At 37.2% G+C, this 72,089-nt stretch overlaps 1 protein-coding gene and 1 long non-coding RNA gene across 4 annotated transcripts; one reads left to right on the top strand and one right to left on the bottom strand.

Annotated features, from left to right (window-relative positions):
- The first annotated feature begins 720 nt into the window (after window positions 1-720).
- On the top strand, window positions 721-12,535 carry LOC120093577 (uncharacterized). Its single transcript, XR_015624621.1, has 3 exons — window positions 721-856; window positions 1,603-1,734; window positions 12,195-12,535. It is a non-coding gene; the product is annotated as an uncharacterized LOC120093577 (long non-coding RNA).
- Window positions 12,536-19,239: 6,704 nt separating this feature from the next.
- Window positions 19,240-56,734, bottom strand: LOC148004659 (uncharacterized). Of its 3 annotated transcripts, none has more exons than XM_087559472.1 (5): window positions 56,472-56,728; window positions 55,832-55,926; window positions 51,160-51,239; window positions 45,242-45,299; window positions 19,240-19,429 (listed from the first exon to the last, which is right to left on the bottom strand). In XM_087559472.1, the coding sequence occupies exons 1-5, from the start codon at window positions 56,536-56,538 to the stop codon at window positions 19,310-19,312; spliced, it is 420 nt and encodes a 139-aa protein (XP_087415598.1). In that variant the 5' UTR covers window positions 56,539-56,728; the 3' UTR covers window positions 19,240-19,309. The 3 variants fall into 3 exon arrangements, 2 of the variants coding, with proteins under 2 accessions (XP_087415598.1, XP_087415599.1); XR_015624620.1 differs by lacking the exon at window positions 19,240-19,429 and adding an exon at window positions 55,558-55,595 and having other exon boundaries at window positions 44,982-45,299; window positions 56,071-56,718; XM_087559473.1 differs by lacking the exon at window positions 19,240-19,429 and adding an exon at window positions 55,558-55,595 and having other exon boundaries at window positions 44,982-45,299; window positions 56,472-56,734.
- Window positions 56,735-72,089: the final 15,355 nt, after the last annotated feature.

Raw genomic sequence — 72,089 nt, 5'->3', positions numbered from 1 at the left:
ATGAGATTAGGAGATTTTTCCATCTTCTTATATCTTCCTCAATTTCTTTCCATATATATATATACATATATATATGGAATATACACACACACAATGTGTGTTTGTGTGTGTGTGTGTGTGTGTGTGTGTGTATAATAGAAGTTTTTCCCCCTCATTTCTTTGTTAGTCCAATTTCTATGTGTATATAGAAGGGCTATGGATTTTTATTATTTTATTTTATTTGGAATTACTCTTGTATTCAGCAACTTTGCTGAAAGTGTTTATTGTAGAATTTACCTGATGGAGTTTTAGGGTCCATGTGTAAGCTATGTATCATCTGCAAATAATGATATTTTGGCTTTTTCTCTTTTTAATTTGTGTCCCATTGATCTCCTTCAATTATCTTACTGCTCTATTGAAAATTTCTAGTACTTTATTGAATAGATATGGAGAGAGTGGACAAGCTTTTTTCTTGTTCCTCATTTTAATAGAATTGTTTTGGGTATCATTCCATTGAATTTGATGTTGCCTATGTATTTGCCATAAAATCTTTTTATTACATTTAGGTATGTTCCTCGTATCCTTAATCTAAGACTTTTATTATGAAGGAGTGTTAGATATTTCTCAAAGGCATTGTTATGGTTGTGTGGTGATCTCCTTGGCCCAGGCAGTGTCACTATTAGAAGGTGTGGCCTTGTTGGAGGAAGTGTGTCACAATGGGGGTGGGCTTGGAGACCTTCCAGCTGCCTGGGGATGCTGAGTCTGTTCCTGGTTTCCTTTAGGTGAAGATGTAGAACTCAGCTCCTCCTGCACAGCCTGGGTGCTGTGATTCTGTCATGCTCCTGCCTTGATGATAATGGACTGAACCTCTGAACCTGTAAGCCAGTCCTAGTTAAATGTTGTCCTTTATAAAACTTACATTGGTCGTGGTGTCTGTTCACAGCAATAAGACCCTAAGACAGGCACGTATAGCATCTAATGAAATGGTCGTAAGCTTTGTATTCTTTCAGTTGGCTTATGTGGTGTTTCCCATTTACTGATTGTGATATATTTAATTACTCCTGAATCTCTTGGATGAAGCCTACTTGATAATAATGGATAATCTTTTGGGTGCCATCTTGAATTTTGGTTAAAAATATTTTATTGATCATTTTTGCATCTATGTTTATAATGACTTGCTCTATATTTCTTCCTTTGTTGAGTCTTTATGTTGTGTGAGTATAAACATAACTAAGGCCGCATGTAACAAGCTGGGTAATGCTCCTCACTTGTGTTTCTATTTTGTGGAGTAACTTGAGAAGTGTTAGCCTTTGCTCTTCTTTGGTGGAATTCTGCACTAAAATCATCTGGCTGTGGAGATTTTTGGGGGGTAGCATGGGGATATTTTTAACTACTGATTTTAATGCACTTTGGACTGTGTTTAATTTAAATCGTTGATCTGATCTTGATTTAACTGTAGTGTTATCTATATAGAAAATTAGCATTTTGAAAATCTTCCAATTTACTCACATGCAGATTTTCAAAGTATATCCTTTTGATTCTTTGTATTTCCTTAGTATCTCTTGATATACCCCCTTTTTGTTTTGCAATTTTTAATAGGATATATTCTCCCTTGCTCTTTAGTTAGTTTGTATAAAGGAGTGAAGTGGAGTGCAACCACAAAGGAAGAACAATATCAACTAACTGGACCACCAAGAGTTCCCAGGGACTAAACCACCAACCAGAGAGTACACATTGATGGACCCATGACTCTAGGTACATATGTAGCAGAGGATGGCCTTATCTGACATCAAAAGTAGGGGAGACCCTTGGTCCTTTGGAGGTTTGATGCCCCAGTGTAGGGAGAAGCTAGAGGGGTGAGGCAGGAGTGGGTGAATGGGTGGAGGAGTACCCTCATAGAAGGAAAGGGGAGGGGAAGAGAGGGAATAGGAGGGATAACCAGGAAAGAAGAAATCACTTGAAATGTAAACTAATAAACTAACTAAAATGGTTTGTCTATCTTAGTTGATATAATCAAAGAACCCATTCTTTGTTTCATTGATTTTTGTTTTGTTTTGTTTCCACTTTTATTGATTTCAGTCCTTGGCTTGATTATTTCTTGCAGCCTAATCCTCTTGGTTGTTATTGCTTCTTTTTGTTACAGAGCTCAGCTGTGCTGTTAAGTTGCTTGTATGGGGTCTTTCCAGTTTTTCAAATGTAGGAGCTTAGTTCTATGAACATTTCTCCTACCAACACTGTCATTTTGTTCCTTCTTGGGTAAAGCTATGCATTCCTTTTCATTGATTCTAGACTGTCTTTAATTTATTCTTTCACTTATGTCATGTCATAGTTTTTTTTTTAATTTAGTAGAGAGTTTTTTCAGTGTCCACAAGTTCTCATGTTTTCTGTGGTTCCTGATTTGATAGGATTTAACTCATAGTGGTCTGATAGGATACAAGTCGTTAATTCAATTTTCTTATATTTTTTGTGACTTTTGTGTCTGATATATGGTCAATTTTTAAAAAAGCTATATGAGATGTAGAGAAGGAGAAGATACAGATATATAGATATATCGTGTGTGTGTGTGTGTGTGTGTGTGTGTTTGTGTGCGCGCGTGCGTGTGCACGCATGCACTTGGGTGAAATATTCTTTAAATGTATGTTAGGTTCATTTGGCTTACAGCAGTGTCTGTTAATTCCAATATTTGTCTGTTTAGTTTCTGTCTGTGTAACCTACTGTTAGTGAGAGTGTATTATTAAAACCCTCCACTATCAGTGAGTGAAAGTCAATATGTAATTTAACCTGTAGTAGTGTTTCTTTTACAGACTTGGGTGATCTCATTTTGAGGAATAAGTTTTAAGAATTGAACTTCTATATTAGTGGATTTTACTTTGATTAGTATAATAGTCCTCTTCCATATTTCTTTTGCTTAGTTTGGGCTTGAAGTTTATTTTCTAGCTACAAGGATGGCTATACTGGCTTGCTTCTTGGGTCTATTTGCATAGAATATTTGAACACTTCCACCTGTGGTCATAGCTCTCATTCATTTTGAGGTGTCTTTCTTGAATGCAACAGGAGCAATTCTGGTTTTATTTCCATTCTGTTATTCTTTTATTGGGAAATTGAGACTGCTGATATTGAGAGATATCAATCACAAATGATTGTTAGTTTCTGTTATTTGATGGTGCTTGTCGTACTTGCAGTGGTTGTGGTAATAAGAGGGAGGGAAGTAGGAAGAGAGAGATTTTCTCTTATTTTGATTTTGCTGGTATGAGATTATTTTCTATTTTCTTGGGTATAATTAACCTCCTTTTTTTTTCTTTTCTTTCTTTTTTTTTTTCGGAGCTGGGAACCGAACCCAGGACCTTGCGTTTGCTAGGCAAGCGCTCTACCGCTGAGCTAAATCCCCAACCATAATTAACCTCCTTAAATTTGAATTTTCCTTCTGTAGAGCTGGATTTGTATATAGATATCGTTCTAATTTGAGTTTATTATATAATATCTTAATTTCTCCAAGTATGGTAATTAAAAATTTGACTAAATTTAGGTGTCTAGGCTGGCCTCTTTAAAGTTCAAGGCATCTGTCCAGATCCTTTCTTCTTTTTGAGTTTCATGAGAGAACAGATTTAATTCTAGTAGGTTTGCCTTTTTATGTTACTTGGTCTTTTTCTCCTACAGATTTTTAATACTCTTCCTTTGTTCAGTATGTTTAGTATTTTAATTATTATATGATAAGGGAATTTTCTTTTCTGATAGAATCTATTTGGTTTTCTGTACACCCCTTTTATCTTTGTCACCTCTCCTTTAGGTAAGAACATTTTTCTTTAATTGTTTTTGAAAATACTCTGTGCATTTATTTTGGGATTCTCTTTTTTAATTCAGATTAATTTTAGGTTTGGTCTTTTCAGAGTGTGCAAGGTTTAATAGATGTTTTGTGTCAGTGATTTTTTACATTTAAGATTTCCCTTGACCTATGTATTTATTTCTTCTACTACATTTTCAACACCTGCAATTCTGTCTTCCATCTCTTACATTCTATAGGTGAAGCTTTTGTTCAGAATACTTGTTCAAATTTGTAAATTGTTCATTTCCAGCAATTCCTCGGTTTGTGTTTTCTTGTTTGATTCTTTTTTCATTTTCAGGTCTTGTACAGTTTCATTTGTTTTCTTAAAGTGTTTTTTTTTAATTTTTGAATTTATTCATTAAGGGATTTCCTCAAGTGTTTCATTGGTGTTTTACTGGGTTTGTTTAAAGATTTATTCATTTCTACTTAAGAACTTATATCATTCTACATAGTTGGCTGTAGGGGCTTTTTTCGGTGCTTCAGCTCTGTTGGCATATTGAGGTTCTGCTGTGGAAGGATAGCTGGGCTATAGTGGAGACATATTATGCTGGCTAACATTGATTGTGTTTTAATGGTGACATCTAGGCATATGGGTTTAGAATGGGTTTAGATCTAGGTACTGATTTCTGGATTTGTCTTTGTTAGGTAATTATTTGGTTCTTTGGTTTCCAATTATTCCCTGGATTTTCCTGTGTGATGACTGTGTTTGCCTGTTTCCCTGGTTTGGCCTGTTGGTTTATTCATGAGAAATGAATACTAAACTAGGGGCAGGGGCTCAGCAGTTAAGGATGCTTGCTACTTTTGAAAGTAAAATCAATCTTAAAGGCATCGAATGGAATTAGGAAAAAAATGAAACAAATTCAGGAGTCTGAGAGATGGCAGGTGACAAAATAAGTAGATGGAAAGTAGTTGATTATAAATTCCCCAACCAAAATAATTCTAAAATGATTTAAATGCAATTAAGAACCCAATTCATGACATTAAGATCACTTTACTTTTCAATTTGTCTGTCACCTGTCAAAACAAGTTTTTTTAAATGGTAGTTTTATGTTGAGTATTCCATAGCAACTTATGAACACTCAACTCTGTCATAATTTTGTGAGCAAATAGCATATTAATAAAGTGAATCATGCAGATAGTTTGATATTTTTTTAATAATGTGAAGTGGGGGTTGAATGGTTAAAAATTTCATTTTAACAATTGTGAGGCAATAATATACAGGCTAGCTCCATTCTTTACTTGTGAAGGATGGGATTGCACACCAAACACAAGAAAGAAAAACATGACTATGCATTTATATCTTGCCATTAAATAAGTATTGCATTTCTTAAAAGTGGGGTCTCATGGCCTGGAGACATATCAGAGATATCATATTCCTGTTCTCTTACACAGAAAGAGAGTTTGGCTTCCAGAATCAATGTGCATCATGTCAAACTTTCACCTACAGCTCCAAGTGTTTCCTGACAATCTTCTTGATTTCTGTGGGCACATCATGCCTGATGAAAACACACACACACACACACACACACACACACACACACACACACACACACACAAAACCCAACTAAATATAAAACTTTTACATTAAAACTTCAAAAACCCCTTGCTATAAATATATCACCTCCTCAAAAAGTTTGTATTAAATGCTAAAAATATTAATGTTGCTTTCATGACAACATATTTTAAATAATTATTTTATTCTTTAACATTAATTTCAAAGCTTTATTTTTTAAAAAACAGTTTGTTCCTATTTGAGCTTCGAGTGCTTATAATGTCTTTCTTTGCAATGCCCAGGTCCGAGGTCCCAAAGACCACTAGGAGTTGACCTACTATGCAAAAGCAATGATTCTTTATTCATGCTGAAACTCTGACCCTCAGTCTCCTCTGATGCAGCAAGGTGTTAGTGAAGTCCCCTAGCATCTACGATTCAGACTTCTTTCAGTTGCAACAGGGTTAGGCGCTTTCCAACTTGGTCATTACATGATTGGTTGCCATGTAAAACTGTAAGCATGTCACATAATCATTAGTTAGCATTGAGTTCAGTTAGCTTTAGAATTTATTATAGCATCTAAAACATTAGGTACTAGATACTTTCTTCCTACTGATTGTTTATTCATTTAAGCTATGTTTTCTTTTTGGATTGGTTGCACATGGCTGTGGTTGACGGACTAGGGGTTCTTGAATCCAGGTTCTCATTTCTGGGAAACAGAAGCTTAGGCTTAGTTTCCCAAGGTATGCAGCCTGTCATGGAGTCAGCCTGGCTATGGCTTACTCCTTAGTTTAAAATGGGACCTGCTTTAAGATGGAGTTTTTTTTTTTTTTTCTGATATCAGGTAAGGTCTCTCAACTCATCATGTGTTTATTGTGTACTTTCGCAAACTATATGCATTAAAAGTGAAATATTCAAATTAATGTTGCACCATGGAAATTACATGCTGTATTTCAGTAAACTTCAGGTTTTATGTCCATGAGAGTTAAAAGTATTGACTACTCAGAAGTTTAATAGGAATATTCATTTGTTATAAATATTATGTCTTCACCAAATTTCCTGAATACGGAGTTTTGGTTGATAATGAAGGAAGAAGAAACAATGAAGTGAACCGATAGAGTACATTTGAGGCTCCAAGCAAAAGTGGGAAGAAAATGAGCTATACCTTAGAGAGAAATTATCTCATGGTATCTCAGACTGACCTTATAAATATCAACTTACTACTGACAAACATGAAAATATGTACATTCATAGTAAATATGTTCATGAGACGGTTATATATAAATCTTAATATAGAAGTATTATCATAGTAGAATTGTCGTTTTTCAGTCTCTTCACCCCCTTTAGCATTCCATGCCATCATGTATTTTACTCTCCAAACAAATGAATAACATAATCTAATAATAATGAACCAAATTTTAGGAATACATCTGTGTTACTTATGATTTTGCAACAATACTTGCTCTAGCAGAATTAAAACTAATATATTTAACTAAAATTTACAGTGATCAAAACTGTTGTTCCAACTATTAAAAAAATCATGTTGGGGTTGGGGATTTAGCTCAGTGGTAGAGCGCTTGCCTAGGAAGCGCAAGGCCCTGGGTTCGGTCCTCAGCTCCGAAAAAAAGAAACAAAAAAAAAAAACATTGTTAATGTATCATTAGGTAGAAAATAAGGAAAAAGACAATTTGAATCAATTAATTGTTAAAATGAATTTTAACAAAATAATGTCGTTGAAACTTTGATGACTTTTGCATAGGGTACAGTGGTATATTTTCTGAAGAAATTTTCTACTTCCTTAGTAAAAATGAAACGCTCTTAAATTTTCAGTTATTTAAAATAAGTTTTCTTCAAAAACACACACTTTGTGTCAGTTCGCATCTTCTAGGTTTAACAATGATTACTGAAAAACAGTGTGCAATATTGTACACTATGGGACATAGAAATAAGTGATTCTTGATATTTTTCTTTCAATGTTGGTATCTATAATCAGATCATTCACATTGTACAGAGCGTTTAAAATTTGAACTTATATGCATTAATAAAGTGGTGGCTGTTCCAAGATACCTGTACAAATTTAAAACTCCATTTTTAAAAATTTCTAATATAATAATACATTCAGTGGAGATACATTTTTTTGGTAAATACGATGTTTAAAATTGGTTGTCAGCTGACAGGATGTGGACTCACCTAGAGGACAATCTTCTAAGCTTGTCTGTGTCTAGATTTGGTTCGCTGATATGGGAAAACCTATCTTGATGGTAGGCTGGATTTCCAGACCTCAATACAACAAAGCAAGGTGGACTTCAGCAACTCCCCCTTATAAGCATCCTGCCTGTGGAAAGAATCTAGATGGTTGCATCATTCTCTGTTGTCTAGTTTCTGCATGATGACTATATCCTTGAGATCTGAGCCACAAGAAACCATCTTCTTTGAAGATGCTTTTTTCCAGGGTTTGTTACTACTCTTTGAAAAGGAACGAGTCCTGTGCAACTTATAAAGAAACAATAGGGTTTATATGTTTAATGTAGATCAGTTTTGTTTTATTATCCCTTACATCTTTCTTCCTCTTCACTCCAACACCCTTTTAACCAGTTGCTTAGCTGTGTGGACAGTGCACTTAGACATAGAATGTAGCAACACCTGATAGAATTGTATCAATGTCTGAGAGAATAAATTTGATTTTATGCTTCATAATGATGGCAAAAGCTTTAATTGCTTCTTTTCTTCTAGACACATTATAATTAATGTTTCCAAGAGATCATTTCCTAAATGTTTTAAGTAAAGTAAATATATCACTTATGTTCCATATTAACCTATTTGTGGGAAGAATTGTTCTCACTTATCATGAACAATGATTTATAATCTTTTTCCACTTATCATGCATCTAAGTCAAGTAGTACCTCAAGACTCACATAACAGGAGGGAATTCTCAATGATAATTTGGGTTCATATAACTAAAATCCTCATTACTAGCCATGGAACTGTAAGATCCTTCAAGGCATGTGATTCACTGGTTATGTTCCTTGCTTAAAGAAAATAAAAGTAAGGATCATGGTTTCATTTTTCTATCAAATGACTTTAGAAAATTTACATCACCTTATTGAGCTTAAACTTGTTTCTCTATTAAATAAGAATAACAAATTCAATTTTATTTTTAGTCTGCTTGAAAAATACATAAAGGAAAATAAACGCTCCTGGACATATACCCAAAAACTGCTCTAACATATTAACAAGGACACATGCTCCACTATGTTCATAGCAACATTATTTAGAGTAGCCAGAAGCTGGAGAGAACCCAGATGTCCCTCAACAGAGGAAGGGATACAGAAAATGTGTTACATTTACACAGTGAGTACAACATAGCTATTAAAAATGATGTCATGAAATACTTAGGCTCTTAGGCAAATGAGTCGAATTAGAAAATATCATCCTGAGTAAGTTATCCCAGTCATAAAAGAACACACATGGTATGCACTCACTGAAAAGTGGATATTAGCCTCAAAGCTCAGGATATCCAAGATAACAATTCACAGACCACATGAAGCTCAAGAAGAAGGAAGACCAAAGTGTAGATGCTTCAGTCCTTCTTAGAAGGGGGAAGAAAATACTCAAGGGAGGAAATATGGAGACACAATGTGCAGCAGACATGGAGGAAAAGGTCATCCAGAGACCTGTTGATCTATCTCATATACAGACACCAAACCCAGACATTATTGCTGATGACAAGAAGGGAGAAGCCTTTGGTCCTGCCAAGGCTGGACCCCCAGTATAGGGGAATGTCAAGGCAGGGAGGCAGGAAGGGGGCGATTGGGAAGGGGGAAAAAGAGGGGATATATGATGGGGGCTTATGGACCACTAACTGGAAAAGAAAATAACATTTGAAATGTAAATAAAAAATAACCAATTTTTTAAAAAAGTGCTTGCTGACAGGAGCCTGATATAGCTGTCTCCTGAGAAGCTCTGCCAGAGCCTGACTAATACTTATGCAGATGCTTGTAGCCAATCATCAGACTGAGTATGGGGACCCCAGTGGAGGAGGGGAAGGGGAGGAGTTTAAGGGGTTAGTAATCCCACAGGGAGAACAACAATATCAACCAACCAGACCCCCTCAGAGTTCACAGCACTAAACCACCAACCAAAGAAAGGGGTACACATGCAGGGTGACCCATGGCCCTAGCCAAATATGAAGCCTTTTTGGACATCAATGAGAGAAGAGGCCCTTGGTTGTGGGAAGTCTTGATATCCCAGTATAAGGAAATTTCATTGCAGGGAGTTGGGAGTGGGTGGGGGAGTGGGGGAACACCCTCATAGAAGCAAGGGGAGGGAGGATGGGATAGGGGATTTCCAGAGGGGAAACCCAGAAAAGGGATAACATTTGAAATGTAAATAAATAAAATATCTAATAAAAATAAGAAAATATGTAACCTATTGTTCAGATTTTAGTTATTTATCCTATATTCACATCAATAATTTTACTTACATTTAAATATAAAAGTAATATTGCATACATTAATGCATTGTGCACTGGCAAAATGTACAAGTTCCTTTCGGGATTTGGTAAAATAGCTTGTCATAGATTCCAGAAGAAGCTAAATAAATGCTACTTTATTTTTATCAATATTTTCATAGCTTTTAAATAATATCAAGTATACAAAAAATGAATAATGCATGTCTAACAAGAAAGTGGCATATTCAGATTTTATTTGTCTTTAGAGAGGAGAATGTTTGGCCAAGATAATATAGTCAAGTTTATGCACTGACTTTCGTAGATAACCTATTTTGATGCCAAGACCCACTTAAAATTAGTCCTCAGAAATTTTTCAGTACAGATTATTTTGTTCAATTTGGTCAAAATGCTGTGTGAAAGCTATTATTATCTGACTCATATATTCATTGACAAGAACAAATTTTTAATGGAAGAATCCTAGGAGACAGTAATTTTATGTGGAATTTAGGTGTTTTTTTCTTAATATCCTGTTCTTTGATGACTTGTGCCTAATCTAATCATGCATATATTATTACAATAATTTTGCTATGTTAAAGATTCATATATATATATATAAAAGGAGCTAAATATATTTTACCTAGCATTGTGCCTGATATATTCTTCTGAATGTTAAGCATACATTTATCCCTCCTTTTTTTTTTTTTTTTGAGCAAATTCCTATGTATTCAAGAACCAGCCGGGGCCGCAAAGAACATTTGCTGTATTTTCAGAAATCTAAAAGCCAAGATTTACTGTGCAATACTTTGTTTGGAAGAAAACTATTAGTTGACTCATTGTTGGGGTATAATTTATTTGGATTTTTAATTTCATAGGTTATAAAGGAATTTGGCTACCTGTATGGCAATACAGTCTTAAAAGTTTAACAGCATTACATAATGAAACCAGAGCCTATGTTTTAATAAATTTTAAGGCATCTTTCAAAATTGTGCAATAAGGTTTTTTTTATTAATTTGAACCAAAGAAAGTGGTTAAAATTATATAGACTTATTTAATTAAGTCTTTAAGCATATTATATAGCTGCTTGATAAGCTAGCTGCAGGAGTATAAATATAGTTATATTTAAGTAATTTAATACAAGTATTAAAATTTTTGTCTCTGTAGTAAATCTTTCTATAAACATTATGAGTAAATTAATCTACAAAAGTTAGGAGTAAATTAGTGATCAAATATGCTCAAAACAATTTAAGGAAGATTGTATGGATTTTGTGATAACAACCGAATGTTCTATTGTAAAATTATTATGTTTTAAAATTGCCATAAGTATGCCTTATCACATAAGTATGCCTTATCACAGAAGAAATGCCTCAGTTAGAGCATTGTGGATACTGTTCCTATGTACTTGAAGTTTCAGATATCACCTCAAGATTTTGAATTTTTTTCTACTTTCTGAGTAATTTTCCTATTATTTTCAAGAGTTAGTTAGCTACTTCTAATTTGTGATTTCGGGTGCATAATCAAACTGTAACTTTACAGATCAATGTAAAAAAGAACTTTCCTGGATTTCCTTTCCCAATTTTATAGGCTTTGGTTTGGGGTTTTCAACTTTAGTCATTTTTTAATTATTACAGATTCTATAATGTAAACATCTAATTTGATTTACCAACAAATAAATGTCTGATATTATTGGCCAACTTACCTTTTCTTTATTAAATACTTCTGGCAATATTATTAAGCACAAAATGATCAAAAGATACCACTTGTTCTATGAACCTTCTCTTCTGTGTCATTGCGTTCATCTTTTTTATTCTGGACAAAACTCGTTCTTCAACTGGATATGTTTAGAATATTCAGAAATCAAGAAAAAGCTTACAAACTTTTTTATATGCTGAATACAGTTTAGAGGCATTAAAAAGTTCCAAATTGAAATAAAGGACAAATGAACCTAATCCAAGAATGAATGGCAACATGGTGCTTTTGTTAAGTACTAGTTTTTCATGGGAATATAAAAGCATTTGGCTAAACTTCTTGTGGCTGTAGTATATATACCCTTCTTACAAATGGCATTTATTCTCCTTCCTAGTTTCATTGTATCATAAATGAAGTAAGACAAACTCAAATCCAAAGAGTGGTACATAGTGAAGCTTTAGAATGCTTGGCCTTTGCATTTAAGTGGATTCTGAAAGGCAATTGGAGGTTCTGAAAGGCAATTGGAGGTGTGGAGGAAGAAAGAATACATTTTGTCCTCTACTATTTTCTGTTTGAATTAGCTCTGAGGTTAAAGTATATTTGAGGAATCCTTGACTTGCCTGCCATATCTTTGCTTAGCTGCCTTTGTGTTATGGCCTTATTAGTCATTCTGGTTTATTTGAAAAGGAGAAAAGCAACAAAGAGAGATGTTTTAAAAGCATCATTAGGAATTGATTATAATGTGTTTGTTGTTTGTTTTGAATCAGATTTCATGTAGCAAAGGCTGGTCTCAGTGGGAATCCATGTAACCAAGACTGACCTCAATCTAGGCACAAAGCAGAAGATATTCTTCAGCCCGTGAATCTCCTGTCTCTACTTCTAGAGTGGAACAACAAACCCATCAATGAAGTGTTGCAGTTATCTAAGAAAACTTTTTCAATCATTACAGAACATCTTTTGAACTTCTTCTTTCAAAGAATCTGAGAGATATTAAGTTGCTAAATAGAAATAAATAATTAAGTTGCTAAATAGAAATAGAAAATTAAAATATCTTTATAATAAAATATGACTTTGGAAATAAATAATCAACAGCATTCTAAACTGCGAATTGGGGTACTTATTTTCACTTTAACCCACTTGGAAACTCTGTTGCCAAATACTATACACACAACACATTATATTTATAGGGAAAGTACAATAGGCCATAAGTATAACATAGTATTCTAATTCAATTATTTAGATGTTATATTCTAAAGTACACGATTTTAAAATTTAAGTCTCATTCTTGGTGCTTGAAAAAGTATTTCTAACTTTTTATGAAATTTGAAATATATATATACATATATATACATATATATATATATATATCAGGGGAATCTATATCTTCATGAATGAATAGACCACATACAAGTTTTTGCTTGAGCTATTAGGAAAATTATAGAAAACATACTTTAAATCCCATGGCTTATATGCCAGGCAAGTTTTATGAATTGCAGATAATTAAAAATTATAAGTCAAGAATATATTTTTGCAGGTAGAGAATAATTTAAAAATGAAAACACTAATTATAGAACTTCTATACAATGTCAATAGTATGATTACTTTTAAATTGCCTTAAAATGAAGAGAAACACCAGAGTTCACGGCAAGCAAAGAATAGATATATCTGGTAGTGCTATAAGAAACTCCCATATGATTGACATCAGAAATGACTAATGATGGCAATATAACACATACCCACTTTATTCTAAGTGTTGTTCTCATAATGTTTCCAAGTTTATAGCACATGCCTTCACTTTTGATGCTAAATACACCGTAATGTGCAAATACATTTTAGAGCATTTAGAAATTGAGAACTGAACTTCCTCTAGCCAAGCATGGTCCTTAGTGGAGGGATAAGGACAGCAAACCACCTGTAAAACCTGTAAAATTGTGTCTTACCTACAAGATGTGCAGGGTCAAAGATAGAGCAGGGATGGAGGAAATGACCAACCAATGATTGGACCCATCCTATGGGCAAGAACAAATCTCAAACAATGTTAACAGTATTCTGTTATGTTTGCAGAGAGGAGCCTAGCATAAGTGTTCTCTGAGAGGCTTCACTCAGCAGCCAAAAGAAACATATGCAGAGAACCATAGTCAAACATTAGGTGGAGTGTGGGGAGTCTTATGGAAGAGTGGGGGAAAGAAAAGGACTGTACAGGAAAACTAAAAATGGTCAACTAACTTGAACATTTGAGGTCTCCCAGAGACTGACCCACCAACCAAAGATTGAGCTTGGGCTGGACCTAAGCTCCCTTCACATGTGTAGTAGATGTGTGGTTTCTCTTCATGTGAGTTGCCCAACAACTGGAGCAGGGGCTGTACAAAAATCTGTAGCATGCATGTTGGGCCACTTTGTCTGGCCTCAGTGGGAGAGGACGTGCCTAGTCCCGCAGTGGCTGATGTCCTGGGAAGTAGGAACTTGATACTCAGATGATTCCTAGAATGGAGGTCTCCATTCTTAGGGAATAAGGGAACAGGAAATAGGGGTAATATCTGAGTGAAGATGTTCTGGGAGGAGAGGGGCTTGATATTGGAATTTAAAGTGAATAAATAAATCAATTTTAAGACATTATAAAAAGAGAGCTGAGTTTTTTCACTAAGCCACAACCCCAGTCAACATGTTTTGAGTGTTCAAAGGCTTTATTGTGCTCACGGGAAAATGCTAAGAAGTTCTCATGGATATTGTAATTTCATAAGATGTCTGTGATTCCTGGAAGGAGAATGGTCAGCCCAAATAAGAAAATTTCACTTATAATCTGACTTAATGTGCTATTGGCTTGTTTAGATTAATATGAATTTTATGATTTTTTTTTCAGACATTCTTACTGTTCTTTTTAATTTCATCACTTCTGCAGTGTTTATCTTCTCCAATCTGTTTAATTATAGCCCATCTCTCTTTTCATTAATATCATTAGTACAGTGTTCATCCAATCTCTATTGGTCTTCTCTGCTCCCCATGCCTACCCTCCTACCTTCAACAATGGTTCCTTTAGAATTTCTAGCTTCCTGAAGTTACTCCAGGTCATGTGCTCATATCTGAAACTTTGAAGCTAGGAGCCACAGATGAGAAAAACTATACGTTGCTTTTCGTTCTGAGTGTTTTTCACTGTTTTTACTGAGATATTTTCAAACCCACTTATATACCTGCTATGACATGTCTCCTTCTTTTGTTGCCACAGAATACTATTATTTATATATGAAATTATGTAAATATATCACAAATATATTTAAAGATAAATCAATTTTATAAATATCCAAAATAATCAGACCATAGAATCTTATTTATGATTTTACAACCTAGAATGGGATACGTAAGAAATTCCCATGGGTGAATTACTTACAGTGTGGTCTGTTTTATTGTGAAATGTTAAGCCAAAAATACAATTTTGCTTTTACAAATTTTTATTGTGTTTTTTCCTATTTACATTTCAAATGCTATTCCCTTTCCTGGTTAAGGGTGTTTCCCTCCCGATCCATCTCCCCTTTAACCCCGCACATTTCCTTACACTGGGGGGTCCAACCTTGGCAGGACCAAGGGCTTCTCCTTCCCTTGGTGTCCCAAAAGGCCATCCTCTGCTACATATGCAGCTGGAGCCATGGTGCTGTCCATGTATAATCTTTGGGTAGTGGTTTAGTCCCTGGGAGCTCTGGTTGGTAGTCATTGTTGCTCTTATGGGGTTGCAAGTCCCTTCAGCTCTTTCAATCCTTTCTCTAGTTCCTCCAGCAGGGCGTCCAGTTCTCAGTTCAATGGTTTGCTGCTAGCATTCACCTCTGTATTTGACATGATCTGGCTGTGTCTCTCAGGAGACAGCTACCAAAGTAGACAATTTTAATAGAAGGAAACCTTTTGAGTTTTGTTGAATTTGCTTAACTACTTGTAAAAAAGAAAGATGTTTCAGGTGTAGCCTTTTATTGTTTTTCTAATTTCAAATGTGATATTCTTCAAATTTTTACTATATTTTAATAGTAATAAATTTATAGTGTGTAATTTGAAATTAAAATTCAAATTAATCTCTGATAAACATGCTAATTTTCCTAGGCAAATATACTGATTTAGACATTAAAGCCACTTGAGTTGTCTATCATATACTTATCTGTAAAATAATAGTAAAATATGAGCTTTACCAGAAGCTGAATTCAAAGCAGTAAAGTACTTTTTAAAACATACACACCTGGACCCTCAAATTTTATCTGTGTATTTCTCCAAAATGAAACTGAGAATTTGTTCACAGGAGCTTATAAAATGAACCACAGCCTTATAAAAGTACAGCATAAAAATTAGGCATCTGTGTATCTGGAATTCAAGCTGGCTTTAAACATTAACAATCAATGCTCAAATTGCTTCTAAAGTGAATGACAAATAAGGCATGGCTGCAGGTTTTATGTGGTCAAGGACCTTCTGCAGGTGGGCTGTTGAATTATCCAGCCACCTTGTGTAAAACTGGACATGTTGAAAATAAATCTTGAATGTATATCATTAAAATAATATGACCTGATCTTGGTTAGGTGATTACATTGATGTGTTCACTAGCAATCTTCTACAAAGGGAAAGTTACATTATATTATGCATTATTCATAGGTTAGCTACTGTAACTACATTCATTTTTGTTTCGATTTTGTACCTAAATAATGGAAATTTTTAGATAAGGAAGAAGAGTTTGATTACAATTGGTAAAGACGCTTATTATATGTCAACATATCTACCTGCTGACCTACTACTTGTCATTTATTCATGAAATCTATTGTCTAAAGTTTCAGTTCTGTTGAAAAATTTGAAAAGATATTTACTCAAATCATTGACTAAATGAAGAGGTTGTTCAAAGCAATATCCATTATCCATTATAACTTATACCCTGCATTAGTTTTTCAGGATATGATTATGTATGTATGTTTTATGGTATTGATGTAGTTATTTAATTTTTACTACTATTTTAAATAACTTTTAAAGAAGCAGAAGCAAGTGGAAAATAATGAAAAACAAAAAAGGAACAAGTTGCTCTCTTAATTATTTTTCATAGAAATAATTGTTTTATCCCTTTAAAGATCTTATGTTAAGCACCTCCTCAATGTGATGGTCTTTTTAAATAAAGTCTCTGGGAAAAAATTGTCATAAAAGGACAGTTTTCTTTTAAACCAATTCTTTACCTTCTAAAACAGTGTCAATTGATCTTCTCATCTCTCTGATATTCTCTATTACTTATATACCTCAATGTGTATCATATCCATTCCCAAAAAATATCAGAAGTAAATTCGTGCTACAATACACCATCTATCAGACTAAAAATCAAATCTTCAATCTAAACATGCCTTACAGAATTTATGGAAAGAGTTTTAGAATGGGAAAATTCAAATCAGTCATTAATTTGTTTGCCAGACCTGTTACTTGAATCAAATAAAATAATATGCAAGTGAAATCATAATAGCTTTAATGCCATGGATGTATTTAGAATAAAAATGATAAAATTTTACAATAAAATTGAATATAAAGATCCCATCTCTTCTAAACTCTGTGATGTTAATGATTAAGGTAGGCTGGCCAAGGCCTCTTGTATGAAAGAGTCCAAAAATCAGTAAGTTTTATTTTGCATATAGATCTCTGGAACAATCTGGAATGTCTTCTATGGAAATGCATTACAACTTTTTATTTAATGCACTAGGTCAGGATTACAATAATAGCAAAAAAAATGGACAGGATTGAGTTACCTTAGAAGTCTCGTCTTTGTCCCATGTGTTACAATTATTGAGAGCAATGAAACGGTCATCAGTGTACTGTATATGTTACTGAATGTATATTAAGAACAAAGTATATTTTCACTGTGTTTCAGATATCAGCACAGTTTTATCTAACTACACACAGAATGGGGAGCACATAGTGACAAGTTGTTTTTGCTTCTGTGAGAGCTTACAGAATAGCTCTGATTAAAAATTCTCTCCCGCAAAAATGCAGTTAAAGCTTATATCAAAGGTTATTGTACATATCCAGAGGAAAGAAGTCCCCATATAAATTATAGACTATGTTATTATATGACTTAAATATGGGACACATTCCAATATTGATATCCTGAGAAATATTGAGAGAACAGTATTAAACAAAATAAGTGAAATAAAGAAAAAACAGAGCCTGCATGTTTTTCTCATTTTGGAGGGGACATGTCATTCCTTATGTAAATAAAAAAACATAGAATACATATATATGACATCAGATCAGAAGGGAATGAATAAAAAAGGGAACACTAATAGAAGAAAAGAGGGGAGATTGAGAAATGGGAAATGAGGGAGTGAATATAGTCAAACTACATGATTTCCTCAAAATTGTCTATAAGAAATCCATCACTTTGCCACATATACAACAAAGCTAAAAAATAACCAGTAAACACAATAGCATAATTGAATTAAAAGAGAACACAACTCATTGTAGTACCAAAACCTAATTCATTGATATCACATAAATATTAATGTGGCAATATATAAAATATAGAACTTTCTTTCATTTAGAAATTCATACAAATAAAATAATTTGGATGTTTTCAATAGTGCTTGATATTTTTTTATGCACATATATATAATATACATGAAACAAACCCATTGAAAGAAGAAATATGTATGTAATGCATAAAGGAGGACTACTTGATGAGGATTACTTTATGTATGTAATGCATAAAGGAGGATTACTGAAAACTGTGTTCCCTATGTAGCTAGTCAACATTAGTCATATGGTTTAATTCATGAGGGCAGTGTACTCTGATAAATAAGGCAATCTCTTTACAGCAGTATATTATATTTTAAACTTTGACCAATTAGCTTTATGCATAAACTTTTTCCAGTGAATCTGGACATTTTCTGCATATATGCCATTAATTAAATTATAAAATTGGCAGTTAATTCCTCTGAGGTTATCAGACACAATAGTCAAGTATATCAATTTTATACCCAGATAGGTAAAATATACTTGAAGTGTAAAATAGAGGAAACATCAATGACACCTTTTATCTGTACTCTGTGTATTTTTTCTCTCTAGAAAATGAACTGGAAAACAGATTAGGTAGTCATTGGAAAAACTGGGTTTTTTTAAGTATTTTTATTAAAAAATCGACACAGTATTAGTTTTAGCTGTCTTTGTGAGCAGTCAACTATTACATGTTAATCAACAAAACATCATACCAACAATGCAAAAATCATATTGTGTACGACTACTTAACATGGTCAAAATATGAAAAAAAGGCAGTTACAGAGTATGATAAGAAGTAACGATCATGCAAACTGTGTTGTGCTGTTTTATAATCTGATGTACTTTATTGTCATGAGTTGTCATGTACACTTATAGAAGGTCTTCTAATTTCTAACCCTATTCTAGATGGTTTGAAACAATGAGAACACTACATCATGGACCCTGAAATTTCACTTATGTTAAGGCCCAAGACAAACAATATTAAACAAATATGAGAATAAATCAAAACAGGCATTAGATGGTGATCATACCTCATGAAATTAAAATAGGCTGATGTAATTTTTAGCAGTTGGTTGATTATTTAGCATAGGTGGCTTCCATATGAAGAAGTAATGAGGAAGGTCTAACCACAGCAGTGATCAATAGGAAAGGGCTGTTGTGTTTAGCTGTAGAGGGCCAGTGATTTGAATTAGGTTACACCGAGGGGAAATCAAAAGGATATATTAAAACATCGAAGATATAATTTAAGACAGTAGTTTTATGGATTCCACAAGGGGACCTAAAAAAAAGAGAGACAACAGAACATTAACTATTTAATGATTTAATTAATTATTTATTTATTTAGTAATTATTTTGCTTCTAAATATCTAATTACAGCAGTGAGGGAATTTTAATGGAAGGAAGTCTTAACAGACAAAGCTGAAGGCTTCCATGAGTTGAGTTCATCGCCATTTGAAAGGATCGTTTCTCCTTTGTCCAATGTAGAGTGTAGAAGATCATGGCAGCTGCCCTGAGGAATGGAGACATGGGTGACTATGTTTTACTAATTCTGATCATGAGGACCCCAACACAGCTGCTATACTATTTCCAATTAATTTGACTTTTACACCATAAAATATCCTTCACTTGATATTATTTAGACTAAAAATTCCAGAGACTTCCCCACCACCGTAAGCAGCTCTGGATCCTTAAGCTCAGGAAATCTGCAGAACTTTTCAAAAACTCAGGCTGTCAAATAGAAAAAAATAGTTTCATGAATGAATTAAACAAAAGAAGCTTTGTGACTTAAGAATAGTGCTGTCTCTAGTTTCTGAGAAGGTAGCTCTTTAGCTTTAAGAATGTCATTTGGTGATGGCCTCAGATGCATTTTTGTTTGTTATTTGGTTTTGTTCCATTTAGAACTGAACTTTATGGTAAATAAAAATGCACCCCTCTCTCATCAATCCTCAGGAAATAGAATATTGAAGGCAATGGTGCTATACTCTAAGGAGTCTGGAGAGTTTAGCCATTGTAGCTCATAGTCTGTAGGATTTAACATTTCAAGCTGATACTTTATGTCCTTCCTTGGTACCAAGAACTGTCATATAGAGTTCTGCTCCTGGGCCAAATGATGAGATCACATCCCAGCCACCATTGGCTTTGTTAGAATATTGTCATGAAGAACTTCTTCTCTATACTCTGCAGAGTCTGAATTAGTTTTAGACTCGCCAACTTCAAAATCTGCAGGTGGTAAGTGTACACACGTGGGAACACCTGGAAAGACAGAGGTTAGGAATGGAAAACAGAATCTGACACTCAGAAATGCTCTTCTTCGCACAGCACACTTACTTTATGATTTAAAACACATGTCAAACAATGCAAGGACTGGAAAATTATACATTGATAATTGAGACTTCACTGTGTGACATTTTGCATTCTTTTAATTAGAGTCGTGGCCAAAGGACCTAAATTATATGAATAATTTCTAAGTAAAGGGGCAATTAATCATGGATGTTCTCTTCTGTTAATCTGTTTTGAATTGTTCCAAAGTAGAGCAATGAAAACATGTACCACCTTCTTCAAACATTGAGTACACACATGGAATCTATTTCCATGGTATTTCCTTTATGAATGTCAGGTCCTTGCTATGTATAATATTTATGTTGTGTTACAGAGATGATACTGTTATATTTAGTGGGTTTTCAAAGAACTAACTAATTTAGCATATAGTCTTACAAGTACGTCAATTTCTCTTCTCTCACTTCTGGATTTCTTGTGTTTCTGTGGTTAATAAAATATGCTTGGGTATAACCAAGACACTTAGACATAAAAAATTAACTCTGCCTTCAAAACGTTCCCAAGGAAAATATTTTCATTTAAGATTACATACTTTATGTTTATTCTTTTGATTTGTTCCATAAAAATGGTGAAGGACTAGAAAGAAAGATCAACAGAAATGAGCACTAGATGCTCTGTCCTGAGAAAGGAATTTCTATATCAGAATATATGTAGGTCACTGCACACAATCCAATCATTCCAGCTTCAAGTGATGCACCACTCTATTTTGCCCTATACAAGTACACACACACACACTAGGGAAAATATTTTTTTATGAAATCATTCACCATTTGACATATGCCTGTAATTATTCAAGGCTCTGGGAAAATACCAACAATAAAAAAATGGCTATGATACATTTTATCAGAGGCAGAAAACAAATATATCAATTCAAAACACTTAAAATGATAAATTGTATGCATAATGGTAAATGCACAGTATAGCATTTTAAATAATTAATAAATAAAAACATACACTGAAGCCATTTAGTGTGAGAGCATGGGGGATGACATGTGTTAATACAAACTTGACATCATTATTTTTTCTTAGAAGTATATTAAAAGAAAGCAAGAGAATTAGTGTGAAAGTCATGTGGGAATGGAGCTTTTAAAATTCATTTAACTGACAGAGAGTAGTGGAGAGATGTATGACTGGAGAATAGTGACTGAGATATGGCCAAGCTCACAGATTTGAAAGAGCACATTTCCTACAATCCCTTATGAAGCATTGTAGGAACTTTAGTTTGTTTTTGTTTGTTTTCTGAAATTGTAATGCAAATATATTTTTGCCTTAAAGATGTAGTTTCAGTATTCTAAGGTAGTCTAAGTTTTTTAATTATTCACTGGCATAATAGAGCCCTAAATCTTCATTGAGTAGCTCTCTTTATTTGGAATACACAATTTATTAAGGCTTTAAGGCTTTTGATTTATTTAATGCTTTTTGTTCAACAGATCCTACCTACTTGTTACCACCAGAATGGAGATGTACAAATTCGGTAATACACTCAGACAGTCTATATTGATCTAAACAATATTATGACAAGGACAGGACTTAAAAAATCTAGGACAAGACTCTAAATGTGATTGGTATTTTCTATGTGAAATATTTGTACTCTTCAGATTATTCTTGTTGAAAAGTGGAGAAAAGGATGTATCAGATCAATGATCATGTACCAAACACTTGACATATTCTATTTGTTGTAACAAAGACTCCATATCTGACTAGCACCCTCAATTAGAGTGAACTCTAGACTTAAGCTTGGTAGAGTTTACTTGTGCTGGGTAGGTGCCATCTGTTTGGATAGAATCAAAATTGTTTAATTGAATTAAAAGAAGGTCTGAAGGGTCTATAGATCCATTTTTATTCAAGTGAACTGTATATTTTTGCATCTTTAGATGTATTCTTGCCTGGAATTGGTATAATAGTTTGAGCCTTCTTATATTACCTCTACTTCTGTGATGGTTATTATTCCATGAAAGAAAAACAATAACAACATACTACCATGGATTTACTACTTATCTTCAATTACATACTCAGATAACAGGTTGAGGGACACATAATGTCATGTGCCCTTGAAATCTAAGCACTTGCATTGGTATTTCTCTGTCTTGATTCCTAAAACTATAACTTCTTAGTGTGGTATGTGTATATCGTGCATGTGCACTCACACTAGCAACACATCAACATCCCCAGTCACTTTCCATATTCTTTTTGTGTGAAACTGCCTTAAACTAAGTCTAATTAAGTAACAAAACTTGCTGAGCCAGCTTCCCTGGTTTACATGCAGAGTTCAAGCATATTATTTATTCTTCTTTCTCTCTCACTGGTGCCTGGAGAACAGCACATGCTACCACATCAGCTTTTTTTTTCCAGAGCTGGCGACCAAACGCAGGGCCTTGCGCTTGCTAGGCAAGCTCTCTACCACTGAGCCAAACCCCCAACCCCCACATCAGCTTTTATATGGTGGCCTGGTATTAAACTCTGCTCTCTTAACTATCTCCCCAGCCTTTGTTTAGTTCTCCAACAAAAAACTGACACATATCTGAGGAAAAAAAATACTGTTTTAGTTGAGTGAACTTACTTTTACATTCTTTATACTTCATTCTTTTTTTTTTATTCACTTGAGTATTTCTTATATACATTTTGAGTGTTATTTCCTTTCCCGGGTTCCGGGCAAACATCCCCCTCCCCCCTCCACTTCCTTATGGGTGTTCCCATCCCTATCCTCCCCCATTGCCACCCTCCCCACAACAGTCTAGTTCACTGGGGATTCAGTCTTAGCAGGTTCCAGGGCTTCCCCTTCCACTAGTGCTCTTACTAGGATATGCATTGCTACCTATGAGATCAGAGTCCAGGGTCAGTCCATGTATAGACTTTAGGTAGTGGCTTAGTCCCTGGAAGCTCTGGTTGCTTGGCATTGTTGTACATATGGGGTCACGAGCCCCTTCAAGCTCTTCCAGTTCTTTCTCTGATTCCTTCAACGGGGGTCCTATTCTCAGTTCAGTGGTTTGCTGCGGGCATTCACCTCTGTGTTTGCTGTATTCTGGCTGTGTCTCTCAGGAGCGATCTACATCCGGCTCCTGTCAGCCTGCACTTCTTTGCTTCATCCATCTTATCTAATTGGGTGGCTGTATATGTATGGGTCACATGTGGGGCAGGCTCTGAATGGGTGTTCCTTCAGTCTCTGTTTTAATCTTTGCATCTCTATTCCCTGCCAAGGGTATTCTTGTTCCCCTTTTAAAGAAGGAGTGAAGCATTCACATTTTGATCATCCGTCTTGAGTTTCATTTGTTCTAGGCATCAAGGGTAATTCAAGCATTTGGGCTAATAGCCACTTATCAATGAGTGCATACCATGTGTGTTTTTCTGTGATTGGGTAACCTCACTCAGGATGATATTTTCCAGTTCCAACCATTTGCCTATGAGTTTCATAAAGTCATTGTTTTTGATAGCTGAGTAATATTCCATTGTGTAGATGTACCACATTTTCTGTATCCATTCCTCTGTTGAAGGGCATCTGGGTTCTTTCCAGCTTCTGGCTATTATAAATAAGGCTGCGATGAACATAGTGGAGCACGTGTCTTTTTTATATGTTGGGGCATCTTTTGGGGCATCTCTTATGCCCAAGAGAGGTATAGCTGGATCCTCAGGCAGTTCATGTCCAATATTCTGAGGAACCTCCAGACTGATTTCCAGAATGGTTGTACCAGTCTGCAACCCCACCAACAATGGAGGAATGTTCCTCTTTCTCCACATCCTCTCCAGCATCTGCTGTCACCTGAGTTTTTGATCTTAGCCATTCTCACTGGTGTGAGGTGAAATCTCAGGGTTGTTTTGATTTGCATTTCCCTTATGACTAAAGATGTTGAACATTTCTTTAGGTGTTTCTCAGCCATTCGGCATTCCTCAGCTGTGAATTCTTTGTTGAGCTCTGAACCTCATTTTTTAATAGGGTTATTTGTCTCCCTGCCGTCTAACTTCTTGAGTTCTTTGTATATTTTGGATATAAGGCCTCTATCTGTTGTAGGATTGGTAAAGATCTTTTCCCAATCTGTTGGTTGCCGTTTTGTCCTAACCACAGTGTCCTTTGCCTTACAGAAGCTTTGCAGTTTTATGAGATCCCACTTGTTGATTCATGATCTTAGAGCATAAGCCATTGGTGTTTTGTTCAGGAAATTTTTTCCAGTGCCCATGTGTTCCAGATGCTTCCCTAGTTGTTCTTCTATTAGTTTGAGTGTATCTGGTTTGATGTGGAGGTCCTTGATCCACTTGGACTTAAGCTTTGTACAGGCTGATAAGTATGGATCAATCTGCATTCTTCTACAAATAGAACTCCAGTTGAACCAGCAACATTTGCTGAAAATGCTATCTTTTTTCTATTGGATGGTTTTGGCTCCTTTGTCAAAAATCAAGTGACCATCGGTGTGTGGGTTCATTTCTGGGTCTTCAATTCTATTCCATTGGTCTATCTGTCTGTCTCTGTACCAATACCATGCAGTTTTTATCACTATTGCTCTGTAATACTGCTTGAGTTCAGGGATAGTGATTCCCCCTGAAGTCCTTTTATTGTTGAGGATAGCTTTAGCTCTCCTGTGTTTTTTGTTATTCCAGATGAATTTGCAAATTGTTCTGTCTAACTCTTTGAAGAATTGGATTGGTATTTTGATGGGGATTGCATTGAATCTGTAGATTGCTTTTGGTAAAATGGCCATTTTTACTATATTAATCCTGCCAATCCATGAGCATGGGAGATCTTTCCATCTTCTGAGGTCTTCTTCAATTTCTTTCTTCAGAGTCTTCAAGTTCTTATTGTACAAATCTTTTACTTGCTTGGTTAAATTCACACCGAGGTACTTTATATTATTTGGGTCTATTATGAAAGGTGTCGTTTCCCTAATTTCTTTCTCGACTTGTTTCTCTTTTGTGTAGAGGAAGGCTACTGATTTATTTGAGTTAATTTTATACGCAGCCACTTTGCTGAAGTTGTTTATCAGCTTTAGTAGTTCTCTGGTGGACCTTTTGGGATCACTTAAATATACAATCATATCATCTGCAAATAGTGATATTTTGACTTCTTCTTTTCCGATCTGTATCCCCTTGACCTCCTTTTGTTGTCTGATTGCTCTGGCTAGAACTTCAAGAACTATATTGAATAAGTAGGGAGAGAGTGGGCAACCTTGTCTAGTCCCTGATTTTAGTGGGATTGCTTCAAGTTTCTCTCCATTTAGTTTAATGTTAGCAACTGGTTTGTTGTAAATGGCTTTTACTCCGTTTATGTATGGGCCTTGAATTCCTATTCTTTCCAGGACTTTTATCATGAAGGGGTGTTGAATTTGGTCAACTACTTTCTCAGCATCTAATGAAATGATCATGTGGTTTTGTTCTTTCAGTTTGTTTATATAATGGATCATGTTGATGGTTTTCTGTATATTAAACCATCCCTGCATGCCTGGGATGAAGCCTACTTGATCATGGTGGATGATAGTTTTGATGTATCTTGGATTCGGTTTGCCAGAAATTTATTGAGTATTTTTGCGTCGATATTCATAAGGAAAATTGGTCTGAAGTTCTCTTTCTTTGTTGGGTCTTTGTGTGGTTTAGGTATAAGAATAATTGTGGCTTCATAGAAGGAATTCGGTAGTGCTCCATTTGTTTCAATTTTGTGGAATAGTTTGGATAGTATTGGTATGAGGTCTTCTATGAAGGTCTGATAGAATTCTGCACTAAACCCATATGGATCTGGGCTCTTTTTGGCTGGGAGACCTTTAATGACTGCTCCTATTTTAGGAGTTATGGGGTTGTTTAACTGGTTTATTTGTTCCTGATTTAACTTCGGTCCCTGGTATCTGTCTAGGAAATTGTCCATTTCCTGCAAATTTTCAAGTTTTGTTGAATATAGGCTTTTATAGTAAGATCTGATGATTTTTTGAATTTCCTCTGAATCTGTAGTTATGTCTCCCTTTTCATTTCTGATTTTGTTAATTTGGACACACTCTCTGTGTCCTCTTGTTAGTCTGGCTAAGGGTTTATCTATCTTGTTGATTTTCTCAAAGAACCAACTTTTGGTTCTGTTGATTCTTTCTATGGTCCTTTTTGTTTCTACTTGGTTGATTTCAGCTCTGAGTTTGATTATTTCCTGCCTTCTACTCCTCCTGGGTGTATTTGCTTCTTTTTGTTCTAGAGCTTTTAGGTGTGCTGTCAAGCTGCTGACATATGCTCTTTCCTGTTTCTTTCTGCAGGCACTCAGCGCTATGAGTTTTCCTCTTAGCACAGCTTTCATTGTGTCCCATAAGTTTGGGTATGTCGTACCTTCATTTTCATTAAATTCTAAAAAATCTTTAATTTCTTTCTTTATTTCTTCCTTGACCAGGTTATCATTGAGTAGAGCATTGTTCAATTTCCAATTATATGTGCGCATTCTTCCCTTATTGTTATTGAAGACCAGTTTTAGGCCGACGTGGTCTGATAGCACGCATGGGATTATTTCTATCTTTCTGTACCTGTTGAGGCCCGTTTTTTGACCAATTATATGGTCAATTTTGGAGAAAGTACCATAAGGGGCTGAGAAGAAGGTATATCCTTTTGCTTTATGATAGAATGTTCTATAAATATCTCTTAAGTCCATTTGGCTCATGACTTGTCTTAGTCTGTCTACGTCTCTGTTTAATTTCTGTTTCCACGATTTGTCCATTGATGAGAGTGGGGTGTTGAAATCTCCTACTATTATTGTGTGAGGTGCAATGTGAGTTTTGAGCTTTAGTAAGGTTTCTTTTATGTATGTAGGTGCCCTTATATTTGGGGCATAGATACTTAGGATTGAGAGTTCATCTTGGTGGATTTTTCCTTTGATATGAAGTGTCCTTCCTTATCTTTTTTGATGACTTTTAGTTGAAAATTGGTTTTATTTGATATTAGAATGGCTACCCCAGCTTGCTTCTTCTGACCATTTGCTTGGAAAGTTGTTTTCCAGCCTTTCACTCTGAGGTAGTGTCTGTCTTTCTCTCTGAGGTGTTTTTCCTGTAGGCAGCAGAATGCAGGGTCCTCGTTGCATATCCAGTTTGTTAATCTATGTCTTTTTATTGGGGAGTTGAGGCCATTGATGTTGAGAGATATTAAGGAATAGTGGTTATTGCTTCCTGTTATATTCATATTTGGATATGAGGTTATGTTTGTGTGCTTTTCTTCTCTTTGTTTTGTTGCCAAGACAATTAGTTTCTTGCTTCTTCTAGGGTATAGCTTGCCTCCTTATGTTGGGCTTTACAATTTATTATCCTTTGTAGTGCTGGATTTATAGAAAGATATTGTGTAAATTTGTTTTTGTCATGGAATATCTTGGTTTCTCCATCTATGTTAATTGAGAGTTTTGCAGGATACAGTAACCTGGGCTGGTATTTGTGTTCTTTTAGGGTCTGTATGACATCAGTCCAGGATCTTCTGGCCTTCATAGTTTCTGGCGAAAAGTCTGGTGTGATTCTGATAGGTCTGCCTTCATATGTTACTTGACCTTTTTCCCTTACTGCTTTTAATATTCTTTCTTTATTTTGTGCGTTTGGTGTTTTGACTATTATGTGACGGGAGGAGTTTCTTTTCTGGTCCAATCTATTTGGAGTTCTGTAGGCTTTTTCTATGCCTATGGGTATCTCTTTCTTTAGGTTAGGGTAGTTTTCTTCTATTATTTTGTTGTAGATATTTACTGGTCCTTTGAGCTGGGAGTCTTCACTCTCTTCTATACCTATTATCCTTAGGTTTGATCTGCTCATTGAGTCCTGGATTTTCTGTACGTTTTGGACCAGTAGCTTTTTCTGCTTTACATTATCTTTGACCCTTGAGTCAATGATTTCTATGGAATCTTCTGCTCCTGAGATTCTCTCTTCCATCTCTTGTATTCTGTTGCTGAAGCTTGTATCTACAGCTCCTTGTCTCTTCTTTTGGTTTTCTATATCCAGGGTTGTTTCCATGTGTTCTTTCTTGATTGCTTCTATTTCCATTTTTAATTCCTTCAACTGATTGTTTGTGTTTTCCTGGAATTCTTTCAGCGATTTTTACGATTCCTCTCTGTAGGCTTCTACTTGTTTATTAATGTTTTCCTGTGTTTCTCTAAGGGAGTTCTTCATGTCTTTCTTGAAGTCCTCCAGTATCATGATCAAATATGATTTTAAAACTAGATCTTGCTTTTCTGGTGTGTTTGGATATTCCGTGTTTGCTTTGGTGGGAGAATTGGGCTCCGATGATGCCATGTAATCTTGGTTTCTGTTGCTTGGGATCCTGCGCTTGCCTCTTGCCATCAGATTATCTCTAGTGTTACTTTGTTCTGCTATTTCCAACAGTGGCTACACTGTCCTATAAGCCTGTGTGTCAGGAGTGCTGTAGACCTGTTTTCCTGTTCTCTTTCAGCCAGTTATGGCGACAGAGTGTTCTGCTTTCGGGTGTGTAGTTTTTCCTATCTACAGGTCTTCAGCTGTTCCTGTGGGCCTGTGTCTTGAGTTCACCAGGCAGGTCACTTGCAGCAGAAACGTTGGTCTTACCTGTGGTCCCGATGCTCAAGTTTGCTCATGGTGTGTTGCTTATGAGCTCTCCGTGGGGGCAGCAACCAGGAAGATCTGCCCCGCCCTTTCCGGGAGCTTCAGTTCACCAGGGTTCCAGATGGAGTTTGGTGTTTTCCTCTGGAATCAGTGATGTGGGCAGAGTGCAGTCTCTTCTGGTTTCCCAGGCGTGTTTGCCTCTCTGAAGGTTTAGCTCTCCCTCCCACGTGATTTGGGTGCAGAGAACTGTTTATCTGGTAGATCCCTTCAGGTTCTGGCGGTGTCTCAGACGCAGTGGTCCTGCTGCTCTTGGGCCCTCCTCTGGGGGAACCCAGAGTTCTTATCTACTTCATTCTTAATTTTTAATTCAAAGTTCGTTTTTGTCATGTTACTCTTGTTTTACATGTTGGTTGTGTGCACCTTATGCTGTGTCCTGTTGAATATGTGTCAGCATTAATCTAGTCAAGGTGATAGCTTGCCTTCAAATTTTATCCTCATTCAATCTGTTTTGTATCTATGTTGTTTATGGTTAAATATAAACATCTGTTTTTTTTTTATAAATTCAATGTGTTTTATATTGTTTCTCACTACTGTCAGTAAGTTTCGCCCAGTAATAGCTTAACCTGCAAAATCATTTCTGTCTTCTGCATGGCACAATCACATTGTACCGGGAGACATGCAAACCAAGAGCATTCTTTTCTAGAGAATTTGTTGTAATATTCTGTCTTATATAGTACATGAGTCTAGTGTTCAAACACATTCATGTATTGTTACTGTCCCACAATTCTACCATTTCTACCTCGCCGAATGTAGAAGATCACCTTATGGTCACTTCACACTTTTGTTCGTTCACAGCCTAGCATGAACAAATTTGCTCCTTTTTTTTGTTGTTTCGTGTTTTTGTTTGTTTCTCTTAAGGTTTTTGACTCTGTGATAAATGTTGAACTGTAGAATAATAACCCTCTGCTGGTTTAAATGAGAACTGCCCTCACAGGATCATTTGTTTGAATACTTTGCTACAAGTTTGTAGACCTGTTGGGGAAGGATTAGAAGGTTTGGCCTTGTTGAAGGTAGTGTTTATTGGGAAGACACTTTTAAAGTGTTTTCTTTTTTCAGTATCCTTCCTCTGTATGTCATAATTCCTGATCAAGATGTGATCTCTCAGCTGTTCACATGACCATGTCTTCTCTTTACCATGTTAAACTCTAGACTTCTGAAAATGAAAATACAATTTATTTATTACATGTCTTTGATCATAATAGTTTGTCACGGCAATGGAAAAGTAGTTAACAGATCCTGCACATTCTTGGTACTAAATTCTTCTTCCTGAACCCTTAATGAGAGGAAATTTCATTTCTTTAAGTGCGCATCTATTTTCTGATAGATGACATTTCACTTCTGTAAATTCTGATTCTAGAATCTCATTCCTCTCTGGGATGAGTGATGATTTGACATGGTTTATTGTTGTGATAATCAATGATAGCTTTATATTATGAGATAGGCATGTGTTATAAGTGAGAAATATATTCATCATCTTCTAACAAATATGTGATTTGAATCCCATCTGTAGATTTTTCAAGGATTGGAGTCAGATATATTCATAGCAACTCTCATGGTCCTCTCTTCCCCAGTTAAGCTTTGGAAAGGAAAATGTATGATTCCCTGTAGCTATCTTTATAATAGCATCTTATATCTGACCTGTAGCTTCTCCTATTCATTAGCTACTGGAGACAGTATTGTTTTATAAACTGCCAAAAGGCTCTCACTTCCATATTTTACTTTGAATTCATGATTGATTTCTTTTATCTCTTCATTAAATTCTTCAATATATCAATATCACTCAGCCACCTCATTCATATGTTTTTAGCGTATAATTAGTATTTTCTTTAAAACACTCGATTTCCTGATATATGTATAAGAATCATTCAGCAGTTTACTAAGACATTTCTACATCTGTGAAACACATAATACTGGGGCCATTACAGTTTTCCAGGGACTGTCAGCAGTCTATACATCACTGACAAGATTCTCATTGCCAGCTACACAGCTGGTGACTCTCCAAAAAAATTTCATGTTCACAGAAGCTTCTTAAGTTCACAGAAACTCTCCTCTCAAAACCTCCTGTGTATAGAATACAGGATGCCTGTTCACTCAGGTGTTTTACTGGTAGAGGAAAACTAGTCCGGTTAATAAGGGAATAAAGATACAGCAAGGGTAATATGTACATAGCTCAGTTGCAAATAAGACTATTTCTTTCCTTTTTTTCTGTCTGTCTGTCTGTCTGCCTATCTATCTATCATCTATCTATCTATCAGAAAACAGGATATGAGAAAGAAATTAAAAATTCTATAAAGATATGAAAAATTAATTAGACTTTGTTTCTCTGTGTTGGTATATCATTAGCTATATATTACCTATGGAGATAGAGTATAATTTTGACACATCAGCTATCATCACTTGAGTAAAGGAAGTTCTTACAGAAATCTAGCCATGTTTCAAGCAGCCAACACTATCACAGAAATTTCTGGTTTCTGTGGTGACTTGGTTCTGTCTTGTGATGCTTTTCTGGAAGCTATCTTATAAAAGTGCATGTAATATTTTGCTGGAGCATATGCTTTAGCAGATGCACATTTTAAAATAATATAAATGTAGCTGTAGAGAGAGTAAGAGGACTCTTTCTCATTGGTTTGCCATGCAACCCTTTGCTGGTCTTTGCTGGTCTTTGCTTGTAGTGACATTGTAGAGAGAAGCATTCCAGATAATTTCCCAGTGTATTCTGACTGCTTCATGATACTTATGAAGACTCGTGCTATTGATTCATGTTTGGTGCTTTGGACTACATTGCTGATCTTCTGATAATGAAGATTGGGTTCACCTCAAACAACTACTTCTAAACAGGTACAAACACACACACACACACACACACACACACACACACAAACACACACACACCCCACACAAACACACACTCCACATTTCTGATTAATCTTTCTTTTCCCCTGGTAGGTGGACTAGTAGGAAGGTTGAAGCATTTTTATTGGATATTTTATGTATTTACATTTCCCCTTTCCCCCCTCTCCCATCCCTCATCCCATCTCCCTGTGCTTCTATGAAGTTGCTCCCACTCCCACCCACCCACTCCCACATCAACACCATGGCATTCCCCTACACTGGGGAAATGAGCCTTCACAGGAACAATCTAAGGCTACACAAGACTCCTAACATTGGGGGAGGGGATGTAAATATTTCTCAGTGGCTAAGGGTGTCATTTCAACAAGTACAGAAGAAGGCATGTCAACAAGGGTATTCAAAATTGGTTGTGAAGCAACAGGTTTACCCCTTTAGACATATATTTTATGAATATTCCATTTGACATTCACTATTCAAAGTAAATAATTTAAGAGGGGATTGAAAGCTAGCCCATGGATTGAATCCAAAACAATGGTTTAATATTTTTGTATGTGTATAATAAAGGGACCAAATATTAGAGATATTCATACATTACTGAATATTACCCATTGTTGTGTTTGAGTTTATCTGTTACTCTAGAGCTTTCTCTATTTCTAGACTATCCAATGTTCATTGTTTCTTTCTGTAAATAATTAATACATTTCCCTATGTTGCACCAGCACTTCATTTCTGCCTATCTCTTATGATTGTTTATGTTCTATGTCACTCAATTGTTTCATAGCTTATCATGGGTAATAACTAGCAATTGTAATGGAATTATTCTTAAACTAATTCATTCATTCCACCCCTGAAATTTTGACTGGAATTAGTCCTAAAGCAAAGGGATTCCAAGAAGGAAGGTCTAGAGATCTAAGTAAAGTCTGCAGAGAACAGATATTACTTTGTATACTGTACTTCTGTGAATTGTTGTCTATAGGAAGGTGAAGGCAGGCACAAGATAAGGCAAGGCCTGTGATTGGACAGTGAGAAAGTAAGGTGGGCACAGAGTTTTGCTATACATACAACAAAATAGAGAGGAAAGAGAGGAGGAGGGAGGAAGAGGAAGAACCAAGATGGATGCAGAGAAGGAAGATCCATATCCATATGGCCTTAAATGGCCACAGTTAGCTATGAAAATCTTATAACAGATGGATTATTACACAACAATTTGTCTTATCTAGGTGGGCAGTTTATATCACTATTAATTGGCCTAGAGTTTATTATGCAGACATTTTGTGGAGTGAAAACTTAAGATATAAATCTGATTGATAAATTGCAAGCTTACTGAGTTTTGATTTCAAAGGGTTACTGGGAGTTATGACTATAACCACAGGGGGTGGATGCTAGGAATGAGATCAGAGTTCACAGCAAGAGAGTTACAAGAGGGCGGCGGCTGCTGGGGAAAGAGAGTAGTCAGCGACAATGTGCAGCTAGCCATGGCAGCGAGATTGCTGCAGGGCCCAGAGAGTAGCCAGTGCCAGCTTAGGATAGAGATTGGAAATTTGGGCTGTGACACTTTGCTGATTGAGATAAAAATACCCCGCAGATGCCATGTGGCCTATTGGACTTGGCAATAGTGTGGGATGGTGCTTCTTTTATTAATATTTACTACTACACATTATCATGTGAAACACACCGTATACCACATAAACAAGATCTATAGATATGAGTTTTCAACACTTATTACATTTTTAAAGTACATGTATTCTAAAGTAATTTTTCTTTCTCGTGATAGAATATAAACTCTATAATATTTATTCCTTCACATAATTGTAGATTCAGGTCCCCAGAAAAAATCCAATACACTGTTCTTAAACACCTAAACAAGCAGAGTGAACTTTAATTATAGGCATAAATCCAGTTAATTAGGAAATGTAAAGTAAGATCTTCCAATTGATGCCTTACAATATCTTTTGAGGTTTGCCCTGTAAGAGTTCCTTTAGAGTTCAGAACTGTTTAAGAAACTAAATAACTTAGGCTATACTTAATGAATAATTTGTTATACATCAATACATGGTTAGACCATAATGCTATACTTTATCTGTGCTTATATTATATGGTGATATTTTGTTGTATATAAAGCAAGCATATAACAGAAAATATATTGATGTAGTTTATGAATTTGTTAAAAGATTATTGAATGTTCATGACTTTATTAATTTTTTAATAAAGTAATTAAGTCCTTTTCATTGGTTTCTTCTTGTCTGAAATAAAAAAGTGAACTGATACTATGATGTGCCTCATTGACTCAAATTAATTTTAAATAAACTGGATTATCATCATGGCACATCATCAAAGGAAATAGACCATGTTTTTATTTAGAATCCTCAAAATTATTAATTTCTCAATTATAAATTTCCTTTTTGAATTAACCTATAGATAATAAATATAGCATTATAAGATTTATTTAATAAAACATAAAAAGTGAATTGATAAGCTTTGCAAAGTAACAATTGTTAAAATAAAATGTAGGATGTTATATAATAGAGATAAGACTATACTCTCAATATATTAACAATATTCCAAAACACTGTTCCATAAACAGATATATTCTATATGATATATAAATCTGTTAATAAACAGTTTGCGGGGACAGCAAAATTTATTTTTATAATCTAAATTTGCCTAAACACCTACATATCAGATAAAGAGTTCTTGTTACATCACCAAATTGCTTTTGACTGTCTGCCTTTGAGAGTTTCTAATTCCTGCATGAATTCAGCCTGACATGTAGTGGTGAAGCACAAAGGCATGAGAAAGGAGAGTCCTATGTAAGCCACCACTGAACCAGAATTGCTCATAGATTGAGAGACAATCTATAACAGAGGCACAATATATTCTGAGAATGCATATTTTTTCTTTTAGTGAGGATTGTTAACAACTTCTCAGAGTTGAGTTCTTGTAGAGAGTTTCAAAAGACCCATTTTAAAAAGACTTTTGCTATAGACAAATTAGAAAATATGATTATATATAAAAAGACTTTTAGTTCTTTTTTTTTTTTTTCGGAGCTGGGAACTGAACCCAGGGTCTTGCGCTTCCTAGGCAAGCGCTCTACCACTGAGCTAAATCCCCAACCCCTTAAAAAGACTTTTAGAAGGCAAAAAAATTTGAAGAACTATAAACACAGTAACAGATCATATTCATAAGCCAAATAAACCTTTGTGTCCTGAAAAATGCTTCCCGCACTGCGTTGTTTGTCTTTCTGAAATTTATGTGTCTTGTTGTAGACTAGAATAAACTGATGTAGACTATTCTCTATAGTATGTAGCTAAAGGATATACAACATGGCGTTTTAAATGGACTCTTCAAAGTTATTATTTCATTCATCAACATCCCTTCAGAATACCTTAAGTATTTCATCAAATAACTCTTCTCTCGTGTCTATCATCCTCTGTTGAAAATTCCTAATCTAAGTTCCTATTTGGCAATACAATAAAGGTAGTCTTGGGGATGGACCCTAAACATGTCTCTACAATCCACAACACTCACTCATTTATCCCTGCCATTAAATCAACCATACAAATTATGAAATATTCTCTAAAGCTAGTGTTAATCTTTTTGTTGTGCAATCAAATGAAAAAGCAGAATCAGAATAAGAATCCAGTTCATATTTAAAGTGTCCAGGAATGTTTTCATAAAAGGTCACAAAAGATGATATAAAAATCTTTTGCTTAAATGTAGTCAAAGTCTATGGCTTTACTTATTTATTCTTTGTGGGTCCTGTTGCATGAATTGCAAATTTGGTTTTAGATTGGGAATGGATTTAATTTTGTAAAACTTAAGATTTTTATTCATTGTTTACTATAAATACTATTATTCATAATACATGCTAAAATATGTACATTAAGAATTGGGACTCGGGCACACCCTCGGATCCCGGCCCGCAGCAGCTCTCTGCTCCCAGACCCTGTGAGAGAGAGACCCAACCGCCTGGTCAGGTGGGCACTCCTGAGGCTGCAGAGCGGAAGAGACCACCAACACTGCTCACCCCTGCCCACATCCCTGGCCCAAGATGAAACTGTATAAGGCCTCTGGGCTCCCGTGGGGGAGGGCCCAGGAGCGGCAGGACCCCTGCCTGAGACACCTCCGGACCCTGAAGGAAACAGACCGGATAAACAGTTCTCTGCACCCAAATCCCGTGGGAGGGAGAGCTAAACCTTCAGAGAGGCAGACAAGCCTGGGAAACCAGAAGAGACTGATCTCTGTACATACATCTCGGACGCCAGAGGAAAACACCAAAGGCCATCTGGAACCCTGGTGCACTGAAGCTCCCGGAAGGGGCGGCACAGGTATTCCTTGTTGCTGCCGCCGCAGAGAGCCCGTGGGCAGCATCCCACGAGCGAACTTGAGCCTCGGGACCACAGGTAAGACCAACTTTTCTGCTGCAAGAAAGCTGCCTGGTGAACTCAAGACACAGGCCCACAGGAACAGCTGAAGACCTGTAGAGAGGAAAAACTACACGCCCGAAAGCAGAACACTCTGTTCCCATAACTGGCTGAAAGAAAACAGGAAAACAGGTCTACAGCACTCCTGACACACAGGATTATAGGACAGTCTACCCACTGTCAGAAATAGCAGAACAAAGTAACACTAGAGATAATCTGATGGCGAGAGGCAAACGCAGGAACCCAAGCAACAGAAACCAAGACTACTTGGCATCATCGGAGCACAATTCTTCCACCAAAACAAACATGGAATATCCAAACACACCAGAAAAGCAAGATCTAGTTTCAAAATCATATTTGATCATGATGCTGGAGGACTTCAAGAAAGATGTGAAGAACTCCCTTAGGGAAACACAGGAAAATATTAATAAACAAGTAGAAGCCTACAGAGAGGAATCGCAAAAATCCCTGAAAGAATTCCAAGAAAACACAATCAAACAGTTGAAGGAATTAAAAATGGAAATAGAAGCAATCAAGAAAGAACACATGGAAACAACCCTGGATATAGAAAACCAAAAGAAGAGACAAGGAGCTGTAGATACAAGCTTCATCAACAGAATACAAGAGATCGAAGAGAGAATATCAGGAGCAGAAGATTCCATAGAAATCATTGACTCAAGGGTCAAAGATAATGTAAAGCGGAAAAAGCTACTGGTCCAAAACATACAGGAAATCCAGGACTCAATGAGAAGATCAAACCTAAGGACAATAGGTATAGAAGAGAGTGAAGACTCCCAGCTCAAAGAACCAGTAAATATCTTCAACAAAATCATAGAAGAAAACTTCCCTAATCTAAAAAAAGAGATACCCATAGGCATACAAGAAGCCTACAGAACTCCGAATAGATTGGACCACAAAAGAAACACCTCCCGTCACATAATAGTCAAAACACCAAACGCACAAAATAAAGAATATTAAAAGCAGTAAGGGAAAAAGGTCAAGTAACTTATAAAGGCAGACCTATCAGAATCACACCAGACTTCTCGCCAGAAACTATGAAGGCCAGAAGATCCTGGACTGATGTCATACAGACCCTAAGAGAACACAAATGCCAGCCCAGGTTACTGTATCCTGCAAAACTCTCAATTAACATAGATGGAGAAACCAAGATATTCCATGACAAAAACAAATTTACACAATATCTTTCTATAAATCCAGCAATACAAAGGATAATAAATGGTAAAGCCCAACATAAGGAGGCAAGCTATAACCTACAAGAAGCAAGAAACTAATCGTCTTGGCAACAAAACAAAGAGAAGAAAAGCACACAAACATAACCTCACATCCAAATATGAATATAACAGGAAGCAATAATCACTATTCCTTAATATCTCTCAACATCAATGGCCTCAACTCCCCAATAAAAAGACATAGATTAACAAACTGGATATGCAACGAGGACCCTGCATTCTGCTGCCTACAGGAAACACACCTCAGAGACAAAGACAGACATTACCTCAGAGTGAAAGGCTGGAAAACAACTTTCCAAGCAAATGGTCAGAAGAAGCAAGCTGGGGTAGCCATTCTAATATCAAATAAAATCTATTTTCAATTAAAAGTCATCAAAAAAATAAGGAAGGACACTTCATATTCATCAAAGGAAAAATCCACCAAGATGAACTCTCAATCCTAAATATCTATGCCCCAAATACAAGGGCACCTACATACATAAAAGAAACCTTACTAAAGCTCAAAACACACATTGCACCTCACACAATAATAGTAGGAGATTTCAACACCCCACTCTCATCAATGGACAGATCATGGAAACAGAAATTGAACAGAGATGTAGACAGACTAAGAGAAGTCATGAGCCAAATGGACTTAACGGATATTTATAGAACATTCTATCCTAAACCAAAAGGATATACCTTCTTTTCAGCTCCTCATGGTACTTTCTCCAAAATTGACCATATAATTGGTCAAAAAACGGGCCTCAACAGGTACAGAAAGATACAAATAATCCCATGCGTGCTATCGGACCACCACGGCCTAAAACTGGTCTTCAATAACAATAAGGGAAGAATGCCCACATATACGTGGAAATTGAACAATGCTCTACTCAATGATAACCTGGTCAAGGAAGAAATAAAGAAAGAAATTAAAAACTTTTTAGAATTTAATGAAAATGAAGGTACAACATACCCAAACTTATGGGACACAATGAAAGCTGTGCTAAGAGGAAAACTCATAGCGCTGAGTGCCTGCAGAAAGAAACAGGAAAGAGCATATGTCAGCAGCTTGACAGCACACCTAAAAGCTCTAGAACAAAAAGAAGCACATACACCCAGGAGGAGTAGAAGGCAGGAAATAATCAAACTCAGAGCTGAAATCAACCAAGTAGAAACAAAAAGGACCATAGAAAGAATCAACAGAACCAAAAGTTGGTTCTTTGAGAAAATCAACAAGATAGATAAACCCTTAGCCAGACTAACGAGAGGACACAGAGTGCGTCGAAATTAACAAAATCAGAAATGAAAAGGGAGACATAACTACAGATTCAGATGAAATTCAAAAAATCATCAGATCTTACTATAAAAACCTATATTCAACAAAACTTGAAAATCTTCAGGAAATGGATAATTTCCTAGACAGATACCAGGTACCGAAGTTAAATCAGGAACAGATAAACCAGTTAAACAACCCCATAACTCCTAAGGAAATAGAAGCAGTCATTAAAGGTCTCCCAACCAAAAAGAGCCCAGGTCCAGACGGGTTTAGTGCAGAATTCTACCAAACCTTCATAGAAGACCTCATACCAATATTATCCAAACTATTCCACAAAATTGAAACAGATGGATCACTACCGAATACCTTCTACGAAGCCACAATTACTCTTATACCTAAACCACACAAAGACACAACAAAGAAAGAGAACTTCAGACCAATTTCCCTTATGAATATCGATGCAAAAATACTCAACAAAATTCTGGCAAACCGAATCCAAGAGCACATCAAAACAATCATCCACCATGACCAAGTAGGCTTCATCCCAGGCATGCAGGGATGGTTTAATATACGGAAAACCATCAACATGATCCATTATATAAACAAACTGAAAGAACAAAACCACATGATCATTTCATTAGACGCTGAGAAAGCATTTGACAAAATTCACACCCCTTCATGATAAAAGTCCTGGAGAGAATAGGAATTCAAGGCCCATACCTGAACATAGTAAAAGCCATATACAGCAAACCAGCTGCTAACATTAAACTAAATGGAGAGAAACTCGAAGCAATCCCACTAAAATCAGGGACTAGACAAGGCTGCCCACTCTCTCCCTACTTATTCAATATAGTTCTTGAAGTTCTAGCCAGAGCAATCAGACAACAAAAGGAGGTCAAGGGGATACAGATCGGAAAAGAAGAAGTCAAAATATCACTGTTTGCAGATGATATGATAGTGTATTTAAGTGATCCCAAAAGTTCCACCAGAGAACTACTAAAGCTGATAAACAACTTCAGCAAAGTGGCTGGGTATAAAATTAACTCAAATAAATCAGTTGCCTTCCTCTATAAAAGAGAAACAAGCCGAGAAAGAAATTAGGGAAACGACACCCTTCATAATAGACCCAAATAATATAAAGTACCTCGGTGTGACTTTAACCAAGCAGGTAAAAGATCTGTACAATAAGAACTACAAGACACTGAAGAAGGAAATTGAAGAAGACCTCAGAAGATGGAAAGATCTCCCATGCTCATGGATTGGCAGGATTAATATAGTAAAAATGGCCATTTTACCAAAAGCAATCTACAGATTCAATGCAATCCCCATCAAAATACCAATCCAATTCTTCAAAGAGTTAGACAGAACAATTTGCAAATTCATCTGGAATAACAAAAAACCCAGGATAGCTAAAGCTATCCTCAACAATAAAAGGACTTCAGGGGGAATCACTATTCCTGAACTCAAGCAGTATTACAGAGCAATAGTGATAAAAACTGCATGGTATTGGTACAGAGACAGACAGATAGACCAATGGAATAGAATTGAAGACCCAGAAATGAACCCACACACCTATGGTCACTTGATTTTTGACAAAGGAGCCAAAACCATCAAATGGAAAAAAGATAGCATTTTCAGCAAATGGTGCTGGTTCAACTGGAGGTCAACATGTAGAAGAATGCAGATCGATCCATGCTTATCACCCTGTACAAAGCTTAAGTCCAAGTGGATCAAGGACCTCCACATCAAACCAGACACACTCAAACTAATAGAAGAAAAACTAGGGAAGCATCTGGAACACATGGGCACTGGAAAAAATTTCCTAAACAAAACACCAATGGCTTACGCTCTAAGATCAAGAATCGACAAATGGGATCTCATAAAACTACAAAGCTTCTGTAAGGCAAAGGACATGGTGGTTAGGCCAAAACGGCAACCAACAGATTGGGAAAAGATCTTTACCAATCCTACAACAGATAGAGGCCTTATATCCAAAATATACAAACTCAAGAAGTTAGACCGCAGGGAAACAAATAACCCTATTAAAAAATGGGGTTCAGAGCTAAACAAAGAATTCACAGCTGAGGAATGCCGAATGGCTGAGAAACACCTACAGAAATGTTCAACATCTTTAGTCATAAGGGAAATGCAAATCGAAACAACCCTGAGATTTCACCTCACACCAGTGAGAATGGCTAAGATCAAATACTCAGGGGACAACAGATGCTGGCGAGGATGTGGAGGAAGAGGAACACTCCTCCATTGTTGGTGGGATTGCAAACTGGTACAACCATTCTGGAAATCAGTCTGGAGAATCCTCAGAAAATTGAACATTGAACTGCCTGAGGATCCAGCTATACCTCTCTTGGGCATATACCCAAACGATGCCCCAACATATAAAAAAGACACGTGCTCCACTATGTTCATTGCAGCCTTATTTATAATTGCCAGAAGCTGGAAAGAACCCAGATGCCCTTCAACAGAGGAATGGATACAGAAAATGTGGTACATCTACACAATGGAATATTACTCAGCTATCAAAAAAAATGACTTTATGAAATTCGTAGGCAAATGGTTGGAACTGGAAAACATCATCCTGAGTGAGCTAACCCAATCATAGAAAGACATACATGGTATGCACTCATTGATAAGTGGCTATTAGCCCAAATGCTTGAATTACCCTAGATGCCTAGAGCAAATGAAACTCAAGACGGATGATCAAAATGTGAATGCTTCACTCCTTCTTTAAAAGGGGAACAAGAATACCCTTGGCAGGGAAGAGAGAGGCAAAGATTAAAACAGAGACTGAAGGAACACCCATTCAGAGTCTGCCCCACATGTGGCCCATACATATATAGCCACCCAATTAGACAAGATGGATGAAGCAAAGAAGTGCAGACCGACAGGAGCCGGATGTAGATCGCTCCTAAGAGACACAGCCAGAATACAGCAAATACAGAGGCGAATGCCAGCAGCAAACCACTGAACTGAGAATAGGACCCCCGTTGAAGGAATCAGAGAAAGAACTGGAAGAGCTTGAAGCGTCTCGAGACTCCATATGTACAACAATTCCAAGCAACCATAGCTTCCAGGGACTAAGCCCCTACCCAAAGACTACACATGGACTGACCCTGGACTCTGACCTCATAGGTAGCAATGCATATCCTAGTAAGAGCACCAGTGGAAGGGAAAGCCCTGGGTCCTGCTAAGACTGAACCCCCAGTGAACTAGACTGGTGGGGGGAGGGCGGCAATGGGGGGAGGGTTGGGAGGGGAACACCCTTAAGGAAGGGGAGGGGGGAGGGTGATGTTTGCCCGGATACCGGGAAAGGGAATAACACTTGAAATGTATATAAGAAATACTCAAGTTAATAAAAAAAATATATAAAAAAAAAGAAATGTAAATAAGAAATACTCAAGTTAATAAAAAAAATTTCTTCAAAAAAAAAATGAACCAATGTAGTAACTGCTGCTTACCTAGCCAATCATATTAAGAATGACCTAACCATCCCTAAAATCCCCCTCGCTGCACTTAAAAGGAGCCCAAAAGCTCATCTGGCTGTTGCCATTTTGTATGAATGGCTGATTCCTGCATGTTGGTTGTTTCTGCAGAATAAACGCTCTTTGCTTTTGTATAAAAAAAAAAAAAGGATTGGGACTCGGTCTTCCCATGAGTTTCTGTAGTATTCATATAAAAAAAGTTCTACCTAGCGAGACAAGGAAATGAAAAACCAGAAGGTATAAAGTGAGAGGAAAAACAAGCTCCATTTATCAGAAAGCCACCCAAAGGGATGGTGTTTGAGTGTTTGAAAATGAACACAACTGGTCAAATAAATATATTTATAAAGAGAAGATTGGTGTGCATTCATAAAAGGTGACCTTAGAAACCTATGTAAACTCATCTTACAGAAGTTCCCACATTCTGTTCATCATTAACACTTTGGTGATTGTGGCTTGTATGACGATCCATTTAATGGTCTAGAAGTAGGGCAAAAAGACTTTCTTGAGGGAAATAACCTGACCAAAACAAAAATACATGGGCAGAAGGAAAGCACTTCTTCTTTAAATGTTATGAGGCACAGATGACACAGTTGAGCTGGTCCATCTGAAAAGTTTAGTAAAAGTGTTTATAGAAAATACAAGAGATTTCACTACATAGTAATAGCTGGAGCTTACCAAGTTTCCCCGAGAGAAAAAGACAACTTGTTACCACTTTCAGCGTCAAAAGATTGTGTAAAAGGACTAAAAGCTAATAAAAATTTTTGACATCCTGAACAAAATACCAATGACTTATGCTCTAAGATCAAGAATCGACAAATGGGATCTCATAAAACTACAAAGCTTCTGTAAGGCAAAGGACACTGTGGTTAGGACAAAACGGCAACCAACAGATTGGGAAAAGATCTTTACCAATCCTACAACAGATAGAGGCCTTATATCCAAAATATACAAAGAACTCAATAAGTTAGACCGCAGGGAGACAAATAACCCTATTAAAAAATGGGGTTCAGAACTAAACAAAGAGTTCACAGGTGAGGAATGCCGAATGGCTGAGAAACACTGAAAGAAATGTTCAACATCTTTAGTCATAAGGGAAATGCAAATCAAAACAACCCTGAGATTTCACCTCACACCAGTGAGAATAGCTAAGATCAAAAACTCAGGTGACAGCAGATGCTGGAGAGGATGTGGAGAAAGAGGAACACTCCTCCATTGTTGGTGGGATTGCAGACTGGTACAACCATTCTGGAAATCAGTCTGGAGGTTCCTCAGAAAATTGGACTTGAACTGCCTGAGGATCCAGCTATACCTCTCTTGGCCAAAAGATGTCCCAACATATAACAAAGCCACGTGCTCCACTATGTTCATCACAGCCTTATTTATAATAGCCAGAAGCTGGAAAGAACCCAGATGCCCTTCAACAGAGGAATAGATACAGAAAATGTGGTACATCTACACAATGGAATATTACTCAGTTATCAAAAACAATGACTTTATGAAATTCGTAGGCAAATGGTTGGAACTGGAAAATATCATCCTGAGTGAGCTAACCCAATCACAGAAAGACATACATGGTATGCACTCATTGATAAGTGGCTATTAGCCCAAATGCTTGAATTACCCTAGATGCCTGGAACAAATGAAACTCAAGACGGATGATCAAAATGTGAATGCTTCACTCCTTCTTTAAAAGGGGAACAAGAATACCCTTGGCAGGGAAGAGAGAGGCAAAGATTAAAACAGAGACTGAAGGAACACCCATTCAGAGCCTGCCCCACATGTGGCCCATACATATACAGCCACCCAATTAGACAAGATGGATGAATCAAAGACGTGCAGGCTGACAGGAGCCGGATGTAGATCGCTCCTAAGAGACACAGCCAGAATACAGCAAACACAGAGGCGAATGCCAGCAGCAAACCACTGAACTGAGAATAGGACCCCCGTTGAAGGAATCAGAGAAAGAACTGGAAGAGCTTGAAGGGGCTCGAGACCCCATATGTACAACAATGCCAAGCAACCAGAGCTTCCAGGGACTAAGCCACTACCTAAAGACTATACATGGACTGACCCTGGACTCTGACCTCATAGGTAACAATAAATATCCTAGTAAGAGCACCAGTGGAAGGGGAAGCCCTGGGTCCTGCTAAGACTGAAACCCCAGTGAACTAGACTGTTGGGGGAGGGCGGCAGTGGGGGGAGCATGGAGAGGGGAACACACATAAGGAAGGGGAGGAGAGAGGGATTAGGGCAATGTTTGCCTGGAAACCGGGAAAGGGAATAACACTCGAAATGTATATAAGAAATACTCAAGTTAATAAAAAAAAAAGAAAAATACTCAAGTTAAAAAAAATTGACATCCTATATAAAGATGTAGAAATTCTTTAGAAAACATAAGAAATGTTGCAGAATGCATGAAAATATAAACATTCTCTATTTATAACCTTTTAATGACTCATTTTTTGCTAAACATATCTATATAAAAATAGTGATGCACATCAAGTAGTTTAGTCTCTGGTGAGCTCATCATAATGACAAAAGGTGAATAGGTACAGTAAGATTATTTATTCAAGTTTCCTGCAGAAACAAGGTATTTAGAAAGTTCCTGATTAAAGAGGCAATATAACCATATTGCTGTCACTATGCCTGCCAACATGATAGACTATTCTTACAAAGCAAAATAAAATATTCTGTCCTTACAACATTTCTTGTTAGGCACCTGCTCAACACAATTAGAAAATGAACTAAGGGGCTGGGGATTTAGCTCAGTGGTAGAGCGCTTACCTAGGAAGCACAAGGCCCTGGGTTCGGTCCCCAGCTCCGAAAAAAAAGAACCAAAAAAAAAAAAAAGAAAATGAACTAAAATACTGGATAACCATGAGTTAAGTAATGAACAATTTAATTATTTATGCTTTTTCAAAAATCCATTTCAGTTATATGACAGTAGTTATATTGGTACTATATAGACAATAGATCAAACAAACTACAAAAAGTTGTATTTTCTCTAGAACTGGAGAAAAAGGAAACTTGGATTATTTAGGGTTGAAATTAGTTATCTTTGCATCCCAAGCTGCAGACTTTCTATGGATTTTAGTCCATTGACATGAAAATAACTCATCTACTCCTTCGATGCCTGTTTTACCTTCCCACTATAAACTGCGTGGTTATTCCTCGTTACTCCATTGGTACACTTTGAAAGTCTATAAAAGAAAAAAGAGAAAAACAGTTTGAAAATGAGTACTTTCCACTAAGCCAAAGGAAAATGTAATTTGTATGTCATATGATAAGTTGCTCACTTCTGATTTAAGTAGTTGATCAGGGATCTAGAATCATGGAATATTGCAGTTTATACCTCATTGGCATTTACAAGTATAAATGTAGCTAGTTGATTAGCATTGTGTGTTGCTCACTTATTATGTTTGCCTCCAGCATGAAGTATGTGTTAGCAGTATTAGAAATGAGCATGTGCCTATGCAAACTCACATATGCACACAATTATGATGTTATGGATGAATTAATTTCTTAATTATTGAAATGATTGTACATCAATGTGAAATCAAGTCATAATTTCTTTGGTTACTACTTGTCAGTTATATATCACAAGAAGTAGAAAGTTTGTTCTACTCTTAAACATGTCTTAAACAGCTTAATTCTGTAGGATCAGTAATAATAATACTTAAGAAAAACACCCCTATTAATATAGGTGCTTCGTAGCTTTTGATAGATAAACAGTGTTTAACAAACAGGTTTGCTTCATACCAAAAGAATATTATTTACTGTATTCTAGAGTTTCATAATTTAATAACTAAAAAATTGACTAACTTCACGGTCTGTTCTTAATATTACTCCCTCACATTTCAGTTTGGGTCCAGAGATGTCACTATAAGGAACATAGTGAAGAGAGCTGAACCGCTCAGTCATCGTTGTAGAAAGATTACTTTAAAGATTACTGTAGCAGAGATGTCCTTAGACACCAATGGTATGAGAAGTCCTTGGTTCTGCCAATGATGGACCACCCCAGTATAGGAGAATTTCATATCAGGTAGGCGAGGATGGGGGTTGTTAGGGAGGGGAACACCCTTATAGAAGAAGAGGAGGGGGATATGGATGGGAAACTGGGGAAGGGATTAATATTTAAAACGTGAATTTAAAAAATCCAATAAAGAAAAAGACTACCATAGTTTACAGAGTGGTTAACATTAATTGGTATAAGTTTAAACACATTTGAAGTACAGATCTATTTGTTAGCTTAAAGTTTTAGGTTATTTGGTACCCTCTACCATAATTCATGAGGGTAGAATTTGTATTTTATGGGTCTGTGCATTAATCAAGAAGCTTCCCTCAAAATAGTAATCGAATAGATTATTAGGAATATAAAATTATGTCCTTCTGGTCTCCATCAGCACCCAGAGCCAGGACTGTTCTACAGCCCTTGGACACAATTCCTGCCTGCAAAGAGCTGATCTGCAAGGAACACTCTTCCTCCTAAGCCCTCAGACCACAAGTGATACCCCACTATCTCCCCATTGACTATCCTACGAGTGCACAGGACTCTTGAGCCACAGGGTAGCCTGGGATGAGGCCTTTCTAGTCTCCATCTGCATCCAGAGCAAGGGCCATTCCACAACTATCAGACCCAAAATCTGCCTAGAGAGATCTGGTCTGCCACACAAAAGATCACAGGCTCACAGGCTCAGAGGCTCACAGGCCCATTGGAGAGACAAGCTCCAGTCAGAGAAAGCAAGACCAACTAAGATAAGAGATAAGTAGGTGTCAAAGGTAAGCAAAGGGAACTAAGCAACAGAAACCAAGACTACTTAGCAACATCAGAGTCTAGTTCTCCCATCAAAGCAAATATTAAATATCCCAACAAACTGGGAAAGCAAGATTTGGATTTAAAAACACATCTCATGATGATTATAGAGGACTTTAAGAAAGACATAAATAACTCCCTTAAAGAAACATAGGACATCACAGGTAAAAAAGTAGAAGCCCTTAAAGAAGAAACACAAAATTCCCTTAAGGAATTATAGGAAAAAAACAACCAAACAGGTGAAGGAATTAAACAAAACCATCCAGGATTTAAAAATGGAAGTAAAAAAAAAATAAAGAAGTCACAAAGAGAGACAACCCTTGAGATAGAAAATCTAGGAAAGAGATCAAGAGGTCATAGACCTCTCAAGCATCATCAATAGAATATGAGAGATTGAAGAGAGAATCTTAGGGACGGAAAATTCCCCAACTTAAAGGGCTAGTAAATAACTTCAACTAAATTAAACAAGAAAACGTCCCTAACCTAAAGAAACAGATGGCTAGGAACGTACAAGAAGCCTACAGAATTCCAAATAAATTGGACCAGAAAAGAAATCCCTCCTGTCACACACAGACACACACACACACACACACACACACACACACACACTCACAAACCAACACCAAACACACAAAACCAAGAAAGAATATTAAAAGCAGTAAGGGAAAAAGTCAAGTAACATATAAAGGCAGACCTATCTGAACTACACCAGACTTCTCACCAGAGACTATAAAATCCAGAAGATCCTGGGCAGATGTCATAGAGACACTAAGAACACGAATGCCAGCCCAGGCTACTATATCCAACAAAACTCTCAGTTAACATAAATGGAGAAACAAAGATATTCTCTGGCAAAACCAAATTTACACAATGTCTTTACATAATCCAGCCCTATGAAGAAAAATAGATGGAAAATTCCAACACAAGGAGGGAAATTACACCCTAGAAAAGCAAGAAAGAAATTTTCAGGCAGCAAACCCAAAAGAAGAGAGCCACATAAACATAATTCCACATCTAACAATTAAAAAACGAAACAAAAACAAAAAACAAAAACCAGGAAACAACAGTCACTATTCCTTACTATCTCTTAATATCAATGGACTCAATTCCCCAATAAAAAGACATAGACTAACAGACTGGATACGTAAAGAGGACCCTGCATTTTGCTGCATACAGGAAATACACTTCAGAAACAAAGACAGATACTACCTCAGAGTAAAAGTCTGAAAAACAGTATTCCAAGCAAATTGTCTCAAGAAACAAGCTGGAATAGCGACTCTAATAACAAATAAAATCAATGTTCAGTCAAAAGTTAACAAAAAATATAAGGAAGGACACATTATAATAATCAAGGGAAAAATCTACCAAGATTAACTGTCAATTCTGAACATCTATGCTCCAAACCTTGAAGTTTCTGACAAAAGAAATTGACGATCTCAGAAGATGGAAAGATCTCCCATGCTCAAGGGTTGACAAGAACAATATAGTAAAAATGGCCATCTTGCCAAAAGCAATCTACAAATTCAATGCAATTCCCATCCAAATTCCACCTCAATTCTTCATAGAATTAGAAAGAACAATTTGCAGATTCATTTGGAAAAGCAAAAAGCCCAGGATAGTGAAAACTATTCTCAACAGTAAAAGAACTTCTGGGGGAATTACATTCCCAGACCTCAAGCTGGGTTACAGAGAAATCATGATAAAAAACAAAACAAAACAAAACAAAAACTGCATGGTACAGAGACAGCCAGGTAGATCAATGGAATAGAATTGAAGACCCAGAAATGAACCCACACACCTATGGTCACTTGATCATTAACAAAGGAGCTAAATGGAAAAAGATAACATTTTCAACAAATGGTGCTGACTGAACTGGAGATAATCATTAGAAGATTGCAAATTGACCCATTCTTATCTCCATGTATGAAGCTCAAGTCCAAGTGGATTAAGGACCTCAATACAAAACCAGATAAACTGAAACTTATAGAAGAGAAAAATGGGAAGAGCCTTGAACACATAGACATAGGGGAAAATTTCCTGGACAAAGCAATAATGGCTTATGGTCTAAGATCAAGAATTCACAACTGGGACCTCATAAAATTGCAAAGCTTCTATAAGGTAAGGGACACTGTCAATAGGACAAAACGGCAACCAACAGATTGGGAAAAGGTCTTTATCAATCTTATATCCAATAGAGGGCTAATATATAATAATATACAAAGAACTCCAGAAGTTAGACTACAGAGATTCAAATAATCCTGTTAAAAAATGGAGTACAGGGGTTGGGGATTTAGCTCAGTGGTAGAACGCATGCCTAGCAAGCGCAAGGCCCTTGGTTCAGTCCCCAGCTCCGAAAAAAAGAATAAAAAAAAAATGGAGTACAGAGCTAAACAAAAAAATTCTTAACTGAGGAATCCCAAATGGCTGAGAAGCACCTGAAGAAATGTTCAACATCCTTAGTCATCAGGGAAATGCAAATCAAAACAACCCTGAGATTCCACTTCACACCAGTCAGAATGACTAAGATAAAAACTCAGATGACAGCAGATGCTGGTGAGGGTGTGGAGAAAGAGGAACACTCCTCCAATATTGGTGAGATTGCAAGCTGGTACAACCACTCCGGAAATCAGTCAGGCTTTTCCTTAGAAAATTGGACATAGTACTACCTAGGGACTCAGCTATACCACTCCTGAGAATATACCCAAAAGATGCCCCAACATATAACAAGGACACATGCTCCACTACATTCATAGCAGCCTTATTTATAATAGCCAGGACCTAGAAAGAACCCAGATGCCCTTCAACAGAGTAATAAAAGCAGAAAACGTGGTACATTTATACAGTAGGGTATTACTCAGCTTTTTTTTTTAAATGACTACATGAAATTCCTAGGCAAATGGATGGAACTAGAAAAAATCATCCTGAGTAAGGTGACCCAGTCACAATAGAACACAAATGGTAGCATTCACTGATACCTGCATATTTGCCCAAAAGCTAGGAATACCTAAGGGAAAATTCACAGGTTCGAGCAGCTGAAGAACAAAGACAAAAACAAATGTAGATGCTTCATTCCTTCTTAGAAGGGAGAACAAAATACTCACTTGAGGAAATACAGGGACAAAGAGTGGAGCAGGGACTGAGGAAAAGGTCATCCAGAGACTGCCCCACCTGGGGATCCATCACATACGCAGCCACCAAACCTAGTCACTATTGCAGATACCAAGAAGTGCTTGCTGACAGGAGCCAGATATGGGTATCTCCTGAGAGATTCTGCTACAGCCTTACTGATGCAGAAGAGGGTGGTTGCAGATAACGTTTGCACTGAACAAGGGGACTCAATAGAGGAATTAGAGAAAAGAGTGAAGGAGCAGAAAGAACACCATAGAAGAACAACAGTATTAATAATCAAACCCCACCAGAGATCCCAGGGACTAAGCCACTAACCAATATGTACACATGGAGGGACACATGACTCCAGTCACATATGTGACAGAGGATGGAATTGTCCAGCATCAATGGAAGAAATAGCCCTTGGTCCCGTGAATGCTCATTTCCCCAATGTAGGATAATGCCAGGTTGTTGAGTTTGGAGTGGGTGAGTGGAAATGGGAACATCCTCGTAGAAGCAGGAAGAAGGGAGAGGCAGTATAGTAGACAGGAGAAAGGGATAACATTTGAAATGTAAATACATAAAATATCCAAGAAAATATAACTATTTAAAAAGCATATTAAATTATTTTTGATTGTGAAGAATAATCTAAAAACTACAAACTTATTCATCTCTGTAAAGTCAATAAATGATTAGGTAAATATCTGTATAGAAAAGGTAAGTAGCACTGTTGTGTTATATGGGATTTGATTATCAGAATAATTATTTTCTGCAGCTATGTTTAAGCAAATTTTCAAATTCTTCTCCAGAATAAGAAAAGATATTAGCATATTTATTAGCATTAGAAATTTCTGGTTCTTGTACCTTTGACAAAGCTCTGTTTTGAGATCTAACTGTCAAATATTCAATTCCTACTTTAACCATGTTTTCTTCTTTATCTTTTAAATGCATAAAAATCCTCAAGGAATTATGGGTCATTTAATCTATAATATAGTTGCAAAATGTTATATGATTAGCTGATAAACATGAGTTGCCTTTTTAACTTCTTCCTTTACTGTTTACATGAAGATAATTGGTTTTCAATGACATTTTGTTTGAACATTCTCTCCTACTTTTATCGTGTTTTCTCAAAAATATACTCTCCTGGTTCCTCACTGGTCCCCTTCCTCTTCCCAAGTAGTTCCATTTCTTCTTTATACCCCACACCTCTCTGTAGATCCTGTTTCATATGAAAAAAGCAAAACCCATGATGTTTGTCTTTCTAAGTACAACTTTCATTTTCAGCTTAATAATCAACTATTTTTCTTAAATTGCATAATATAAATTCTACGCTATGCAAATATATGACACATGTATTTAAACATAGTGTTTCTTTATGCAGTCATTCACTGATGGATACCTAGGCTAATATCATTACATGGCTGTTGTGAATAACAATGATAACCAACGTGGAATTGCAGATGTCTTTATTCTGTTCTGAGTTAGATCCCTTCAATATACTTCCAGGAGTTTTTATTCCTGGGTCACACAGCAGGTTCACAAAGAAAGTTCATATATAAATATTCATATACACTCATCTAAAAGGAAAACTAAAGAGATAGATATAGATACACAGATAAATAAATTGATAGAATAAAGCCCAGTAGTGGATCATTTATATATCATGTGTGAGATTTTAGGCTTAATCTTAAATAACTAGGAAAAAAAGACAGCACCTAACACTCAGGGAACATTCTACAAGAAGAGTCAGAGAAATTATAAGAGGTAAAACACCAGTAATCTCCTTGGAAAATGGGACTCCTATTAGTGGGAGCAGGGGCTCTTTCTAACTCATTGGACTGTTTTGGGGGCACCTTTCTCTTAGTGAGTTACATGTCAAACCTTGATGTGTGAGGATGTACCTAGTCTCATTTTAACTTGTTATGCCACCTTTGTTTGATATCTCCATGAGGCCTACTCTTTTCTGAAGTCAAATGGAGGAGTAGTGGATCTGGGGAAGAGAGAAGCAGAAGGAGACTGGGAAAACAGAAAGGAGGGGAAACTGTAGTCAGGATGTAATATCTGAGAGAATAATTAAAAAATGAACTAATTAAGAATGGAGATATCAATAGGTAGAATGCTACATATTCTGCCATTCTCCTGACTGGTTAGCTAATCTTCATTACTAGCCTGATTAGATGCAGCAAAACCATGGGAAGAATATTAGGTTTACCTATGAGGATATTTCCAGAAAGGCATTAATGGAAAAAAAAATCCTAACGTAAATACAGAAAACAGAATTTCATGAGCTCAGAATCTCAACTGAATTTAAGGTGGAAGTGAACTGTGTACCAGGACTCAGTTCTCTCTCCTTTCATGCTGAAGACACATTATGCCCAGCCTTCACATGCATTAGGCAACATCTCTGCCCCTTCTTAAGTAAATGCTTATTTTGATGAAGTGAGAAGAGTTTTGATAAATATATAATAAAAATTATGATCCAGAATTTTATGTTAAAGTAGAAAATTGAGAATCAATAAGTGAGCTAAGGACAGAAAAATTGTGCATCAGTTATAACATAAAAGCCATCAAATAGTGTATATTATATGGTAACATTGTATGTTTGTCCTGAGGAAAATATAAAGCAATAAGTAAGGAAGGCTTTTTGAAACAAAATAGGTGCATTGGTCATTCATTAGACCTTGTAAAGAATGCTTCTATCTCACCGTGAAATAATCAGTTTGGGCTTTTCTATGAAGGTATATTTTCATAACTCACATTTATCTCAGCTACTTGGTAACCGCAAGACCATGAATATTTATAGAACATTTACTAGCTCTTCATGCAAGATAAACTATGAAGGATTTTATGGACTGAAAATTTCATTTTGCATGATTCCCAATTGCATACTTCTTTAGAGGGAGGAAATGTCAAATTGAAGTTGCGACATGATAAGGTCTAAAAGGGAAATTGGTTTATGAAACCATCAAAAAGAATTGATTGTAGTGTGCAAGTGTCTTTTTTTACCATTGAATTAACCTGAAATACTTAAATGTATTTTTTGTGACTTAAGAAATAATATTTTATTTTATTTTCACAGATCTGTGACTGATTGTTAGTACGTAGACCAGTCTTGAACAATTAACCATTAGGTAGGAGTTCAGACACACATCACCATATCAGAATTTAAAATTATTGTCATGTATTTTGGTTTTCATTCTTGGAATTTTATGAAAATAAGGAAGGTTATAAACATGAGTCAGTCCAATCATATAATTCAGAGTACTATTTGTGCTTTGCCTCAAATTTGAATTTGGGGGTGGGGATTTGGGATTTCTAATAGGAAAATAGTTTTAGGTAGGCATTTAATTTTTTTTTGCTACTAAGGTAAGTTCAGAAACTGTTGATTGGTCACTCTAAGCAGATACAGCGCGTTTAATTGTTTTTACCTTAGTTTGAAACTCAAGTGAGTCATTTAAGTGCTTATAGTAATTTGTTTAGAATTATGAAAGTATATATGTAAATTTTCATTGCACATATGTGGTAGTAAAACATTATAAATAGTATATAATTGTGTTGATAATATAACAATAGTATTAATGAATCTCCCCTTCTTCATAGTAGGAATATGTATAGGGAAAGGAATATCATCTGTATTAGATAAGAGCATGGCAAGACCACCTCTGGTTCAAAGAGATGGCAACATGTGTGTCACAATATAGGAGTGAGAGTCTTCAAAGACAATCTCTGCTTTTTTCACTTTATAAAGAGGCCAATCAGTGGTGGCACGTGTGTATTAAGATGATATTAAGCATTTAATTGGAAAGGAGAGATTAGCACAGGGGCATATGTCAAAGGGAAAGAAGGATGTATAAGGATTGCTGGAAATTATATTCATCACTCACTATGGCTCTAATGAGAGAGGATACATGCCCATAGGTATACATTTTGTCTTGTTCCATCTGCTCAGTCACATATAATGTAGGTATAACCAAGGCATAATGAAGACAGATTAACTAGAGCAAGATAAATGCAAAGGGAAATGTACACCGATGTCTAAACACAATGCCTCTGGATAAAAGCAAAATTACAGGGGGGTGAAGAAGGTTTTAAATGATGGGGCTCAGCGTGTTTGCAGGCCATCTTTAGCTAGTCTATGTATATACTACAACCAGGCATGATGGAGTACTCTTTTAATCACCCCACTTGCCAGAGTACAGCCCTGCAAGGGTCCAGAGAAAGGACAATGAAAGGATATGCAGTTGACGGTCTTGACCAAAACTTTTTTTTTTATCTTTGAGTTATCTTCTGTATATATTCTAAGGCCAAAAGCCATTGAGTTTTCACAATTAATTCCTATTGGCAGTAACAGGGGATTAAGAAAAAAAAAAAGGTGTGTTAGGGTTCTTTCTTTCTAGCTCAAGAACATAATGTTGGCCAGGCCAGAGGTTAGGAACTTGTTAACTCATTGTGAATAAGAGAGAAAAGAAAAGAAAGGTATTCATCAACATAGACACACTCATAGACACTTAAATATTCATATACATACACACACATATCCTTGTTGGGTCAGACTATTTGTCTCATCAACTCTGCAAGCGTTCATGCATATTAACATAAATACCTACTATGCATGTATATACATATTCAAAGATATAAACAAACAGAGATACACATAAATACATTTGTTCCTGAGGCTGAGCTCCAAAGGCCACACTCTTTTCTTTCTTTGTAGCCTTCTTATATCATCTTAGACAAAAGTTCTTTACCAAATTCCTTATAGATGAAATGATATACAAAAGGGGAGTCACAGAAATGTCAATAGTGATTTCGAGGCAGTGTTTCATTCTGTAAACTTATAAGTTCAAAGCAACAGTTTCTCATGGCCTCTTATCATAGTTTATACCTGTGCCTTCATTTTTCAATCTGAACTAGATTGAATGCTTTTCCTTAGTCACAAATTTGACTTGAGCCTATTTTTCTTCTTGGTGTAATTGTGAAGACCCATTGTATCCTTGATTATGCCACCTTTTCTTACTATTCTGTGAGGAGGGGACACATTCTATTCTTTTTTTTTTACTTATTTATTTATTTATTTATTTATTTATTACTTGCTTGCTGCTAACGTTATTATATACAGAATGAAATACTGATAATTTATATTCCTGTCACAGTTACTCTATGAAAAACGGTAGAGAGTAATTTGGGATTCTTGATTTTAACTTCATTACATCTTTCTGGCAAAACAACTGAAACCATCTCTTAAAACTTTTATCTTAAAATTACTTGAATCAGGTTAGGAATTCTTTAAATTCATTAATACACCTGAACAGCATTAATTCATGAAAGTTTGTTTTCATATTGATCTGCAAGGAATCTGAACACTAGGGTGGGCTGATGCCCAGGAATAATTGTAATTAGGCTATGTAATTGTGACAGGAAATGCATATCAGTATCAAGAATCATTCATGGGATGAAGTCTTTAAGAACTCTGCATTCTTAGAGCTATGCAAAAAGGTAGGCTATGCAAAATGGTGGGCCATCTCCAGAAAACTCACTTGCATGCCTTTAGTCCTTCTAAGATGGCTTCATACACCTGCATGGAGATGAGAGGAAGGTTGAACCCTGAGAACTTCAGATGAGCCTGGCCTACACAGTGATAACCACCCATATTGCCTAGGGAATGTCTGTCACAAATTAAAAAAAAATATATAAATTAATTAAATTTATATTTGTCAAAAATGTATGGACAATGTTGTTTTAATTGAAAATAAATTGTCCCACAACTCTCTGCTCCTAAACACCGTGGGAGAGAGAGCTGATCACACAGACCTGTGGGCAATCCTGAGACTGCAGGGCAGGAGAGACCACCACTTCTGCTCGCCTTTGCTCACATCCCTGGCTCAAGAGGAAACTGTACAGGGTCTCTGGGTAGAGGAAGATAGGGGCAGTCAAGCTTCAGGAGGTCTACTGTACAGAATACACCCAGATCTGAATGGACCTGGTCAAACAGCTCCCTGTACCCAAATCCCATGAGAGGGAGAGCTAGACCTTCAGAGGGGCAGACACACCTGGGAATCCAGAGGAGACTAATCTCTGACCACATTTCTGACTCTAGAGGAAAAGGCCTAGCACCATCTGGGGCCCTGTGCACAGGGACCCAGGAGAAGCAGGGGCAGGCCTTTGTGGTTCCCACTGACAGGGACAGCTGAAAGCCAGTGGATAGGAATGACTACATGACTGAAAGTAAAACACTCTGTTCCCATTAATGGCTGAAAGAAAACAGGAAAACAGGTCTACAGCACTCTTGACACACAGGCCTATAGGAAGGTCAAGCCACTGTCAGAAATAGCAAAACAAGGTAACACCAGACACAGCCTGATAGGGAGAGGTAAGCACAGGAACTCAAGCAAAAGAAACCAAGACTACATGGCATCATCAGAGCCCAATTCTCCAACCAAAGCATACACACCAGAAAAGTAAGATCTAGATTTAAAATCACATTTGGTCATGATGATGGAGGACTTTAAGAAAGACATGAAGAACTCCTTTAGAGAAATGCAAGAAAACACAAGTAAACAAGTAGAAGCTCTTAGAGAGGAAAGAAAAATCTCTGAAACAATTACAGGAAAAAGCAATCAATCAGGTGAAAGAATTGAAAATGGAAATAGAAACAATAAAGAAAGCACAAAGGGAGACAAGCCTAGATTTAGAAAACCAAAGGAAGAGACAAGGAGCCGTAGATACAAGAATCAACAACAGAACACAAGAGATAGAAGAGAGAATCTCAGGAGCAGAAAATTCCATAGAAATCACCAACACAACTGACAAAGATAATGTAAAATAGAAAAAGCTGCTGGCCCAAAACATACAGGAATCCAGGACACAATGATAATAGGATAATAGGTATAGAAGAGAGTGAAGAATCCCAACTCAAAGGACCAGTAAATATCTTCAACAAAATCATAGAAGAAAACTTCCCTAACCTAAAGAAAGAGATGCTGATAAACATACAAGAAGCCTACAGAACTCCAAATAGATTGGACCAGAAAAGAAAATCCTCCAGTAACATAATAGTCAAAACACCAAATGTACAAAATAAAGAATATTAAAAGCGATAAGGGAAAAAAGTCAAAACTAACATATGAAGGCAGACCTATCAGAATCACATTGGACTTCTCACCAGAGACTCTGACAGACAGAAGATCCTGGACAGATGTCATACAGATCCTAAGAGAACACAAATGCCAGCCCAGGTTACTGTATCCAGCAAAACTCTCAATTAACATGGATGGAGAAACCAAGATATTCCATGACAAAACCAAATTTACACAGTATTTATCTACAAATCCAGTTCTACAAAGGATAATAAATGGTAAAGCCCAACACAAGGAGGCAAGCTACACCCTAGAAAAAGCAAGAAAGTAATCATTTTGAAACAAAACAAAGAGAAGACAAGCACAGAAACATAATCTCACCTCCAAACACAAAGATAACAGGAAACAACAATCACTATTCCTACATATCTCTCAACATCATGAACTCAATTCCCCAATAAAAAAGACACAGATTAACAAACTGGATGTGTAATGAGGACCCAACATGTTGCTGCCTACAGGAAAAACACCTCAGAGACAAAGACAGATACTACCTCAGAGTGAAAGGCTGGAAAACAATTTTCCAAGCAAATGGTCTGAAGAAGCAAGCTGGAGGAGCCATTCTAATATTGAATGAAATCGATTTTTAACCAAAAGTCATCAAAAAAGATGAGGAAGGACACTTCATATTCATTGAAGGAAAAATCCACCAAGATGAACTCTCAATCCTAAATATCTATGCTCCAAATACAAGGGAACCTACATACATAAAAGAAATTTTACTAAAGCTCAAAGCACACATTGCACATCACACAATAATAGTAGGAGATTTCAACACCCAACTCTCATCAATGGACAGATCATGGAAACAGAAATTAAACAGAGACATAGACAGACTAACAGAAGTCATGAACCAAATAGACTTAAAAGATATTTATAGAACGTTCTATCCTAAAAAAAAGGATATACCTTCTTCTCACAACCTCATGGTACAGTCTCCCAAACTGACCATATAATCGGTCACAAAAAAGGCCTTAACAGATACAGATAGAAATAATCCCATGCGTCCTATCAGACCACCTCGGCATAAAGCTGGACTTCAATAACAATAAGGAAGGAACACCCACATTACACAGAAGTTAAACAATGCTCTACTCAGTGATAACCTTGTCAAGGAAGAAATAAAGAAAGGAATAAAAGACTTCTTAGAATTTAATGAAAATGAAGGTACAACATACCCAAACTTATGGGACACAATGAAAGCTATGATAAGAGGAAAACTCATAGCTCTGAGGGCCTGCAGAAAGAAACAGGAGAGAGCATATATCAGCAGCTTGACAGCACACCTAAAAGCTCTGGGAAAAAGAAGTAAATACAACCAGGATGAGCAGAAAGCAAGAAATAATCAAACTCAGAGATGAAATCAACCAAGTAGAAACTAAAAGGACTATAGAAAGAATCAACAGAACCAAAAGCTGGGTTCATTGAGGAAATCAACAAGATAAATAAACCCTTAGCCAGAAAAACCAAAGGACACAGAGAGTGTGTCCAAATTAACAAAATCAGAAATGAAAAGGGAGCTATAACAACAGAATCAGAGGAAATTCATAAAAATCTTCAGATCCTACTAAAAAAGACTATTTTCAACAAAACTTGAAAATCTGGAGGAAGTGGACAATTGCCTAGACAGATACCAGGTACCAAAGTTAAATCCGGAAAAGATAAACATTTAAACAACCCCATAACTACAAGAGTAATAGAAGCAGTCATTAAAAGTCTCAAAACCAATAAGAGCCCAGGTCCAGAAGAGTTCAGCGCAGAATTCTCTCAGACCTTCATAGAAGACCTCATCCCAATACTATCCAAACTATTCCACAAAATTGAAACAGACTGAGTGCTACAGAATTACTTCTCTGAAGTCACAATGACTCTTATACCTAAATTATACAAACACCCAACAAAGAAAGAGAACTTCAGACCAATTTCCCTTATGAATATTGACCCAAAAATACTCAATAAAATTCTGGCAAACCAAATCCAAGAACACATTCAAACAATCATCCATCATGATCAAGTAGGCTTCATCCCAGGTATGCAGGGATAGTTTAATATACAGAAAACCATCAACATAATTCACTATATAAACAAACTGAAAGAACAAAACCACATGATCATTTCCTTAGCTGCTGAGAAAGTATTTGACAAAATACAACACCCCTTCATGATAAAAGTCCTGGAACGAACAGGAATTCAAGGCCCATACCTAAACATAGTAAAAGACATATACAGCAAACCAGTAGCTAACATTAAAATAAACGGAGAAAAACTTGAAGCAATCACACTAAAATCAGGGACTAGACAAGGCTGCCTAATCTCTCCCTACTTATTAAATATAGTTCTCGAAGTACTAGCCAGAGCAATCAGACAACAAAATGAGATCAAAGGGATATAGATTGGAAAGGACAAAGTCAAAATATCACTATTTGCCTAGGATATGATAGTATATTTATGTGATCCCAAGGGTTCCACCAGGGAAGAACTAAACCTGAAAAACACCTTCAGCAAAGTGGCTGCATATAAAATTAACTCAACTGAATCAGTAGCCTTCCTCTACACAAAAGAGAAACAATGTGAAAAAGATATTAGAGAAAGGACACCCTTCAAAATAGTCCCAAAAAATACAAAATACCTCGGCATGATTTTACCCAAGCAAGTGAAAGATTATTATTATTATAAGAACTTCAAGCCTCTGAAGAAAGAAACTGAAGAAGATCTCAGAAGATGGAAAGATCTCCCATACTCATGGATTGGCAGGATTAATATCGTGAAAATGGCCATTTTACCAAAAGTGATCTACAGATTTAATGCAATCCCCATCAAAATTCCAATCCAATTCTTCATAGAGTTAGACAGAAAAATTTGCAAATTCATCTGGAATAACAAAAAAAACAGAAGAGCTAAAACTATCTTCAACAATAAAAGGACTTCCAGGGAAATACTATCCCTGAACTCAAGCAGTATTACAGAGCAATAGTGGTCTGTATGGTATTGGTACAGATTCAGGCAGACCATTGGAAAAGAATTGAAGACCCAGAAATGAACCCACACACGTATGGTCACTTGATGTTTGACAAAGGAGCCAAAACCATCCAATGGAAAAAAGATAGTATTTTCAGAAAATTGTGCAGGTTCAACTGAAGGTCAGCATGTAGAAGAATGCAGATTGATCCATTCTTATCACCCTGTACAAAGCTCAAAGTAATAGAAGAAAAAGTGGGGGGAAATCTTGAACACATGGACAGGGGAGAAAGTTTCCTGAACAAAACACCAATGGCTTATGCTCTAAGATCAAGAATCGACAAATGGGAACTCATAAAACTGCAAAGCTTCTGTAAGGCAAAGGATACTGTTCTTAGGACAAAACAGCAACCAACAGATTGGGAAAAGATCTTTACCAATCTTACAACTGATAGAGGGAATATATCCAAAATATACAAAGAAATCATGAACTGCTATGAACCTTTGTTTAGTTCTGAACCCCACTGCAGGGAGACAAATAACCCTATTAAAAATGGGGTTCAGAGCTAAACAAAGAATTCATAGCTGAGGAATGTCGAATGGCTGAGAAACACCTAAAGAAATGTTCAACACCTTTAGTCATAAGGGAAATGCAAATCAAAACATCCATGAGATTCCACCTCACACCAGTCAGAATGGCTAAGATCAAAAACTATGGCGACAATAGATGCTGGCGAGGATGCAGAGAAAGAGGAACATTCCTCCATTGTTGGTGGGATTGCAGGCTGGTACAACCATTCTGGAAATCAGTCTGGAGTTTCCTCAGAAAATTGGACATTGAAGTGCCTGAGGACCCAGCTATACCTCTCTTGGGCATATACCCAAAAGATGCCCCAACATATAACAAAGACACATGCTCCACTATGTTCATAGCAGCCTTATTTCTAATAGCCAGAAGCTAGAAAGAATCCAGAAGCCCTTCAACAGAGGAATGGATACAGAAAATGTGGTACATCTATACAATGGAATATTACTCAGTTATCAAAAACAATGACTTTTTGAAATTCATAGGCAAAGGGATAGAACTGGAAAATTTCATCCTGAGTGAGGTAACCCAAGCACAGAAAAACACGCATTGTATGCACTCATTGATAAGTGGATATTAGCCCAAATGGTAGAATTACCCTAGATGCCTAGAACACATGAAACTCAAGACGGATGATCAAAATGTGAATGCTTCACTCCTTCTTTGAATGGGGAACAAGAATACCCTTGGGAGGGGATAGAGAGGCAAAGTTTAGAACAGAGGCTGAAGGAACACCCATTCAGAGCCTGCCCCACATGTGGCCCACACATATACAGACACCAAACTAAATAAGATGGATGAAGCAAAGAAGTACGGGCTGACAAGAACCAGATGTAGATCTCTCCTGAGTGACACAGCCAGAATATGGCAAATTCATAGGGGAATTCCAGCAGCAAACCACTGAACTGAGAACGGGACCCCCGTTAAAGGAATCAGAGAAATGACTGAAAGAACTGAAGGGGCTCGAGACACCATATGAACAACAATGCCAAGCAACCAGAGCTTCCAGGGACTAAGCCACTACCCAAAGACTATACATGAACTGATCCTGGGCTCCAACTGGGTTTGTAGCAATGAAAAGCCTAGTAAGGGCACCAGTGGAAGGGGAAGCCCTTGGTCCTGCCAAGGCTTAACCCCCAGTGAACAGGATTCTTGGGGGAAGGTTGGTAATGGGGGGAAGATGGGTAGGGGAACACTCATAGAGTACGGGAGCTGGAGGGATTAGTGGAATGTTGGCCTGGAAACCGGAAAAGGGAATAACATTGAAATGTAAATTAGAATTACCCAATTTAATAAAGGTGGAAAAATATTTGACATTACATAGGGACTCTAGAAAAAGCAAAATTTTACAATAATGTTGTGGAAAGAGCTTTGAAATTTGCGTCTTGAAATAGGAGCCATGTTGAATCATTTTCCTTTTGATTGCACTTACCGGGCAGATACTTCTCAAATAATTCAACCATCATGTTCTGTCCATGCAAACATAAAAAATAGGTGGCTGATAATATGAAGGTTCTATGATATCACATTGGTGTGGTCCAGTCATCCTCATGAAATTCATGAACTATCTGTCTGGGAGGTCTTGGAACGGAAACAGCATGAATATCAGATGGACAAGATTGCTACTAACTAAGATTGCTAAGATTGCTAAGAACTAGTGACATGGCAAACATTTCACACACTGAATGCTCAAGAAACATTCAGTTTCCTATCTACCTGTGTAGATTCAAACAACAGATAACAAAATCTGAACTTTGAACTTAACAAACTTTGAACTTGCTCATAACAAGGGAAATTACTAGCAACAAGAAATGAAGCCTAGGCTGGGGCTGGAGCTCTGTGGTAGAGTTTTTACTTGGATAGTACAGTCCATGGGCTTGATCTAATGTATGGCAAAATAAACACAAATTAAAAGAAATAAAACCTCATTGCCAAGTATGCATAGGACACAGGCAATGACATCCCAGGGGTAGTCCAAGATTAACCTCTAAAAAGCCTTGTTGGCATAGAGTTTAATGCAACTTTTAAAATAATTGCTACAATTAAGGGTGTGAATGTTCCCCAATGCCTATGTGTTAATGACTTGGCCCCAGGATGGTGTTGGGAGGTGGTAAAACTGTGTGGTGAGTTTTCTGGGGGTACTTAGATCTTTGGGAGCTGCCTTCAAAGGGGATTGTTGAATTTTGTGGTCTCCTCTTCTTTTGTTTCCAAATCAAGAAATGAGTGACTCCCCCACCCCCGCCCTGCTGTACACTCCCACTGTCTTGTGTCTGCCACAGGCCTAAAAGCAACAGGACCTGTTATTGTAAAAATATAAAAAATAAAATGCTGTCTTTTATCCCGCTCTAGATCTGGCACTGTGGTTCCCCATGATATCTAATAGATATCTTAAAACTCAGTCAGCAAAGCCTCTCACCCGCTTTGCTCCATCCCCTATCACACTGCTGAAGGCCTCTCTCTAAGCCTGGCAACAATCACTATCTCTCTACCTATCTAGTTCCCAGGGCAGGTTTCCTTGCCAGAAACACACATCTCAACTCTGTGGTGGCCCAGACTAGTAGCCCCACACTCCTTACACTTAAATCTACACATGAAAGAACATACAACACAATAACCTTTGACCCAATTAATTGATAAGATATAATTGCCCACCTAAACATAAAAGCCCAGTACCATCCATCCCTTAAGAACATTAATAACAACCTGTAAATACACAGAGTAAAATCTTAACGTCACCTTCCAAGTTGTCTCTGACCTTCTCTGTCCCTCCTGCCTCTTCCTCCTTTCCATTCTTGTCTGCTGCTCTTCCTTCAAACTTTTCTCCCGCCCATCCTTCCTTCTCCTCCAATGACAAGCCTCCTTCTAATCCTGTACCTATCCCTCACCTGTATTTTACAAATTCAATGGGGGAGAAGGTTCTGGTGAAGTCACCCGAGTCCTGAGGCAGCTGTACTTGGGGTAGTGGAATTAGCATTGAAATACAGATAACTCCAGGTCAAACCACAACATTTCCCCCTTTTTGTCCAGTTAAGAGGCCTTTTCACGTATATATAAGTTGAATACAATTGTTACCATTCTATAATTTATAAAACATACAATACACTCAACACGCAGTCCATCAATTTTGTCCATTAACTAAAGCATCTTGTCATCAATCCTAAAAGACGATAATTCTATTCCTGACTTATATCCTGGTTTGAGATCTTATGCCATCAGAAAAACCACCCTTTCAAATTTATTATCCTTCTCAATGCTAAACAGCTTAGGTTGTCTACAAGGCTACCAGTCTTCAACCACGTCAGAAATCTTTGAATGACCAAATATCTGTACACATAGGAAGCCTAACACGGCTTCCAGAACTGAGAGGTTGTAGAGACAAATCTCCACTAGCACAGTCCTCTGTTAGCAGCATGTGAGTGCAAGTCTTCAGCTTTCTGGCCCAAAATCAACTGACAGACTCTTGAAATGCAGATTTTTGAAGGGCTGATCTCCCAATCTTGGCAGAACTTATCTGTCAACTATTCTGCATAATTTGTCCTTCCTTGTGGGCAGTGGAATTAGCATCAAAACACAGATAACTCCAGGGAAAACCACAACAAGGACCACACAAACAAGAACCACAATCTCCAAATCTGTGGTGAGCAATAAATCTTTCTTCTCCGTTAAAAAAAAAAAAAGTAAATTACGTAGTTTCAAGGAAAAGGAAAAAGTTAATTACTGAGATTCTTGGTTAGAATAGAATCTTCTATTCAATAGCTAAACAAGAGTAATTGAGATTTTAGTAAAATCTAGATTTAAGTATAAAATTAAGTCAGTTTTCTAAGTAGGAGTCTAATGTTATCACTTTCACATATAAGAAAGTGCAGGATAATAAATTTTGTACTGTGGGGTCATTCAATAAATTCATTCAGTGGAATAAGTATTGAATAAACCTGTCTTAGATTCACTCTAATAGTTGGAGATCTGAGGAATCCCTGAAATGTGCTTTGTTTAAAATTTTGTCATTTGTAAATACAAATGACTTTATTTAGCAGCTTTGGATTATACAAAACTGTAAGCTGCTCAGGTTCCTTTCAATGAATGCTTGCACGTTTGTGAGTTAGTGTGGTGAGTGCAGATACTCATTTACTGCAAAGAGTGTAAGCGTTCACTAGGGTGTATAAGGTCTAAGGGCTGCAAACATTTCCTACTCCTACATGTGCGGTGAAATTTAGTTCAATTGTTTTCCACAATTGCTAATGTAAAAACAAACATGCAATTTATTTTCAGACAATGTAAGTATTCTTCAGTGACAATGATCACACTTTTACTGTCATACAACTCTAATTAGCATCCAACACTGGAGTCCTTTCTACTCTAAAGCAAAAACGACCAAAACTCTGTGTTCTGCACAATATCCTTTAAAGCTTTTCCACTTCCAACCACTACAGTCCTGCTTTCTGACTTCATGGTTATGAATAGTTTAAGTCCTCCTATAAATTTGATTATGGAGTATTTATCTCTTTGTGACTAACTGATCTTATTTACAGTTCATTCATGTTGTAGAACATTATGCAGTCTCTCCTTTAAATATTGGATGATATTTTAATGTATGAACCATATTTTGCTTAGTTATTCACCCATAAATGCTTCTTTTGGTTTTCCAAGCTTATTTGGTTTTTCAATCTTTTTTAGATATTATGAATCTCTCATTTATTCATTTCAGTGATCAAATGTACTTTCAATACTGTATTTATCTTTTTTTAGTGTAGATCCACAGAAACTAATTGACTCATACAGAAATTCTATATTTACTATTTTAATTAATTACTATTTTATTTTTCATGTTCTTTTATCATTTTCTATTTCGAGTAATAAGATTTAAGTTTCCTAATGACCTTTTCTTCTTAGCACATATTTTCTGTGTTATTCTTTTCACAATGGCCATGAATATGGGCCTAAGCCATGACTATTCTTAAGGGATGGATGGACCCGCAGATCCCTGCCCGCAGCAGCTCGCTGCTCCCAAACCCCGTGGGAAAGAGACCTCACCGCCTGGACAGGCAGGCACTCCTGAGACTGCAGAGCAGAAGGGACCAACAACACTGCACACCCCTGCCCACATCCCTGGCCCAAGAGGAAACTGTATATGGCCTCTGGGTTCCCTTGGATAAGGGCAAAGCAGCAGCAGGTCCCCTGCATCTGAGATACCACCTGAACCTGAAGGGACCTACCAGATAAACAGTTCTCTGCACCCAAATCACGTGGGAGGGAGAGCTAAACCTTCAGAGAGGCAGACACGCCTGGGAAACCAGAAGAGACTGCACTCTGCCCACATCACTGATTCCAGAGGAAAACACCAAACTCCATCTGGAACCCTGGTGCACGGAAGCTCCCGGAAAGGGTGGGGCAGATCTTCCTGTTTGCTGCCCACATGGAGAGCTCATAAGCAACACCCCATGAGCAAACTTGAGCCTCGGGACCACAGGTAAGACAAACCATCCTACTCCAAGTGACCTGCCTAGTGAACTCAGGACACAGGCCCACAGGAACACCTGAAGACCTGTAGATAGGAAAAACTACACGCCCGAAAGCAGAACACTCTGTTCCCATAACTGGCTGAAAGAAAACAGGAAAACAGGTCTACAGAACCCCTGACACACAGGCTTGTAGGACAGTCTACCCACTGTCAGAAATAGAAGAACAAAGTAACACTAGAGATAATCTGATGGCGAGAGGCAAACGCAGGAATCCAAGCAATAGAAACCAAGACTACATGGCATCATCGGAGCCCAATTCTCCCACCAAAGCAAACACGGAATATCCAAACACACCAGAAAAGCAAGATCTAGTTTCAAAATCATATTTGATAATGATGCTGGAGGACTTCAAGAAAGACGTGAAGAACTCCCTTAGAGAAACACAGGAAAACATAAATAAACAAGTAGAAGCCTACAGAGAGGAATCACAAAAATCCCTGAAAGAATTCCAGGAAAACACAATCAAACAGTTGAAGGAATTAAAAATGGAAATAGAAGCAATCAAGAAAGAACACATGGAAACAACCCTGGATATAGAAAACCAAAAGAAGCGACAAGGAGCCGTAGATACAAGCTTCACCAACAGAATACAAGAGATAGAAGAGAGAATCTCAGGAGCAGAAGATTCCATAGAAATCATTGACTCAACTGATAATGTAAAGTGGAAAAAGCTACCGGTCCAAAACACACAGGAAATCCAGGACTCAATGAGAAGATCAAACCTAAGGATAATAGGTATAGAAGAGAGTGAAGACTCCCAGCTCAAAGGACCAGTAAATATCTTCAACAAAATCATAGAAGAAAACTTCCCTAACCTAAAGAAAGAGATACCCATAGACATACAAGAAGCCTACAGAACTCCAAATAGATTGGACCAGAAAAGAAACTCCTCCCGTCACATAATAGTCAAAACACCAAATGAACAAATTAAAGAAAGAATATTAAAAGGTATAAGGGAAAAGGTCAAGTAACATATAAAGGCAGACCTATCAGAATCACACCAGACTTTTCGCCAGAGACTATGAAAGCCAGAAGATCCTGGACAGATGTCATACAGACCCTGAGAGAACACAAATGCCAGCCCAGGTTACTGTAGCCAGAAAACCCTCTCAATTAACATGGATGGAGAAACCAAGATATTCCATGACAAAACCAAATTTACACAATATCTTTCTACAAATCCAGCACTACAAAGGATAATAAATGGTAAAGCCCAACATAAGGACGCAAGCTATACCCTAGAAGAAGCAAGAAACTAATCGTCTTGGCAACAAAACAAAGAGAAGAAAAGCACACAAACATAACCTCATATCCAAATATGAATATAACAGGAAGCAATAATCACTATTCCTTAATATCTCTCAACATCAATGGCCTGAACTCTCCAATAAAAAGACATAGCTTAACAAACTGGATACGCAACGAGGACCCTGCATTCTGCTGCCTACAGGAAACACACCTCAGAGACAAAGACAGATACTACCTCAGAGTGAAAGGCTGGAAAAAAACTTTCCAAGCAAATGGTCCGAAGAAGCAAGCTGGAGTAGCCATTCTAATATCAAATAAAATCAATTTTCAACTAAAAGTCATCAAAAAATATAAGGAAGGACACTTCATATTTATCAAAGGAAAAATCCACCAAGATGAACTCTCAATCCTAAATATCTATGCCCCAAATACAAGAGCACCTACATACATAAAAGAAACCTTACTAAAGCTCAAAACACACATTGCACCTCACACAATAATAGTAGGAGTGATGGATGTGTACAGGATTTTGTGTTGTCTAGATGGGCAAATTATATCTTATCTAGGTTGGGCGTTATATCGTTATCAATTGGTTGTACGTTTATTCCGTGGATGTACCGTGGATTGAGAATTTAACATGTAATACTGATTTTTGGGTTACAGTTTATTGAGTCTTGGTTTTACCTGGTGGCTGGAACCAGAGTTTGCAGCTAGCAGAGAATGCCTGGAGAGATACTAATCTGAGATGAATTAGCACTAGTTCCAGTGGCTCATTAGAGCCAGAACTAGCACTGCCAGGGTAGGCACATGAACTGGTTCAGCCTATTTTTGTTTTTATTTTTACTGCAACACACAAGTATGCATTTATGTGTATGTATGTGTATATGCTTGTGTGTGTCTGTGTGTGGGGGGTATTCTCTGTGAACCTGGAGCTCCTTGATTCTGTTGACCTCTGCCTGGTGAACCTTCAGACCACTTGCTTCTCCATCACCGTTATTAGATTACAGTCTTTAGTCACCATATATGACTTTTAAAAACTGTAATTGCTGGGGAATCAAACTTAGCTCAACTTCATTGTGCCACATGCACCTTTAAATTCTTGTTCTTCTTGTTCTTGTTCTTGTTCTTCTTGTTCTTGTTGTTGTTGTTGTTGTTGTTGTTGTTGTTGTTGTTGTTGTTCTTCTTCTTCTTCTTCTTCTTCTTCTTCTTCTTCTTCTTCTTCTTCTTCTTCTTCTTCTCCTCCTCCTCCTCCTCCTCCTCCTCCTCCTCCTCCTCCTCCTCCTCCTCCTCCTCCTCCTTCTTCTTCTTCTTCTTCTTCTTTCTTCTTCTTCTTTTCATCTTTATTAACTTGGGTGTTTCTTATTTACATTTCAATTGTTATTCCCTTTCCAGGTTTCCAGGCCAACATACCCCTAACCCCTCCCCCTCCTCTTCTCTATGGATGTTCCCCTCCCCATCCTCCCCACATTACCGCCCTCCCCCAAACAATCACATTCACTGGGGGTTCAGTCTTGGCAGGATCAAGGGCTTCCCCTTCCACTGGTGCTCTTACTAGGCTATTCATTGCTCCCTATGAGGTTGGAGACCAGGGTCAGTCCATGTATAGTCTTTGGGTGGTGGCTTAGTCCCTGGAAGCTCTGGTTGCTTGGCATTGTTGTACATATGGGGTCTCGAGCCCCTTCAAGCTCTTCCAGTTCTTTCTCTGATTCCTTCAACGGGGGTCCTAATCTCAGTTCAGTGGTTTGCTGATGGCATTCGCCTCTGTGTTTGCTGTATTCTGGCTGTGTCTCTCAGGAGCAATCTACATCCAGCTCCTGTCTGCCTGCACTTCTTTGCTTCATCCATCTTGTCTAATAGGGTGGCTGTATATGTATGGGCCACATGTGGGGTAGGCTCTGAATGGGTGCTCCTTCATCTCTGTTTTAATTTTGGCTCTCTATTCCCTGCCAAAGGTATTCTTGTTCCCCTTTTAAAGAAGGAGTGAAGCATTCACATTTTGATCATCCGTCTTGAGTTTCATTTGTTCTAGGCATCTAGAGTAATTCAAGCATTTGGGCTAATAGCCACTTATCAATGAGTGCATACCATGTGTGTCTTTCTGTGATTGGGTTAGCTCACTCAGGATGATGTTTTCCAGTTCCAACCATTTGCCTACGAATTTCATAAAGTCATTGTTTTTGATAGCTGAGTAATATTCCATTGTCTAGATGTACCACATTTTCTGTATCCAATCCTCTGTTGAAGGGCATCTGGGTTCTTTCCCGCTTCTGGCTATTATAAATAAGACTGCGATGAACATAGTGGAGCACGTGTCTTTTTTATATGTTGGGGCATCTTTTGGGTATATGCCCAAGAGAGGTATAGCTGGATCCTCAGGCAGTTCAATGTCCAATTCTCTGAGGAACCTCCAGACTGATTTCCAGAATGGTTGTACCAATCTGCAATCCCACCAACAATGGAGGAGTATTCCTCTTTCTCCACATCCTCGCCAGCATCTACTGTCACCTGAATTTTTGATCTTAGTCATTCTCACTGGTGTGAGGTGAAATCTCAGGGTTGTTTTGATTTGCATTTCCCTTATGACTAAAGATGTTGACCATTTCTTTAGGTGTTTCTCAGGCATTCATCATTCCTCAGCTATGAATTTTTTGTTTAACTCTGAGCCCCAAGTTTTGATAGGGTTATATGACTCCCTGCAATCTAACTTCTTGAGTTCTTTGTACATTTTGGATATTAGCCCTCTATCTGTTGTAGGATTGGTAAAGATCTTTCCCCAATCTGTTGGTTGTCATTTTGTCCTAACCACAGTGTCCTTTGCCTTACAGAAGCTTTGTAGTTTTATGAGATCCCATTTGTCGATTCTTGATCTTAGAGCATAAGCCATTGGTGTTTTGTTCAGGAAATTTTCTCCAGTGCTCATGTGTTCGAGATGCTTCCCCACTTTTTCTTCTGTTAGTTTGAGTGTATCTGGTTTGATGTGGAGGTCCTTGATCCACTTTGACATAATCTTTGTATAGGGTGATAAGGATGGATCGATCTGTGTTCTTCTTCATGCTGACCAGCACCATTTGCTGAAAATGCTATCTATTTTTCATTGGATGGTTTTGGCTCCTTTGTCAAATATCATGTGACCATATGTGTGTGGGTCCATTTCTGGGTCTTCAATTCTATTACATTGGTCTATCTGTCTGTCTCTGTACCAATACCATGCAGTTTTTATCACTATTGCTCTGTATACTGCTTGAGTTCAGGGATAGTGATTTCCCCCAGAAGTCCCTTTATTGTTGAGGATAGTTTTAGGTATCTTGGTTTTTTTGTTATTCCAGATGCATTTGCAAATTGTTCTGTCTAACTCTCTGAAGAATTGGATTGGTATTTTGATGGGGATTGCATTGAATCTGTAGATCGCTTTTGGTAAAATGGCCATTTTTCCTATATTAATCCTGCCAATCCATGAGCATGGGAGGTCTTTCCATCTTCTGAGATCTTCTTCAATTTCTTTCTTCAGAGGCTGGAAGTTGTTGTCATACAGATCTTCCACTTGCTTGGTTAAAGTCACACTGAGGTATTTTATATTATATTATATTTTATATTATTTGGGACTGAAAGATCCTAGCTCGAGTCTCAGGATGCGCTCCCCAGGAAACACCGATCCCGGACTAGCCCCCAAATAAAAGATCCCAGGCAGAGAGACCCTTACTCAAGTCTCAGGAAATCGTGGGCCCCAGACACAGAGAGACCATTTTGGGTGTAATAAGCAAAGGCGAGGTTTATTACGGGGATCTCCGGGCTGACACGTATCCTGCGCAGGAGACAGAGGTGTCGACCCCAAAACTCAAAACTCAGGGATTTATATAGGGAAAGCTAGTGGGTTTGGGGCGGTTTCACACAATTGGCTGTTTCAAATAGTGGCGGCTAATTTCTGGCGCGGCTGTAAGTGATTGGCTCATTTAAACATAGCAGTGAGATCCCAACACAGCAGAAGAGTACGTGCTGACTGGGGCGTTCAGGTTTTTAGAAGCCAGGGGCTTATCAGGGTTTGAAGGACATTTGGTTAAAGTGTGACTCTGAGTAAGCTGGGGGAGGTGCCCTCCTGCCAAATGGTTTATGAGTCAGTCCTGATAACTTGGGCTGGTTTTTGCATTCCTTTTCTTTATCTTTATGGTCTGTTAGTCCGGGCGGGGCTGCCTGCTTTTCACTGTGTTTAGTCCTGAGTCTGTGAATTTTGAAACTTATTCTTTTAACTTCATATTTTTAAACCTTAAATCTGTATAATTTTCCTTTCAGGACTATTATGAAGGGGGCTGCTTTAGAGCTCTCCGTTAGGGCCACAACCAGAAGGACCTGCCCTGCCTTTTCCCAGGTCCCCTGTGCACAGGGGTCCCAGATGGCGTTAGGTGTTTTCCTCTGGAGTCAGAAATGTGGGCAGAGTGTAGTCACTTCTGGCTTCCCAGGCGTGTCTGCCCCTCTGAAGGTTTAGCTTTCCCTCCCACAGGTTTGGATGCAGGGACTTGTTGACTTGGTCCCTTCAGATCTGGGCGGTTTCTGGACCACGGGGGAACTGCTGCTTGAGTGCCCCTATCTTCCGGTTCCCAGAGACCCTATACAGTTTCCTCTTGGGC

Source organism: Rattus norvegicus, chromosome 7 (genome assembly GCF_021556685.1).
Source record: "Rattus norvegicus strain SHRSP/BbbUtx chromosome 7, alternate assembly SHRSP_T2T, whole genome shotgun sequence".
Classification (NCBI taxonomy): domain Eukaryota; kingdom Metazoa; phylum Chordata; class Mammalia; order Rodentia; family Muridae; genus Rattus; species Rattus norvegicus.
Note: the sequence above shows the minus strand (reverse complement) of the source record. Positions and strands in the feature narration are given on the sequence as shown.

Bases quoted from the DNA above. Each gene is read 5' to 3' on its own strand.
- LOC148004659 (XM_087559472.1), bottom strand. From the start codon at position 56,538: ATGTCTTTCTTAAAGTCCTCCATCATCATGACCAAATGTGATTTTAAA. The intron at 51,240-55,831 runs GTCTGTGTGATC...CATATGAAACAG, and splicing joins AGTCTCAGGATTGCCCACAG to GATCTACAGAGAGGTGTGGG. The intron at 19,430-45,241 runs GTAAAACAGGCA...TCCATTCCTCAG, and splicing joins ACGCAGTTTATAGTGGGAAG to GGCAGCTGCCATGATCTTCT.